This window comes from Phyllobates terribilis, unplaced genomic scaffold, assembly GCF_046119375.1.
Source record: "Phyllobates terribilis strain yellow unplaced genomic scaffold, ASM4611937v1 Scaffold_3__8_contigs__length_932513732, whole genome shotgun sequence".
NCBI lineage: Eukaryota > Metazoa > Chordata > Amphibia > Anura > Dendrobatidae > Phyllobates > Phyllobates terribilis.
Window position 1 is genome coordinate 9,994,380 of NW_027362763.1, and position 72,089 is coordinate 10,066,468.

Consider the following 72,089-nt stretch of genomic DNA (forward strand, 5'->3'; position numbering starts at 1 on the left):
AATTGATTTTATATATTATCATACAGATTTATTGATTTTATTTGCATTGCTTTCCTTTTCTTGGATATATTGTATATGGAGGCGGCCTGAGCCCAGCGCTGATTCTCTGGAGGATCCTATATTGTCCGCGGCTCGCGGCGATCCTGGGCAGAGCGACCCGGACTGGACAGACTCCTGCACGGGGGACGTGACTATATACAAGATAACGGGACTGGTGTACGGGCAGCGCCGGGCCTCATCCTGCAGCCGGGGTCTAACCGCACAGGTCTGTATGTTCTCCTCGTGTTTGCTGATAGGGAATGTAGATTGTGAGCCCCGATGGGGACAGTGAGGTCTGTACAGCGCTGCAGAATAGGATTGCGCTATAGACAATGAACTATGTCCTATGTCACATCTGACCTCCTTTCCCGTATGTGAGCAGTGTGTTATACTGACTGCAGGATGGGACACAGCGTAGTGCGCACAGACCCCAGGGGGGGGTCACATTATTTAATGGCCTTCATTTCGATCATGGCGACTTGACGGATCGATCTTTTAGAAGGCTAGATAGCAGCGGAGAAGACCCCGGTGGACCTATCTTGACAGGCGGTATAACAGGACCTCGCACAGCGTGACTAGTTCTCTGATTAGTCGCAGAGGACGGTGGCTGCGCAGGACAGATGAAGCCAGTATGCGCGCGCCCCCCTCGCTGCATGTGCTGGCCGTGAGTGGCCACAGCATCTAAGGGACAACTCCTTATGTAAAAAAAAATAAAATAAATACAATTTTAATATTTTTTATCAACAATCTGGCCGCAAAAAACATTCAGAGCCCGACCAGCACAGCGCCACACACAGAGCAGTGGCCGTTCTCAGTACTGCAGCTCAGAAGACATTCACTGCACTAGGAGCAGAGCGGTGCAAGGAGCTGTGCTGACCCCAGCATGTACATCTGGCAGCTCAACAGTCACGGTGCTGGGGGTCAGAGCCTTACCAATGGGTGGAGGGTCACCAATGTAGAAGTCCTTTACGACCAGAAGCCCCGGGGATATGGAGACAGCCTCACATAAGATTCGGTTTATCAATTAGCCTAAAGTACCGTCATCAGCTGGTGCTAACAGGTTCATAGGGAAGAAGAGGAGGACAGCTCTCGCCCTGGACTCCTATATGGCGGAGGCTCAGCTGTCTCTGTGGTGTGTTCGCTCATGGACCCGGTGGTTGGACCTCTGGTGGAAGCTCTTGTCGCAGTGCTGGCACTTGTATGGCCTCTCCCCTGTGTGCGTCCTCTGATGATCCTTCATGTTGGACTTTTTCCGGAAAGCCTTCCCGCAAATGGAGCACTGATGAGGTTTCACCCCCGAGTGGATTTTCTGGTGCCGGGCGAAGCTGGAGTTGTCCCGGAAGCTCTTGTCGCACTGGGGGCACTTGTACGGCCTCTCTCCCGTGTGCGTCCGCAGGTGGATCTTGAGGTGGAAGCCGCGGATGAAGCTCTTGTCGCAGTGGGGGCACTTGTAGGGTCTCTCCCCTGTGTGCGTCCTCATGTGCATCTGGAAGTTAGAGCTAGTGCAGCTCTTGCCACAAACGCCGCAGATAAAAATCGTCTGACCACACCGCTGCAAACTGATGGGACAGACCTCCTCCTCCGGGAGGGGATGCTTGGGCTCACACCCTGGGAAGAGTCGGGCATGGGATGGCACCTCGTTCTCTTTGGGTTCAGGCTGTTGGTTTTGGTCAGATTCGTGTAACGTGGCCACAGACTTAATCTGCCGGGAGATCGCCTTCCTCCTGCGAGTCCAATCCCCGCAGGTCTGCTCGGGTGTGGGGTCTCTGGTGCTCGTAGATGGCGGTCTGGAGTTAGTCACAGTCCACTCACTGCCGGCTTCTGAAATAGAGAGTCTGAGTCCTCAGTGGAAGGTCGGAAAGTGGCCGAATGCTCCAGTCACATCCAAAGCTGCATTCTACTGTGTGCCAGAGCTCCGATCACTCACTGCGGGCTGCACGGCTGGAGGTGTCATCACTTTGACACTGAACCAGCAGGGGGTGCAGTAAGTAAGAGGAGCTCAGGTTGTCATCCCTGGTTATTATAGGATTAGGATGAGACTGTCAGCATCCACACTCATCCGTACAGGCTGCGCTGACGCCGGCTTACCAGACATCTGGAAACCACAACCATCGTCCTCCGCCTCCTCCTTCACAGTCCCAGTGTGCAGAGAGTCAAGTACCAGACCTGGGGGCAGAGACACAGTGCAAATATGTGGACGGGGCAAAAAGAGAGCGTATATATGGGTGAGGACGGGAGGCAGCTACCTGGGGTGGAGTCCTGCTGGGACGTGGCGGGGTCTCCTGCGTCACCTACGTCCTCATCTTTCCATGTTCTAAGCTGTAAATCTGGACAACACAAAATGCATGAGATACCCGGCCTGAGGGCCAACAGGAAGCAGCAGCCGCACTCAACTCACCGGGCTCAGCCTTCATGTCCCTCTGGTCAAGTTCCTCCGCCTCAACCCCATGACCCCGGTAATTTATCCGCAGCACAATATCCGGCCCAAACCCTGCAAAGTCCAAGAGAAGAGAACTGATGGCCTATGAGAGAAATGGCGTGTGCGCCACAAAAATTACAGAAATCGGTACGGAGACCCCTATCACATGGAGTGCATTACACTCAGTGACCACATGGTGACACTACAGAGACCCCCTATTACATGGGGTGCAGACACTTATTACGAGTGCAGTACACACAGTGTATAGAGATCCCCTATTACACAAGGTGTAGTGCACACAGTGACCACATGGTGACAGTACAGAGATCCATTATACAGGGCCCAGTACACACAGTGACCACATGGTGACAGTACAGAGACCCCCTATGATACAAGGCGCAGTACACACAGTGACCACATGGTGACAGTACAGAGACCCCCTATGATACAAGGCACAGTACACACAGTGACCACATGGTGACAGTACAGAGACCCCCTATGATACAAGGCGCAGTACACACAGTGACCACATGGTGACAGTACAGAGACCCCCTATAATACAAGGCGCAGTACACACAGTGACCACATGGTGACAGTACAGATACCCCCTATAATACAAGGAGCAGTACACACAGTGACCACATGGTGACAGTACAGAGACCCCCTATGATACAAGGCGCAGTACACACAGTGACCACATGGTGACAGTACAGAGACCCCCTATTACACGGGGTGCAGACACTTATTACGAGTGCAGTACACACAGTGTATAGAGATCCCCTATTACACGAGGTGTAATGCACACAGTGACCACATGGTGATAGTACAGAGACCCCCTATTATACAGGGCCCAGTACACACAGAGACCACATGGTGACAGTACAGATACCCCCTATAATACAAGACGCAGTACACACAGTGATCACATGGTGACAGTACAAATACCCCCTATAATACAAGGCGCAGTACACACAGTGACCACATGGTGACAGTACAGATACCCCCTATAATACAAGACGCAGTACACACAGTGATCACATGGTGACAGTACAAATACCCCCTATAATACAAGGCGCAGTACACACAGTGACCACATGGTGACAGTACAGATACCCCCTATAATACAAGACGCAGTACACACAGTGATCACATGGTGACAGTACAAATACCCCCTATAATACAAGGCGCAGTACACACAGTGACCACATGGTGACAGTACAGATACCCCCTATAATACAAGGCGCAGTACACACAGTGACCACATGGTGACAGTACAGAGACCCCCTATTACACGGGGTGCAGACACTTATTATGAGTGCAGTACATACAGTGTATAGAGATCCCCTATTACACGAGGTGTAGTGCACACAGTGACCACATGGTGACAGTACAGAGACCCCCTATAATACAAGACGCAGTACACACAGTGATCACATGGTGACAGTACAAATACCCCCTATAATACAAGGCGCAGTACACACAGTGACCACATGGTGACAGTACAGAGACCCCCTATTACACGGGGTGCAGACACTTATTATAAGTGCAGTACACACAGTGTATAGAGTTCCCCTATTACACAAGGTGTAGTGCACACAGTGACCACATGGTGACAGTACAGATACCCCCTATAATACAAGGCGCAGTACACACAGAGACCACATGGTGTCAGTACAGAGACCCCCTATTACACGGGGTGCAGACACTTATTACGAGTGCAGTACACACATTGTATAGAGATCCCCTATTACACGAGGTGTAGTGCACACAGTGACCACATGGTGTCAGTACAGAGACCCCCTATTACACGGGGTGCAGACACTTATTATGAGTGCAGTACATACAGTGTATAGAGATCCCCTATTACACAAGGTGTAGTGCACACAGTGACCACATGGTGTCAGTACAGAGACCCCCTATTATACAGGACGCAGTACACACAGAGACCACATGGAGTCAGTGTAGGGTCTGGGTGTCGCTCCCCTCTCACAGACAATGATAGAAGCTGCACTTTCACATTTAGGATTTTTCAGCCTCTACCTTCCTGGGAGTGACTGCGCTTCTTGGATTCCTCTTTGCTGGTGATTCGGATCAGGACCCCTGAATTTTCAATATGATACCCTGAGAAAGGAAATGGTGCAATGAGAGGAAGAAATTGCAAGGTGCAGCAACCCTCCACCATGTGCAGACCCGCTCCTCAACCTCACACCCCTACATAGAACTAACCTCCAGTCCGCAGCCTCTAAACTCCTGTCACGTGCCTCATTCTTTGGTCTTACTCAGTGGTCGCCGCAGCCACCCACACACTAGACCTGATCTTCACCCGCCTCTGCTCCCTGCCTAAACTCACTTCTCCCCTTATCTGACCACCATCTACTCACTTTCTCATCCCCGTACTCCTCGCCCGCCCCCCATGTTCAGCAACTAGCGCACCCCCCGCAGAAACCTCGCACATCTAGACACAGACTCTATTCTACCGCTGTCCTCCATATCTTTACTCCATGATGCAAACAGTGCCACCGTTTTCTACAACACCACGCTGGCATCAGCTATTGACGCGGCCGCCCCTCTCGTGCATGGCAGAGTGTGACAAACCCAATAGACGACCCTGGCACAACAACCTCATTAAAAAGCATAGGAGAGCGTCCAGGGTTGCGGAGCGGCGCTGGAAGAACACTCACTTGTAGGAAGACTTCACCACATTCATACAAGCAACTTTCACATTTAGCTCGGCCCTCACCTCTGCTAAAGTGGACAATTTCAGAACCTCGTGTCCTTCTTATCCCACAAACCCAAGCAGCTATTCAACACTTTAATTCTCTCCTCCGCCCATCACCATCCCCTCCGACCTCCCTCATCTCTGTAGAAGACTTTGCCGAGAGCGACAGTATCAGTCAATTCTTTACTGCTCAACCACCAAAACACCCATGTATACCAGACCACTGCCCTCCCCCACTAACCTTCCTCCCCACCATCACTGAAGGAGAGCTCACTAATTTCTTCAAATCACACATCACCACCCGTGTACTTGACCCCATCCCACCTCCTCGCTTATCCTGGCCCTAACCCATCTCTCCAACTTATTAACTTCCGGTACTTTCCCTTCAGCTTTCAAACATGCCACGATCACATCTAGCCTGAAGAAACCATCCCTCGTCTCGACCTCTACATCCAGCTATCGTCCCAATATCGCTGCTCCCGTTCCCCTTCAAACTCATCGAACAGCATGTCCATGCTAAACTTTCCTCACACCTTCTGTCTAACTCACTCCTTGACGACCTACAATCCGGCTTCTGCCCCATTGTCAAGGATAGCAGCCAGTGTGGTTAAGGGGTCGTATCTCAACCCACCCAATTATCTTTGGAGCGAACTGCTCTTATCCTCCGGACTATTACCGATTGACCGATGATTAACGGAGGAAGCCACAGGCTGCTTCCACTAATAGGCCAGTTATCGGGAAACGAACAGTGAGCATATGGTATATACATATCAGATTCAAACACATGGAATATATGTATATACCCCGTACGGTCACCTCTAGCTCCGCGATAACCCTAGACTACTTGCTGCCAGTCGTGTTTTATACCGGCCGACTCGAGACCTGGTTCTGGTAGCATATGGCTTCGGGGTGTAAGTTACAGAACAAAAGGAACAGAACTATTACATTTTATAATTAATCCAAAACAAGGCAGTGTCTATAAAAAATATACAAAAGATTTTGCAAAGGGGACAATCCGATTGAAAACGTCGGGTTAACGGGATCACGCCTGCACTGACATGTATCTTCATCAGCATTGAACAATCATAATTTGTCGTGACCTTTTATGAGCATCTGAGTTACATCTACACTTCCCCCGTGATGACCTCATGGTTGTGGGATATCCTCACACTTCAGGATTTTATGAAAATCCCAAGTTATAAGATAACTCACCCAATTGACGATAGCATAAGTTCGAGATCTCCACCATATTTTTTTTATCGGGATTTTACCTTTCCCCAGAGACCAAACATGACATGGCTGTTGTCAGTAATCTTTTTACTATTGATTTGTGGCTTATAGGCAGGGGTTACAGTTATGAGAAAACATTTCCAATTTGCCCTGAAGCTGAAAATGTATGTCTCATCACTATCGGATCTATACAAACTCCTATATTCATAACTTTCTTTCCGAGACATATGTCTGGGGTCAATGTATATTATTTCCCTGAAGGGAACAATCCACTTCTTGTTAACAAAAGAGGCTATTCCACCTCTCTATGTGTAAACCCATGTCTCTTTTGTTGTCTAACCCTCGGAAAAGATTTTTCCTGTCTCAAGTACCTGTCCAATCTATAACTCTTTGTCTATGCCCAAAAGACCTCGTTGGCACTGCTGGGGTCTTTCACTTAAAAAAGGAGCCGCCTGCATGTAATTAAGATTGTCACTTCCCAACTATACCCAATGTCCATTGTACCAGTCTATTTTAAAGCAGCTCAGATTGCAAGCTCTTTTCCTACTGCACACAAGAGAAGAGGAGGGTGAACCTCACCAGTGGCTTCAGGGATTGTAATATATTCTATGACACCCACCATTCCACCGAAACTGCCCTGAGCAAAATTACCAACGTTTTCCTGCCAAAGCTAACAGACAATTCTCTATACTCCTTCTAGATCTGATCTCTGCCTGCAACTACAGGTCCTCTCCTTCCTCGGTATCGCAGACCTTGCCCTGTCCTGGATCTCCTCATAACTTTCCAACCGCACGTTTAGCGTCTCCCACTCCCACACTACCTCCTCATCCCACCCTCTCTCTGTCAGTGTCCCTCAAGGCTCTGTCCTAGGCCATCTACTCTTCTCTACTTATACCCTTGCCCTGGAACAACTCAAAGTCCTATGGCTCCCAATAGCATCAATACGCTGATGATACTCAGATCTCTCTCTCTGGCCCCAGAGCGTCTATCATCCATATCCTCCTTCTCTTCTCGCTTCCTAAAGCTAATTGTGGACAAAATGGAACTCATCATTTTTTCTCCATCTCACCTACCTGATCAACCTATCATAATAAATGACATCCCGATCTCCCCTGTACCTGAAGTCCGCTGCCTCGGAGTAACCCTTGACTCTGCCCTGTACTTCACACTGCACAACCAACCTCTCGCCACCTCCTGCCGCCTCCAACTAAATAATATTTCCAGAATCCGTCCTTTCCTCAACCCTCAATCTACTAAAATGTTGGTGCCCTCAACATCTCCCGCTTCGACTACTGCAACATCGTCCATTGGCCTTCGTGCTAACGCTCTTGCCCCCTCATCACCACCGGAGCTACCGCAAGCCCCCAACCCTATAGACTGTAGGCCCACAGGGGCAGGGTCCTTTCCCCGTCATTGTTAGCTTGTATGTAATCCAATGTCATGTACAGAACCAGGAATCAATGATGCTGTAAAAACAAATAATAATAATAATGGGTAACTACAACTCCCAGCATGCTCTGGAGCAAGAACTCTGCTGAGATGCTGTGCTGTTTATATGGACTCTGAGGCTGGAGCTCCCCTTTAAGTGTGCAATGGAGCAGTCAGCCGTCACTCACCGAGGTGGAGGAGCACATTGTGGATCTCGTGCATGGCGCTGCCGTACAGACGGCGCTGCCAGTCTGCCAGGATGTCCCACTGCTCCTCCGAGAACGAGGCGGTCACTTCTGTGAATGAGATGGCGGCCTGAGGAGGAAGAGTCAGCAATCAGCGATACATAGCGGTCATCCCCGTTACCGGGGTCCTCCATCTCCACGGGAGGAGGGCAATTTCTTGGGGTGACTCACCCGCTGAGCTGCCTCCATTGTCTGCAGCTCTCTGTTGGGCGGGACGAGGTGTGCAGCACACGGCCCAGACAGCTCCGCCCCGTGGACACGGCCCGTGATGATGGCAGTCTGTGGTGCGCACAGGTCCAGGCTCCAGTACAGCGACTACGAGCTCAGAAGCTTCTAAACATAAAGGAGGAGACAGATCAGATTTCCATTACCGGCAGTTTTTGCTCTAAATCAGATTTATTGCGTTTTTCCTTAAAGGGTTACTCCCATCTCCAAGATCTTATCCCAATATGTAGTAGGGGTAATAATAATAATATTAGCAAATACCTCAAAATGTAGTATAGTTCTTCTGATTCACTATGTCTCTGGTAGGGGGGGGGGTGGAGCGCAGTGATGGGAGCAGGTCGGCGGGGGGAGAGCGGGGAGGGGAGCAGGGCGGCGGGGGAGCGCGGGGAGGGGAGCAGGTCGGCGGGGGGAGAGCGGGGAGGGGAGCAGGGCGGCGGGGGAGCGCGGGGAGGGGAGCAGGTCGGCGGGGGGAGAGCGGGGAGGGGAGCAGGGCGGCGGGGGAGCGCGGGTAGGTGAGGGAAGCAGGGCGGCGGGGGAGCGCGGGTAGGGGAGGGAAGCAGGGCGGCGGGGGAGCGCGGGGAGGGGAGCAGGGCGGGGGAGCGCGGGTAGGTGAGGGAAGCAGGGCGGCGGGGGAGCGCGGGTAGGGGAGGGAAGCAGGGCGGCGGGGGGAGCGCGGGGAGGGGAGCAGGGCGGCGGGGCAGCGCGGGGGAGCGCGGGTAGGGGAGGGAAGCAGGGCGGCGGGGGGAGAGCGGGGAGGGGAGCAGGGCGGCGGGGGAGCGCGGGGAGGGGAGCAGGGTGGCGGGGGAGCGAGCAGTACGGAGGGGGAGTGCAGGTCAGAGGTCACAGGCTTTTCTAATTCACGGACTTCTGACAAAAGAGCACCAAAAACGTACATAACCAAAGAGCTCGACATCATATGATCAGCTCCTGGAGCCACGTGACCCCGGAGCCTCCGCACACAACACGGTGCGGCTCTTTTCTTACCGTTTCTCACCAGTCGCCTCCGATTCGTTTCTAAACTCCAGATCTGGGACAGCGGCAGTGCGCAGGCGCTGTACGTTCGGTCGTCATGTGGTACAGGGTGTCCTCGGATCAGGCGGCGGCCATGTTTCCGTAGTCCGTTGTCAGTAACCTGAGCGGCGGCCGCGGCCATGTTATTGCAGCCTCAATCCCAATATCCCATGTTTGGCCTCATCCATATCGTGACGTCACTTCCGTCCGGAGCTCCGCGCTGTAGACAGCAGATATCTCATCCTCCTCCTCCAAACTCTGCAATGACGTCACCCTACGTCATTACTGAGCCATGACGTCATGAGTCACCTGATAAGAAGGTGAGCGATGGTGACATAATACAGCAGCCGAGAACCCTCAATGCTGCACATCACTACAACACTCATCATCCTGTGTATATGTGACAACTCTCCCATCATCCTGTGTATATGTGACTCCTCCCCATCATCCTGTGTATATGTGACTCCTCCCCCATCATCCTGTGTATATGTGACTCCTCCCCCATCATCCTGTGTATATGTGACTCCTCCCCCATCATCCTGTGTATATGTGACTCCTCCCCCATCATCCTGTGTATATGTGACTCCTCCCCCATCATCCTGTGTATATGTGACTCCTCCCCATGATCCTGTGTATATGTGACTCCTCCCCATCATCCTGTGTATATGTGACTCCTCCCCCATCATCCTGTGTATATGACGCGCCCCCTGGGCCATATTCTTTAGGGGAATACCCGGAGCCGGATCAGATGGGGGTTGTAGTCTCCGAGTGGCGGTGACCCGGTCCGTGCCCAGGGTGTCAAGCTCAGTGTGTGGCAGTCTTTACAGATGTTATTAGTTGTTCTTTGTGTCGACTACGCCACCCGTTGATTTGCGGTCACTACGGCCGCCGCTGCAGCAGGGTCCGCTGAGGCTGGTGGTATGTGTGCAGCTTCGGGTAGTATAACCCCCAACGGGAGGGGTATAGCCTCAGGGGGTCAGGTGTAGAGGATGGTGGTAGTGGTGGTGCAGTGTGGATGGTAAGAAGACTCAGAGTCGGGCTGTGCAGTTCAGGGTTTTTACTTACTGCTGTTCTGTTGGTCACTCTGGCCTTGAGTGACCGCCCGAGCCGTGCTGCGTCCACCAGGTCCTGGACTCGGCCAACCCCCAAGCAATTCTGGAGCGTGGTCCTGAGCTCCCTTTCTGACTGTCCTTTCTACTGGCCTTTCTCACCAGGGGTCCACTTATATCCGGCTCCCTCGGGCCTCTTGGTGGGTGCACCTCTCCGGGGTTCCCTGACCCTATGCCTGGTGTGCCTTCTTAGTGGACTTAGTGAGGGGCTGCTCCACATGAAGTGTCGCAGCCTCCGGTTCTTAGCTGAGGGTTGTTTCTCTCCTCCACTAATTTGGGATCCGGTTCCCTTGCGTGCCAACCCTTCACCCTTCTGGTTGTATACTAGGTTCTTGGGGTTCCTTCTTCTCCCCCTCTGGGTCCTTCTCTTCTCCTCTCTCTTCTCTCTGCAGGCGCTCCTGGACCTCTCTCAGGACTCACTAACCCTCTACAGAAGACTGACCCTGATCTAAGATGGTTCCCACCTTATATACTCCCTCTATGTGTGAGCTCAGGTGACCAGCACCCAATGAGCTCCTAGCCTTACCCAGACTGCTCCCCCTATCTGCCCCTACACTACTGGGATGTTCCACCCCCCTCCCACTCCAGCCAGGGACAGACACTGTCGTACCTGCACATATTCCTAGTGGGAGTACCATCGGTCTGTCCCTCGGAAATGGGATGTATGTAGTGTATGCAGCTAACTGAGCTCAGTTCCACACTCCATCCTTACCCGGGAGTGGAATACCACACCTCTGGGTTGAGGTGCAATACCCCTGTAGCAGCCGAATCCTCAGGGTGCTACATTCCCCCCTGGTAAATCACAGCACGTCCTCGGGCTGTAAGAAAACAAAACATCCATAAACATACAAATTTTCATAACAACATAAACATATAAAACATTATATATATATCATCAGCATAAACTTTTTATATAAAACTTTCTTGTTCCTTCGGCCACGGTGCGACTTGTGACCGGGTAAAGTGCGACAGTCTCTGGTAGAAAAACACGGCTTTCCTATAAAACCAGTTGGGGGCGCCTTAAAAAGCGCAACTATGTACAAGGGGAGATATGGCCGCTCTCAGTCCTCGGCCAGGTATTAGGAAAGGAATGACCGCTCTCAGTCCTCGGTCAGTGGGAATAGGGACACACGGGTTTCAGTTCAATTTGCTGGTCCCAACGGGGACTATATTTTAACTAGCAGCAGTAACAGTTCACTGTACCCCGACGGGTAACTATGTACAGTCTCTTTACCGTACTTTAATGACGGCGTCCTCCTGCTCCTTCTTTGTCTTCAGACCCGTCCGGGTCCTCTTGCTCCTCCTCACACCGCAGCTCCTCCTCCGTCAGGCGATGTACATGGAGGGCGTAGGGTCCTTTGGCACACTTGTGCCGGGTGAACGTGACCTCGTCCCCTACATATAGGTCACGACCTCTGTGTCCCTCCGGCAGATGGCTTTCTACGTCTCTGCGGGTGACAAAGACGTCGCCGGGGGTATGATGATCCCTGATGAAACCCCAACCGTGCTGCAGTTGGAATTTAATTACAGTCCCGGTGGCACGGGGACCATGAGCTGCACGGGGGTTCCTCCTGGTCCGGCTCTTCTGCTCTCCGCTCTGTTCCTGCAGCCGCTGCTCTCGGACCCGCCTCTCTCTCCTCTCCCGGTCGAAGACCTCTAACTGCTGCCGGCAGCACTCCGCACGTTCAGCTGCGGCTGCCCGCGTTTCTTGAGTGAACCCCATGAGGTCTCCTCCGGTGGGGTCCCACTCGAATTGTGCTTCTTCTAGCGGGAGCGGGGTTCTCCTGACGGGCTTCGGAGCCGGAATCAGGGGCTCGCACAGGGGCCTTGCTCTTTGGAGTTCCAGTTGGTAGTACTCCTGGGGCCATACAAAGGGCTGCCCATCCGGGCACGTGTGCTGGGCAAATAGATCTTCGCCCAGGTGCGGCACTCGAGATGTTGAGGGCGCGTTGATGGTAGCGGCGCCCGGGTCGACCAGGCCTTGCGACCAGGCTTGGGGCACCCTAAAGGTAAAGGGCACCGTGAAGACGGCGGCGCCCGGGTGTTCCTGGCCTTGCGACCAGGCCGGTGGCTCGGCAGAGGTAGAGGGCGCTGTTGGTACTGCGGCGCCCGGGGGCACTCGGCCTTGCGACCAGGCCGATGGTATTTCCTGCTTCGCCGCGCTCAGGGTTGGGGCGCGTGACGTCACAGGGGTCGCGGCCGCGGCTTCTGCTTGAGGCCTAGTCTGGCACGGTGACGATGCAGCGACGGGCACGGCAGGGGGAATTTCGGGCTCTGCGACGGGGAGCTGGGACAGGTACACGGTTTCTCGGCTCGGGGTAGAGACGTCCCCTTTACCTGCCTCCGTCCGTTCAGCTCCCTTCTCGGCGCCGTCTCCTGCCTTCATTCCTCCTGCGCCATCCTCAGAGGCGGTCTGTCTCCTCGTCTCGGGCGGCGTGCTCCGCTGACGGGTTCCGGTCTGCTGGGCCATCTCACGGCTCCACTCCGTCAGCGTGTCTTGCTGCACCTGGGCCATCCTCCGTGCGAGGCCCTCCAGCGCGATCTGTGCACACTCCCGGTCTCGGGGGAGCTGTGCTAGGATCTCCACTAAGCCTAGTGGGGTTGTTGCTTGCAGCAGGCTCCTGACCACTGGGTCGGTGCTGCCTGTCTCTCCCTCCATCTCCGGGTACGCTTTCTCTGGACTCCTCTCCAGACTTCTTGTCTCCGGGTGCGCTCTCTCCAGACTCCCCCAGGCTGCACCCATCTTCGTTCTTTTGTTCTGTCTCCGCCCACATTGAGGGTGGTCCCGGGGCAACTTAGTGATTGTCAGTTCCAGGGGCAGTTCTCTCACGCTGATGGACACTTCCAGCATCACAGTCTCTGTTGGTGGGCGCGGTTTCCGCTTTTGGCGCCATTCTTCGACCTGGCCCACGATGGGAGGTGGCCTTTTGCCACCCTCTGGCACGCCCATAATGGCGTCCGCTCTTCCAAGGCGGGAAATCTTTGGAAATGGCGGGAATCGTCTCCCAGTGGCGGGAAACTCCATGGATGGCGGGAAAAAGCTTCAAATGGCGGACAACCGGCGGGAAACGACCTGTGATGGGGTCCGTTGGCGGGGACACTCCAGAACCGGCGGGAGACTTCTTTTTGAGGTAACGGTGAACTTTTCTTCAGGCACGCAGTACCCAGTTGTTGCGGGCACGTTATCCTTCCGACTACGCCAAAGTTGACGCGCCCCCTGGGCCAGTGTTGTTTGGGGGATACCCGGAGCCGGATCAGATGGGGGTTGTAGTCTCCGAGTGGCGGTGACCCGGTCCGTGCCCAGGGTGTCAAGCTCAGTGTGTGGCAGTCTTTACAGATGTTATTAGTTGTTCTTTGTGTCGACTACGCCACCCGTTGATTTGCGGTCAATACGGCCGCCGCTGCAGCAGGCTCCGCTGAGGCTGGTGGTATGTGTGCAGCTTCGGGTAGTATAACCCCCAACGGGAGGGGTATAGCCTCAGGGGGTCAGGTGTAGAGGATGGTGGTAGTGGTGGTGCAGTGTGGATGGTAAGAAGACTCAGAGTCGGGCTGTGCAGTTCAGGGTTTTTACTTACTGCTGTTCTGTTGGTCACTCTGGCCTTGAGTGACCGCCCGAGCCGTGCTGCGTCCACCAGGTCCTGGACTCGGCCAACCCCCAAGCAATCTGGAGCGTGGTCCTGAGCTCCCTTTCTGACTGTCCTTTCTACTGGCCTTTCTCACCAGGGGTCCACTTATATCCGGCTCCCTCGGGCCTCTTGGTGGGTGCACCTCTCCGGGGTTCCCTGACCCTATGCCTGGTGTGCCTTCTTAGTGGACTTAGTGAGGGGCTGCTCCACATGAAGTGTCGCAGCCTCCGGTTCTTAGCTGAGGGTTGTTTCTCTCCTCCACTAATTTGGGATCCGGTTCCCTTGCGTGCCAACCCTTCACCCTTCTGGTTGTATACTAGGTTCTTGGGGTTCCTTCTTCTCCCCCTCTGGGTCCTTCTCTTCTCCTCTCTCTTCTCTCTGCAGGCGCTCCTGGACCTCTCTCAGGACTCACTAACCCTCTACAGAAGACTGACCCTGATCTAAGATGGTTCCCACCTTATATACTCCCTCTATGTGTGAGCTCAGGTGACCAGCACCCAATGAGCTCCTAGCCTTACCCAGACTGCTCCCCCTATCTGCCCCTACACTACTGGGATGTTCCACCCCCCTCCCACTCCAGCCAGGGACAGACACTGTCGTACCTGCACATATTCCTAGTGGGAGTACCATCGGTCTGTCCCTCGGAAATGGGATGTATGTAGTGTATGCAGCTAACTGAGCTCAGTTCCACACTCCATCTTTACCCGGGAGTGGAATACCACACCTCTGGGTTGAGGTGCAATACCCCTGTAGCAGCCGAATCCTCAGGGTGCTACATATATATGACTCCTCCCCCATCATCCTGTGTATATGTGACTCCTCCCCATCATCCTGTGTATATGTGACTCCTCCCCATCATCCTGTGTATATGTGACTCCTCCCCCATCATCCTGTGTATATGTGACTCCTCCCCATCATCCTGTGTATATGTGACTCCTCCCCCATCATCCTGTGTATATGTGACTCCTCCCCCATCATCCTGTGTATATGTGACTCCTCCCCCATCATCCTGTGTATATGTGACTCCTCCCCATCATCCTGTGTATATGTGACTCCTCCCCATCATCCTGTGTATATGTGACTCCTCCCCCATCATCCTGTGTACATGTGACTCCTCCCCCATCATCCTGTGTATATGTGACTCCTCCCCCATCATCCTGTGTATATGTGACTCCTCCCCCATCATCCTGTGTATATGTGACTCCTCCCCATCATCCTGTGTATATGTGACTCCTCCCCATCATCCTGTGTATATGTGACTCCTCCCCATCATCCTGTGTGTGACTCCTCCCCATCATCCTGTGTATATGTGACTCCTCCCCATCTTCCTGTGTATATGTGACTCCTCCCCATCATCCTGTGTATACGTGACTCCTCCCCATCATCCTGTGTATATGTGACTCCTCCCCATCATCCTGTGTATATGTGACTCCGCCCCATCATCCTGTGTATATGTGACTCCTCCCCCATCATCCTGTGTATATGTGACTCCTCCCCATCATCCTGTGTATATGTGACTCCTCCCCATCATCCTGTGTATATGTGACTCCTCCCCATCATCCTGTGTATATGTGACTCCTCCCCCATCATCCTGTGTATATGTGACTCCTCCCCCATCATCCTGTGTATATGTGACTCCTACCCCATCATCCTGTGTATATGGGACTCCTCCCCCATCATCCTGTGTATATGGGACTCCTCCCCCATCATCCTGTATATATGTGACTCCTCCCCCATCATCCTGTATATATGTGACTCCTCCCCATCATCCTGTATATATGTGACTCCTCCCCATCATCCTGTGTATATGTGACTCCTCCCCCATCATCCTGTATATATGTGACTCCTCCCCCATCATCCTGTGTATATGTGACTCCTCCCCCATCATCCTGTGTATATGTGACTCCTCCCCCATCATCCTGTGTATATGTGACTCCTCCCCCATCATCCTGTGTATATATGACTCCTCCCCCATCATCCTGTGTATATGTGACTCCTCCCCATCATCCTGTGTATATGTGACTCCTCCCCCATCATCCTGTGTATATGTGACTCCTCCCCCATCATCCTGTGTATATGTGACTCCTCCCCCATCATCCTGTGTATATGTGACTCCTCCCCCATCATCCTGTGTATATATGACTCCTCCCCCATCATCCTGTGTATATATGACTCCTCCCCCATCATCCTGTGTATATGTGACTCCTCCCCATCATCCTGTGTATATGTGACTCCTCCCCATCATCCTGTGTATATATGAGTCCTCCCCCATCATCTTGTGTATATGTGACTCCTCCCCATCATCCTGTGTATATGTGACTCCTTCCCCATCATCCTGTGTATATGTGATTCCTCCCCCCATCATCCTGTGTATATGTGACTCCTCCCCCATCATCCTGTGTATATGTGACTCCTCCCCCATCATCCTGTGTATATGTGACTCCTCCCCCATCATCCTGTGTATATGTGACTCCTCCCCCATCATCCTGTGTATATGTGACTCTTCCCCCATCATCCTGTGTATATGTGACTCCTCCCCATCATCCTGTGTATATGTGACTCCTCCCCCATCATCCTGTGTATATGTGACTCCTCCCCCATCATCCTGTGTATATGTGACTCCTCCCCCATCATCCTGTGTATATGTGACTCCTCCCCCATCATCCTGTGTATATGTGACTCCTACCCATCATCCTGTGTATATGTGACTCCTCCCCCATCATCCTGTGTATATGTGACTCCTCCCCCATCATCCTGTGTATATATGACTCCTCCCCCATCATCCTGTGTATATATGACTCCTCCCCCATCATCCTTTGTATATGTGACTCCTCCCCATCATCCTATGTATGTGTGACTCCTCCCCCATCATCCTGTGTATGTGTGACTCCTCCCCATCATCCTGTGTATATGTGACTCCTCCCCATCATCCTGTGTATATGTGACTCCTCCCCCATCATCCTGTGTATATGTGACTCCTCCCCCATCATCCTGTGTATATGTGACTCCTCCCCATCATCCTGTGTATATATGACTCCTCCCCCATCATCCTGTGTATATGTGACTCCTCCCCATCATCCTGTGTATATGTGACTCCTCCCCATCATCCTGTGTATATGTGACTCCTCCCCCATCATCCTGTGTATATGTGACTCCTCCCCATCATCCTGTGTATATGTGACTCCTCCCCCATCATCCTGTGTATATGTGACTCCTCCCCATCATCCTGTGTATATGTGACTCCTCCCCATCATCCTGTGTATATGTGACTCCTCCCCATCATCCTGTGTATATGTGACTCCTCCCCATCATCCTGTGTATATGTGACTCCTCCCCATCATCCTGTGTATATGTGACTCCTCCCCCATCATCCTGTGTATATGTGACTCCTCCCCATCATCCTGTGTATATCTGACTCCGCCCCATCATCCTGTGTATATGTGACTCCTCCCCCATCATCCTGTGTATATGTGACTCCTCCCCCATCATCCTGTGTATATGTGACTCCTCCCCCATCATCCTGTGTATATGTGACTCCTCCCCATCATCCTGTGTATATGTGACTCCTCCCCCATCATCCTGTGTATATGTGACTCCTCCCCCATCATCCTGTGTATATGTGACTCCTCCCCCATCATCCTGTGTATATGTGACTCCTCCCCCATCATCCTGTGTATATGTGACTCCTCCCCCATCCTGTGTATATGTGACTCCTCCCCATCATCCTGTGTATATGTGACTCCTCCCCATCATCCTGTGTATATGTGACTCCTCCCCATCATCCTGTGTATATGTGACGCCTCCCCATCATCCTGTGTATATGTGACTCCTCCCCATCATCCTGTGTATATGTGACTCCTCCCCATCATCCTGTGTATATGTGACTCCTCCCCATCATCCTGTGTATATGTGACTCCTCCCCATCATCCTGTGTATATGTGACTCCTCCCCCATCATCCTGTGTATATGTGACTCCTCCCCCATCATCCTGTGTATATGGGACTCCTCCCCCATCATCCTGTGTATATGGGACTCCTCCCCCATCATCCTGTGTATATGGGACTCCTCCCCCATCATCCTGTATATATGTGACTCCTCCCCATCATCCTGTGTATATGTGACTCCTCCCCCATCATCCTGTATATATGTGACTCCTCCCCATCATCCTGTGTATATGTGACTCCTCCCCATCATCCTGTGTATATGTGACTCCTCCCCATCATCCTGTGTATATGTGACTCCTCCCCCATCATCCTGTGTATATGTGACTCCTCCCCCATCATCCTGTGTATATGTGACTCCTCCCCCATCATCCTGTGTATATGTGACTCCTCCCCCATCATCCTGTGTATATGTGACTCCTCCCCCATCATCCTGTGTATATGTGACTCCTCCCCCATCATCCTGTGTATATGTGACTCCTCCCCATCATCCTGTGTATATGTGACTCCTCCCCCATCATCCTGTGTATATGTGACTCCTCCCCCATCATCCTGTGTATATGTGACTCCTCCCCCATCATCCTGTGTATATTTGACTCCTCCCCCATCATCCTGTGTATATGTGACTCCTCCCCCATCATCCTGTGTATATATGACTCCTCCCCCATCATCCTGTGTATATGTGACTCCTCCCCATCATCCTGTGTATATGTGACTCCTCCCCATCATCCTGTGTATATGTGAGTCCTCCCCCATCATCCTGTGTATATGTGACTCCTCCCCATCATCCTGTGTATATGTGACTCCTTCCCCATCATCCTGTGTATATGTGATTCCTCCCCCATCATCCTGTGTATATGTGACTCCTCCCCCATCATCCTGTGTATATGTGACTCCTCCCCCATCATCCTGTGTATATGTGACTCCTCCCCCATCATCCTGTGTATATGTGACTCCTCCCCCATCATCCTGTATATATGTGGCTCCTCCCCATCATCCTGTGTATATGTGACTCCTCCCCATCATCCTGTGTATATGTGACTCCTCCCCCATCATCCTGTGTATATGTGACTCCTCCCCCATCATCCTGTGTATATGTGACTCCTCCCCCATCATCCTGTGTATATATGACTCCTCCCCCATCATCCTGTGTATATATGACTCCTCCCCATCATCCTGTGTATATGTGACTCCTCCCCATCATCCTGTGTATATGTGACTCCTCCCCCATCATCCTGTGTATATGTGACTCCTCCCCCATCATCCTGTGTATATGTGACTCCTCCCCCATCATCCTGTGTATATGTGACTCCTCCCCCATCATCCTGTGTATATATGACTCCTCCCCATCATCCTGTGTATATGTGACTCCTCCCCATCATCCTGTGTATATGTGACTCCTCCCCATCATCCTGTGTATATGTGACTCCTCCCCCATCATCCTGTGTATATGTGACTCCTCCCCCATCATCCTGTGTATATGTGACTCCTCCCCCATCATCCTGTGTATATGTGACTCCTCCCCCATCATCCTGTGTATATGTGACTCCTCCCCATCATCCTTTGTATATGTGACTCCTCCCCATCATCCTGTGTATATGTGACTCCTCCCCCATCATCCTGTGTATGTGTGACTCCTCCCCCATCATCCTGTGTATATGTAACTCCTCCCCCATCATCCTGTGTGTGACTCCTCCCCATCATCCTGTGTATATGTGACTCCTCCCCATCATCCTGTGTATATGTGACTCCTCCCCATCATCCTGTGTATATGTGACTCCTCCCCCATCATCCTGTGTATATGTGACTCCTCCCCCATCATCCTGTGTATATGTGACTCCTCCCCCATCATCCTGTGTATATATGACTCCTCCCCCATCATCCTGTGTATATGTGACTCCTCCCCATCATCCTGTGTATATGTGACTCCTCCCCATCATCCTGTGTATATGTGACTCCTCCCCCATCATCCTGTGTATATGTGACTCCTCCCCATCATCCTGTGTATATGTGACTCCTCCCCCATCCTGTGTATATGTGACTCCTCCCCATCATCCTGTGTATATGTGACTCCTCCCCATCATCCTGTGTATATGTGACTCCTCCCCCATCATCCTGTGTATATGTGACTCCTCCCCATCATCCTGTGTATATGTGACTCCTCCCCCATCATCCTGTGTATATGTGACTCCTCCCCCATCATCCTGTGTATATGTGACTCCTCCCCCATCATCCTGTGTATATGTGACTCCTCCCCATCATCCTGTGTATATCTGACTCCGCCCCATCATCCTGTGTATGTGTGACTCCTCCCCCATCATCCTGTGTATATGTGACTCCTCCCCCATCATCCTGTGTATATATGACTCCTCCCCCATCATCCTGTGTATATGTGACTCCTCCCCATCATCCTGTGTATATGTGACTCCTCCCCCATCATCCTGTGTATATGTGACTCCTCCCCCATCATCCTGTATATATGTGACTCCTCCCCCATCATCCTGTGTATATGTGACTCCTCCCCCATCCTGTGTATATGTGACTCCTCCCCATCATCCTGTGTATATGTGACTCCTCCCCATCATCCTGTGTATATGTGACTCCTCCCCATCATCCTGTGTATATGTGACTCCTCCCCATCATCCTGTGTATATGTGACTCCTCCCCCATCATCCTGTGTATATGTGACTCCTCCCCCATCATCCTGTGTATATGTGACTCCTCCCCCATCATCCTGTGTATATGTGACTCCTCCCCCATCATCCTGTGTATATGTGACTCCTCCCCCATCATCCTGTGTATATGTGACTCCTCCCCCATCATACTGTGTATATGTGACTCCTCCCCCATCATCCTGTGTATATGTGACTCCTCCCCCATCATCCTGTGTATATGTGACTCCTCCCCCATCATCCTGTGTATATGTGACTCCTCCCCCATCATCCTGTGTATATGTGACTCCTCCCCATCATCCTGTGTATATATGACTCCTCCCCCATCATCCTGTGTATATGTGACTCCTCCCCATCATCCTGTGTATATGTGACTCCTCCCCATCATCCTGTGTATATGTGACTCCTCCCCCATCATCCTGTGTATATGTGACTCCTCCCCATCATCCTGTGTATATGTGACTCCTCCCCCATCATCCTGTGTATATGTGACTCCTCCCCATCATCCTGTGTATATGTGACTCCTCCCCATCATCCTGTGTATATGTGACTCCTCCCCCATCATCCTGTGTGTGACTCCTCCCCATCATCCTGTATGTGACTCCTCCTCATCATCCTGTGTATATGTGACTCCTCCCCATCATCCTGTGTATATGTGACTCCTCCCCCATCATCCTGTGTATATGTGACTCCTCCCCCATCATCCTGTGTATATGTGACTCCTCCCCCATCATCCTGTGTATATGTGACTCCTCCCCATCATCCTGTGTATATGTGACTCCTCCCCATCATCCTGTGTATATGTGACTCCTCCCCATCATCCTGTGTATATGTGACTCCTCCCCCATCATCCTGTGTATATGTGACTCCTCCCCATCATCCTGTGTATATGTGACTCCTCCCCCATCATCCTGTGTATATGTGACTCCTCCCCATCATCCTGTGTATATATGACTCCTCCCCCATCATCCTGTGTATATGTGACTCCTCCCCATCATCCTGTGTATATGTGACTCCTCCCCCATCATCCTGTGTATATGTGACTCCTCCCCCATCATCCTGTGTATATGTGACTCCTCCCCATCATCCTGTGTATATGTGACTCCTCCCCCATCATCCTGTGTATATGTGACTCCTCCCCCATCATCCTGTGTATATGTGACTCCTCCCCCATCATCCTGTGTATATGTGACTCCTCCCCATCATCCTGTGTATATGTGACTCCTCCCCATCATCCTGTGTATATGTGACTCCTCCCCATCATCCTGTGTATAGGTGACTCCTCCCCATCATCCTGTGTATAGGTGACTCCTCCCCATCATCCTGTGTATAGGTGACTCCTCCCCATCATCCTGTGTATAGGTGACTCCTCCCCCATCATCCTGTGTATAGGTGACTCCTCCCCCATCATCCTGTGTATAGGTGACTCCTCCCCCATCATCCTGTGTACATGTGACTCCTCCCCCATCATCCTGTGTATATGTGACTCCTCCCCCATCATCCTGTGTACATGTGACTCCTCCCCCATCATCCTGTGTATATGTGACTCCTCCCCCATCATCCTGTGTATATGTGACTCCTCCCCCATCATCCTGTGTATATGTGACTCCTCCCCATCATCCTGTGTATATGTGACTCCTCCCCATCATCCTGTGTATATGTGACTCCTCCCCATCATCCTGTGTGTGACTCCTCCCCATCATCCTGTGTATATGTGACTCCTCCCCATCATCCTGTGTATACGTGACTCCTCCCCATCATCCTGTGTATACGTGACTCCTCCCCATCATCCTGTGTATATGTGACTCCGCCCCATCATCCTGTGTATATGTGACTCCTCCCCCATCATCCTGTGTATATGTGACTCCTCCCCATCATCCTGTGTATATGTGACTCCTCCCCATCATCCTGTGTATATGTGACTCCTCCCCATCATCCTGTGTATATGTGACTCCTCCCCCATCATCCTGTGTATATGTGACTCCTCCCCCATCATCCTGTGTATATGTGACTCCTACCCCATCATCCTGTGTATATGGGACTCCTCCCCCATCATCCTGTGTATATGGGACTCCTCCCCCATCATCCTGTATATATGTGACTCCTCCCCCATCATCCTGTATATATGTGACTCCTCCCCATCATCCTGTATATATGTGACTCCTCCCCATCATCCTATGTATATGTGACTCCTCCCCCATCATCCTGTATATATGTGACTCCTCCCCCATCATCCTGTGTATATGTGACTCCTCCCCCATCATCCTGTGTATATGTGACTCCTCCCCCATCATCCTGTGTATATGTGACTCCTCCCCCATCATCCTGTGTATATATGACTCCTCCCCCATCATCCTGTGTATATGTGACTCCTCCCCATCATCCTGTGTATATGTGACTCCTCCCCCATCATCCTGTGTATATGTGACTCCTCCCCCATCATCCTGTGTATATGTGACTCCTCCCCCATCATCCTGTGTATATGTGACTCCTCCCCCATCATCCTGTGTATATATGACTCCTCCCCCATCATCCTGTGTATATATGACTCCTCCCCCATCATCCTGTGTATATGTGACTCCTCCCCATCATCCTGTGTATATGTGACTCCTCCCCATCATCCTGTGTATATATGAGTCCTCCCCCATCATCTTGTGTATATGTGACTCCTCCCCATCATCCTGTGTATATGTGACTCCTTCCCCATCATCCTGTGTATATGTGATTCCTCCCCCCATCATCCTGTGTATATGTGACTCCTCCCCCATCATCCTGTGTATATGTGACTCCTCCCCCATCATCCTGTGTATATGTGACTCCTCCCCCATCATCCTGTGTATATGTGACTCCTCCCCCATCATCCTGTGTATATGTGACTCCTCCCCCATCATCCTGTGTATATGTGACTCCTCCCCATCATCCTGTGTATATGTGACTCCTCCCCCATCATCCTGTGTATATGTGACTCCTCCCCCATCATCCTGTGTATATGTGACTCCTCCCCCATCATCCTGTGTATATATGACTCCTCCCCCATCATCCTGTGTATATGTGACTCCTACCCATCATCCTGTGTATATGTGACTCCTCCCCCATCATCCTGTGTATATGTGACTCCTCCCCCATCATCCTGTGTATATATGACTCCTCCCCCATCATCCTGTGTATATATGACTCCTCCCCCATCATCCTTTGTATATGTGACTCCTCCCCATCATCCTATGTATGTGTGACTCCTCCCCCATCATCCTGTGTATGTGTGACTCCTCCCCATCATCCTGTGTATATGTGACTCCTCCCCATCATCCTGTGTATATGTGACTCCTCCCCCATCATCCTGTGTATATGTGACTCCTCCCCCATCATCCTGTGTATATGTGACTCCTCCCCATCATCCTGTGTATATATGACTCCTCCCCCATCATCCTGTGTATATGTGACTCCTCCCCATCATCCTGTGTATATGTGACTCCTCCCCATCATCCTGTGTATATGTGACTCCTCCCCCATCATCCTGTGTATATGTGACTCCTCCCCATCATCCTGTGTATATGTGACTCCTCCCCCATCATCCTGTGTATATGTGACTCCTCCCCATCATCCTGTGTATATGTGACTCCTCCCCATCATCCTGTGTATATGTGACTCCTCCCCATCATCCTGTGTATATGTGACTCCTCCCCATCATCCTGTGTATATGTGACTCCTCCCCCATCATCCTGTGTATATGTGACTCCTCCCCCATCATCCTGTGTATATGTGACTCCTCCCCATCATCCTGTGTATATCTGACTCCGCCCCATCATCCTGTGTATATGTGACTCCTCCCCCATCATCCTGTGTATATGTGACTCCTCCCCCATCATCCTGTGTATATGTGACTCCTCCCCCATCATCCTGTGTATATGTGACTCCTCCCCATCATCCTGTGTATATGTGACTCCTCCCCCATCATCCTGTGTATATGTGACTCCTCCCCCATCATCCTGTGTATATGTGACTCCTCCCCCATCATCCTGTGTATATGTGACTCCTCCCCCATCCTGTGTATATGTGACTCCTCCCCATCATCCTGTGTATATGTGACTCCTCCCCATCATCCTGTGTATATGTGACGCCTCCCCATCATCCTGTGTATATGTGACGCCTCCCCATCATCCTGTGTATATGTGACTCCTCCCCATCATCCTGTGTATATGTGACTCCTCCCCATCATCCTGTGTATATGTGACTCCTCCCCATCATCCTGTGTATATGTGACTCCTCCCCATCATCCTGTGTATATGTGACTCCTCCCCATCATCCTGTGTATATGTGACTCCTCCCCCATCATCCTGTGTATATGTGACTCCTCCCCCATCATCCTGTGTATATGTGACTCCTCCCCCATCATCCTGTGTATATGGGACTCCTCCCCATCATCCTGTGTATATGGGACTCCTCCCCCATCATCCTGTATATATGTGACTCCTCCCCATCATCCTGTGTATATGTGACTCCTCCCCCATCATCCTGTATATATGTGACTCCTCCCCATCATCCTGTGTATATGTGACTCCTCCCCATCATCCTGTGTATATGTGACTCCTCCCCATCATCCTGTGTATATGTGACTCCTCCCCCATCATCCTGTGTATATGTGACTCCTCCCCCATCATCCTGTGTATATGTGACTCCTCCCCCATCATCCTGTGTATATGTGACTCCTCCCCCATCATCCTGTGTATATGTGACTCCTCCCCCATCATCCTGTGTATATGTGACTCCTCCCCCATCATCCTGTGTATATGTGACTCCTCCCCATCATCCTGTGTATATGTGACTCCTCCCCCATCATCCTGTGTATATGTGACTCCTCCCCCATCATCCTGTGTATATGTGACTCCTCCCCCATCATCCTGTGTATATTTGACTCCTCCCCCATCATCCTGTGTATATGTGACTCCTCCCCCATCATCCTGTGTATATATGACTCCTCCCCCATCATCCTGTGTATATGTGACTCCTCCCCATCATCCTGTGTATATGTGACTCCTCCCCATCATCCTGTGTATATGTGAGTCCTCCCCCATCATCCTGTGTATATGTGACTCCTCCCCATCATCCTGTGTATATGTGACTCCTTCCCCATCATCCTGTGTATATGTGATTCCTCCCCCATCATCCTGTGTATATGTGACTCCTCCCCCATCATCCTGTGTATATGTGACTCCTCCCCCATCATCCTGTGTATATGTGACTCCTCCCCCATCATCCTGTGTATATGTGACTCCTCCCCCATCATCCTGTATATATGTGGCTCCTCCCCATCATCCTGTGTATATGTGACTCCTCCCCATCATCCTGTGTATATGTGACTCCTCCCCCATCATCCTGTGTATATGTGACTCCTCCCCCATCATCCTGTGTATATGTGACTCCTCCCCCATCATCCTGTGTATATATGACTCCTCCCCATCATCCTGTGTATATATGACTCCTCCCCATCATCCTGTGTATATGTGACTCCTCCCCATCATCCTGTGTATATGTGACTCCTCCCCCATCATCCTGTGTATATGTGACTCCTCCCCCATCATCCTGTGTATATGTGACTCCTCCCCCATCATCCTGTGTATATGTGACTCCTCCCCCATCATCCTGTGTATATATGACTCCTCCCCATCATCCTGTGTATATGTGACTCCTCCCCATCATCCTGTGTATATGTGACTCCTCCCCATCATCCTGTGTATATGTGACTCCTCCCCCATCATCCTGTGTATATGTGACTCCTCCCCCATCATCCTGTGTATATGTGACTCCTCCCCCATCATCCTGTGTATATGTGACTCCTCCCCCATCATCCTGTGTATATGTGACTCCTCCCCATCATCCTTTGTATATGTGACTCCTCCCCATCATCCTGTGTATATGTGACTCCTCCCCCATCATCCTGTGTATGTGTGACTCCTCCCCCATCATCCTGTGTATATGTAACTCCTCCCCCATCATCCTATGTGTGACTCCTCCCCATCATCCTGTGTATATGTGACTCCTCCCCATCATCCTGTGTATATGTGACTCCTCCCCATCATCCTGTGTATATGTGACTCCTCCCCCATCATCCTGTGTATATGTGACTCCTCCCCCATCATCCTGTGTATATGTGACTCCTCCCCCATCATCCTGTGTATATATGACTCCTCCCCCATCATCCTGTGTATATGTGACTCCTCCCCATCATCCTGTGTATATATGACTCCTCCCCATCATCCTGTGTATATGTGACTCCTCCCCCATCATCCTGTGTATATGTGACTCCTCCCCATCATCCTGTGTATATGTGACTCCTCCCCCATCCTGTGTATATGTGACTCCTCCCCATCATCCTGTGTATATGTGACTCCTCCCCATCATCCTGTGTATATGTGACTCCTCCCCCATCATCCTGTGTATATGTGACTCCTCCCCATCATCCTGTGTATATGTGACTCCTCCCCCATCATCCTGTGTATATGTGACTCCTCCCCCATCATCCTGTGTATATGTGACTCCTCCCCCATCATCCTGTGTATATGTGACTCCTCCCCATCATCCTGTGTATATCTGACTCCGCCCCATCATCCTGTGTATGTGTGACTCCTCCCCCATCATCCTGTGTATATGTGACTCCTCCCCCATCATCCTGTGTATATGTGACTCCTCCCCCATCATCCTGTGTATATATGACTCCTCCCCCATCATCCTGTGTATATGTGACTCCTCCCCATCATCCTGTGTATATGTGACTCCTCCCCCATCATCCTGTGTATATGTGACTCCTCCCCCATCATCCTGTGTATATGTGACTCCTCCCCCATCATCCTGTGTATATGTGACTCCTCCCCCATCCTGTGTATATGTGACTCCTCCCCATCATCCTGTGTATATGTGACTCCTCCCCATCATCCTGTGTATATGTGACTCCTCCCCATCATCCTGTGTATATGTGACTCCTCCCCATCATCCTGTGTATATGTGACTCCTCCCCCATCATCCTGTGTATATGTGACTCCTCCCCCATCATCCTGTGTATCTGTGACTCCTCCCCCATCATCCTGTGTATATGTGACTCCTCCCCCATCATCCTGTGTATATGTGACTCCTCCCCCATCATCCTGTGTATATGTGACTCCTCCCCCATCATCCTGTGTATATGTGACTCCTCCCCCATCATCCTGTGTATATGTGACTCCTCCCCCATCATCCTGTGTATATGTGACTCCTCCCCCATCATCCTGTGTATATGTGACTCCTCCCCCATCATCCTGTGTATATGTGACTCCTCCCCATCATCCTGTGTATATATGACTCCTCCCCCATCATCCTGTGTATATGTGACTCCTCCCCATCATCCTGTGTATATGTGACTCCTCCCCATCATCCTGTGTATATGTGACTCCTCCCCCATCATCCTGTGTATATGTGACTCCTCCCCATCATCCTGTGTATATGTGACTCCTCCCCCATCATCCTGTGTATATGTGACTCCTCCCCATCATCCTGTGTATATGTGACTCCTCCCCATCATCCTGTGTATATGTGACTCCTCCCCCATCATCCTGTGTGTGACTCCTCCCCATCATCCTGTGTGTGACTCCTCCTCATCATCCTGTGTATATGTGACTCCTCCCCATCATCCTGTGTATATGTGACTCCTCCCCCATCATCCTGTGTATATGTGACTCCTCCCCCATCATCCTGTGTATATGTGACTCCTCCCCCATCATCCTGTGTATATGTGACTCCTCCCCATCATCCTGTGTATATGTGACTCCTCCCCATCATCCTGTGTATATGTGACTCCTCCCCATCATCCTGTGTATATGTGACTCCTCCCCCATCATCCTGTGTATATGTGACTCCTCCCCATCATCCTGTGTATATGTGACTCCTCCCCATCATCCTGTGTATATGTGACTCCTCCCCATCATCCTGTGTATATATGACTCCTCCCCCATCATCCTGTGTATATGTGACTCCTCCCCATCATCCTGTGTATATGTGACTCCTCCCCCATCATCCTGTGTATATGTGACTCCTCCCCCATCATCCTGTGTATATGTGACTCCTCCCCATCATCCTGTGTATATGTGACTCCTCCCCCATCATCCTGTGTATATGTGACTCCTCCCCCATCATCCTGTGTATATGTGACTCCTCCCCCATCATCCTGTGTATATGTGACTCCTCCCCATCATCCTGTGTATATGTGACTCCTCCCCATCATCCTGTGTATATGTGACTCCTCCCCATCATCCTGTGTATAGGTGACTCCTCCCCATCATCCTGTGTATAGGTGACTCCTCCCCATCATCCTGTGTATAGGTGACTCCTCCCCCATCATCCTGTGTATAGGTGACTCCTCCCCCATCATCCTGTGTATAGGTGACTCCTCCCCCATCATCCTGTGTATATGTGACTCCTCCCCCATCATCCTGTGTATATGTGACTCCTCCCCCATCATCCTGTGTATAGGTGACTCCTCCCCCATCATCCTGTGTATATGTGACTCCTCCCCCATCATCCTGTGTATATGTGACTCCTCCCCCATCATCCTGTGTATATGTGACTCCTCCCCCATCATCCTGTGTATATGTGACTCCTCCCCCATCATCCTGTGTATGTGACTCCTCCCCATCATCCTGTGTATATGTGACTCCTCCCCCATCATCCTGTGTATATGTGACTCCTCCCCATCATCCTGTGTATATGTGACTCCTCCCCCATTATCCTGTGTATATGTGACTCCTCCCCATCATCCTGTGTATATGTGACTCCTCCCCATCATCCTGTGTATATGTGACTCCTCCCCCATCATCCTGTGTATATGTGACTCCTCCCCATCATCCTGTGTATATGTGACTCCTCCCCATCATCCTGTGTATATGTGACTCCTCCCCATCATCCTGTGTATATGTGACTCCTCCCCCATCATCCTGTGTATATGTGACTCCTCCCCCATCATCCTGTGTATATATGACTCCTCCCCCATCATCCTGTGTATATGTGACTCCTCCCCATCATCCTGTGTATATATGACTCCTCCCCATCATCCTGTGTATATGTGACTCCTCCCCCATCATCCTGTGTATATGTGACTCCTCCCCATCATCCTGTGTATATGTGACTCCTCCCCATCATCCTGTGTATATGTGACTCCTCCCCCATCCTGTGTATATGTGACTCCTCCCCCATCATCCTGTGTATGTGACTCCTCCCCATCATCCTGTGTATATGTGACTCCTCCCCCATCATCCTGTGTATATGTGACTCCTCCCCATCATCCTGTGTATATGTGACTCCTCCCCCATTATCCTGTGTATATGTGACTCCTCCCCATCATCCTGTGTATATGTGACTCCTCCCCATCATCCTGTGTATATGTGACTCCTCCCCCATCATCCTGTGTATATGTGACTCCTCCCCATCATCCTGTGTATATGTGACTCCTCCCCATCATCCTGTGTATATGTGACTCCTCCCCATCATCCTGTGTATATGTGACTCCTCCCCCATCATCCTGTGTATATGTGACTCCTCCCCCATCATCCTGTGTATATATGACTCCTCCCCCATCATCCTGTGTATATGTGACTCCTCCCCATCATCCTGTGTATATATGACTCCTCCCCATCATCCTGTGTATATGTGACTCCTCCCCCATCATCCTGTGTATATGTGACTCCTCCCCATCATCCTGTGTATATGTGACTCCTCCCCATCATCCTGTGTATATGTGACTCCTCCCCCATCCTGTGTATATGTGACTCCTCCCCATCATCCTGTGTATATGTGACTCCTCCCCATCATCCTGTGTATATGTGACTCCTCCCCCATCATCCTGTGTATATGTGACTCCTCCCCATCATCCTGTGTATATGTGACTCCTCCCCCATCATCCTGTGTATATGTGACTCCTCCCCCATCATCCTGTGTATATGTGACTCCTCCCCCATCATCCTGTGTATATGTGACTCCTCCCCATCATCCTGTGTATATCTGACTCCGCCCCATCATCCTGTGTATGTGTGACTCCTCCCCCATCATCCTGTGTATATGTGACTCCTCCCCCATCATCCTGTGTATATATGACTCCTCCCCCATCATCCTGTGTATATGTGACTCCTCCCCATCATCCTGTGTATATGTGACTCCTCCCCCATCATCCTGTGTATATGTGACTCCTCCCCCATCATCCTGTGTATATGTGACTCCTCCCCCATCATCCTGTGTATATGTGACTCCTCCCCCATCCTGTGTATATGTGACTCCTCCCCATCATCCTGTGTATATGTGACTCCTCCCCATCATCCTGTGTATATGTGACTCCTCCCCATCATCCTGTGTATATGTGACTCCTCCCCATCATCCTGTGTATATGTGACTCCTCCCCCATCATCCTGTGTATATGTGACTCCTCCCCCATCATCCTGTGTATATGTGACTCCTCCCCCATCATCCTGTGTATATGTGACTCCTCCCCCATCATCCTGTGTATATGTGACTCCTCCCCCATCATCCTGTGTATATGTGACTCCTCCCCCATCATCCTGTGTATATGTGACTCCTCCCCCATCATCCTGTGTATATGTGACTCCTCCCCCATCATCCTGTGTATATGTGACTCCTCCCCCATCATCCTGTGTATATGTGACTCCTCCCCCATCATCCTGTGTATATGTGACTCCTCCCCATCATCCTTTGTATATGTGACTCCTCCCCCATCATCCTGTGTATATGTGACTCCTCCCCATCATCCTGTGTATATGTGACTCCTCCCCATCATCCTGTGTATATGTGACTCCTCCCCCATCATCCTGTGTATATGTGACTCCTCCCCATCATCCTGTGTATATGTGACTCCTCCCCCATCATCCTGTGTATATGTGACTCCTCCCCATCATCCTGTGTATATGTGACTCCTCCCCATCATCCTGTGTATATGTGACTCCTCCCCCATCATCCTGTGTGTGACTCCTCCCCATCATCCTGTATGTGACTCCTCCTCATCATCCTGTGTATATGTGACTCCTCCCCATCATCCTGTGTATATGTGACTCCTCCCCCATCATCCTGTGTATATGTGACTCCTCCCCCATCATCCTGTGTATATGTGACTCCTCCCCCATCATCCTGTGTATATGTGACTCCTCCCCATCATCCTGTGTATATGTGACTCCTCCCCATCATCCTGTGTATATGTGACTCCTCCCCATCATCCTGTGTATATGTGACTCCTCCCCCATCATCCTGTGTATATGTGACTCCTCCCCATCATCCTGTGTATATGTGACTCCTCCCCATCATCCTGTGTATATGTGACTCCTCCCCATCATCCTGTGTATATATGACTCCTCCCCCATCATCCTGTGTATATGTGACTCCTCCCCATCATCCTGTGTATATGTGACTCCTCCCCCATCATCCTGTGTATATGTGACTCCTCCCCCATCATCCTGTGTATATGTGACTCCTCCCCATCATCCTGTGTATATGTGACTCCTCCCCCATCATCCTGTGTATATGTGACTCCTCCCCCATCATCCTGTGTATATGTGACTCCTCCCCCATCATCCTGTGTATATGTGACTCCTCCCCATCATCCTGTGTATATGTGACTCCTCCCCATCATCCTGTGTATATGTGACTCCTCCCCATCATCCTGTGTATAGGTGACTCCTCCCCATCATCCTGTGTATAGGTGACTCCTCCCCATCATCCTGTGTATAGGTGACTCCTCCCCCATCATCCTGTGTATAGGTGACTCCTCCCCCATCATCCTGTGTATAGGTGACTCCTCCCCCATCATCCTGTGTATAGGTGACTCCTCCCCCATCATCCTGTGTATATGTGACTCCTCCCCCATCATCCTGTGTATATGTGACTCCTCCCCCATCATCCTGTGTATATGTGACTCCTCCCCCATCATCCTGTGTATGTGACTCCTCCCCATCATCCTGTGTATATGTGACTCCTCCCCCATCATCCTGTGTATATGTGACTCCTCCCCATCATCCTGTGTATATGTGACTCCTCCCCCATTATCCTGTGTATATGTGACTCCTCCCCATCATCCTGTGTATATGTGACTCCTCCCCATCATCCTGTGTATATGTGACTCCTCCCCCATCATCCTGTGTATATGTGACTCCTCCCCATCATCCTGTGTATATGTGACTCCTCCCCATCATCCTGTGTATATGTGACTCCTCCCCATCATCCTGTGTATATGTGACTCCTCCTCATCATCCTGTGTATATGTGACTCCTCCCCATCATCCTGTGTATATGTGACTCCTCCCCATCATCCTGTGTATATGTGACTCCTCCCCCATCATCCTGTGTATATGTGACTCCTCCCCCATCATCCTGTGTATATGTGACTCCTCCCCCATCATCCTGTGTATATGTGACTCCTCCCCATCATCCTGTGTATATGTGACTCCTCCCCATCATCCTGTGTATATGTGACTCCTCCCCATCATCCTGTGTATATATGACTCCTCCCCCATCATCCTGTGTATATGTGACTCCTCCCCCATCATCCTGTGTATATGTGACTCCTCCCCATCATCCTGTGTATATGTGACTCCTCCCCCATCATCCTGTGTATATGTGACTCCTCCCCATCATCCTGTGTATATGTGACTCCTCCCCATCATCCTGTGTATATGTGACTCCTCCCCATCATCCTGTGTATATGTGACTCCTCCTCATCATCCTGTGTATATGTGACTCCTCCCCATCATCCTGTGTATATGTGACTCCTCCCCCATCATCCTGTGTATATGTGACTCCTCCCCCATCATCCTGTGTATATGTGACTCCTCCCCCATCATCCTGTGTATATGTGACTCCTCCCCCATCATCCTGTGTATATGTGACTCCTCCCCATCATCCTGTGTATATGTGACTCCTCCCCCATCATCCTGTTTATATGTGACTCCTCCCCATCATCCTGTGTATATGTGACTCCTCCCCATCATCCTGTGTATATGTGACTCCTCCCCCATCATCCTGTGTATATGTGACTCCTCCCCCATCATCCTGTGTATATGTGACTCCTCCCCATCATCCTGTGTATATGTGACTCCTCCCCATCATCCTGTGTATATGTGACTCCTCCCCCATCCTGTGTATATGTGACTCCCCCCCATCATCCTGTGTATATGTGACTCCCCCCCCCCCCCCCCCCTCGTGCTCCCTGCTGTCCTCCGGTGGGGGTCACTGTGTCTTGCTCTCCCGCAGGGTCCCCGCTTTCTGGGGGTGATGGAGCCGGTGCAGCTCTGTGATCCGGTAAGTGTCTCCTCCCACGATGCCGCGCTGCACAGTGACCGGCGGGGGCAGTGATGACCTCCCGCAGCTCAGGATGGGATCAGATAAGTAGGAGGACACGCTGTATTGGCCGCCCGCCTGCTGTCCCCGTCACTCACTGCCCCTCCCCCTCCGCAGGGGCCGGTCACATTCGAGGACGTGGCGGTGCACTTCTCGGAAGCGGAGTGGCGGTGGCTGCAGGACTGGCAGAAGGAGCTGTACCGGAGCGTGATGAAGGAGAACTACGAGACCGTGTCCTCGCTGGGGGGCGTCTGGCAGACGGAGAGCAGCGTACCAGGTACGGGGGGCTGATGGCTCATTGGTCGGATTAGCAGGGGGTGGAGCTCCATATTAAGGGTGGATGACACCACTGCTCATTTCAGGGCCCCCGGCACAAGTGTGTGACGTCCTGCTGGTCCGAGGAGCAAGGAGACCCCAGACATCCGTGAAGGAGGAGAGCGGTAAGTGGGAAGGTACTGTGATGGGGGTGCTTCGTATCATCCCCTCCCCCACTGTAGCTGCGGGACCCTCACCTGTGAACGTCTCCCCTCCATGAGATGACATTCTTATCAAAGCCTTGTCATTTCCAAGATCTTTGCTTGGGAACCATGTTGGATTCTGGGACATAAGGGAGATCTGCACCGACACACTGTAACAACCCTCCTGCTGTGTATCACGTGGTGCTCACTGGTGTCTCTTCTTTCAGATCCTACAGACTTGGACATGTCATCCATCCGGACGGTGATCATAAAGGAGGAATCTGCGTCTGCTCCGTCCGTCAGCCATGAATCGCTCAGGAGAAGGAGGAGGAGACGAGGCGCCTCCGGCCCGGAGCTGGTGAAGACGGAGGAGCAGAATGCGGACTGGCTGCCTGTCCCCTCGTCCCTGAGCCGCGGCCTCGACGCCTCCTCCCAGAACAAGATCTTCCTGAAGCGGAAGTCAGCGTCCGTGCTGCTGGACTGTTACCGGAAGCAGCGCCGGCCGGACTCCGCCTTCCCTTGTAGCGTCTGCAAGAAAACCTTCCCCAGCCGCTACCGTCTCCGGATTCACTCCCGAGTTCACACCGGGGAGAAGCCGTACATCTGCCGGGACTGCGGTAAGGGCTTCTCCCGCTCAGACTATCTGAAGTTGCACCGCCGGCTGCACACCGAGGAGAATCCGTACAAGTGCCCCGATTGTGGCAAGGGCTTCTCCGACAAAGTGACCCGGAGGAAGCACCTGAGGGTCCAGCACAACCGTCTGGACCGAAGATTGAAGGAAGTGAGACGTCTCCTCCAGCAGGACACCACCGGCCGCCCCACTGACCCTCCCCCCAAGAAGCTGCACGTGTGTGACGTGTGCGAGAAAGGCTTCAGCAAATCCTACAACCTGAAGGTCCACCAGAGAATCCACACCGGGGAGAAACCCTATCAGTGTCCCAAATGCGAGAAGAGCTTCTCCCAGAACATCCGGCTGAAGATCCACAAGACCACGCATGAGGAGTGGGCGCACGAAGCCGGACGCTTCCGGAGAGCCAAACCCACCGCTCCTCCGGAGAGGATCCACAAGTGTCATGTCTGCGAGAAGAGCTTCGGTAAGTCCTACACCCTGAAAGTTCATCTGAGAATCCACACTGGGGAGAAGCCATATCAGTGCGAGGAGTGCCACAAGTGCTTCTCCAAGAACAACCTCCTCACCGTCCACAAGAGAATCCACAGCGGAGAGAGGCCCTACCAGTGCATGGAGTGTCCCAAGAGCTTCAGCGTCATCTCCCACCTCCGCGTCCACAGGAGGACCCACACCGGAGAGCGGCCGTACCAGTGCACCGAGTGCACCAAAAGCTTCAGCGACTATTCCTCCATGGTGCGGCACCTCAGGGTGCACTCTGGCGCCAAGCCGTACCCGTGCACCATCTGCAGCAAGAGTTTCCGGGAGAAGTCCCACCTGACCGTGCACAAGCGCACGCACACAGGCGAGCGGCCTTACAAGTGCGACGAGTGCGACCGAGCTTTCAGCGACTGCTCCTCTTTCGTAGAGCACCGGCGAAACCACAGTGGCGCCCGGCCCTACAAGTGCGAAGTGTGCGACAAGAGCTTCACCAAGGCCTACACCCTGAAGATCCACAACCGCGTCCACACCGGCGAGCGGCCCTACAAGTGTAACCGATGTCCCCGGAGCTACAGCATCAAGTATCACCTGAAGGTGCACGAGAAGACCCATGACATGGGCCCCCGTGTGCACGCTGCCCCCGTGAGGCCAAGAACTATATTAGTAGAGTAGTCAAGATGGCGGCCGCCTCCCTACCCTCCGCGTGTTTCACGGTTTCTATTTTGCATGTTCATAATATTTGTCAGAAACTTCTTATTTATTTTTAATAAATAGCTTCAGCTCCGACATGGAGCCTCGTGTGAGCCGCCGACATGGGACCGGGCACCGCGGGGGGCACCCACTGAGAAAGCTGATCACAGACCGGGCTTACTCGCAGAACCAGACGCAGGTCACACCGCACCCCGTCTGGGGGAGGACAAGGTTGTCAGCCTGGTCCTAAAATGTCAGGTGGCAGGGTCTGACAACCCCGGTCCCCTGCTTCTGGCCGGGGGAGGGGCGATATCCCTCTTGCGGCCATCCCTTTAATATCTCTGCTGTAGAACTCCTTACAATCATGTCACCTGCACCCCCATCCCCATTGGTACACTCCTCTCCTGAAGTACTCTGTGCTGCTGGATAACCTACTTCTTCCACTATGTAGATGCAGATGTGTCCTTCTAAGTACACTCCTCTCCTGAAATACTCTGTACTGCTGAGGGACCCTGCTCCCTCCACTATGTAATTCTGGGTGGCGTCATGAGATCCATCCTCTGCTGAAATAACATAATGCTCAGTCTGTGACTCCTGACAGCATCAGCAGGGTCCATCTCCTGAAATACTCAGTGCTGCAGGGAGGGACCTTTTCACACTGCCTGGTCCACCTTTAATGACGTGGGTCATCTAGTTGAGATATTTTTTCTCGGTCCCCTGAGTTATTGGGGCCCAGGCTTAGGGAATTGACTTCTCCCCGGAGTCTCCCCTCCAGTATGAGGAGACCACACAACTGCTGAGGACGACAATCGTCTATTACTTCCTGTGGTCGACCGTCCTCACACCGCGCCGTCCCCACACCGCGCCGTCCCCACACCGCGCCGTCCCCACACCGCGCCGTCCCCACACAGAGCCGTCCTCACACCGCGCCGTCCTCACACCGCGCCGTCCCCACACCGCGGCGTCCCCACACCGCGCCGTGCCCACACAGAGCCGTCCTCACACCGCACCGTCCCCACACCGCGCCGTCCCCACACAGAGCCGTCCTCACACCGCGCCGTCCCCACACCGCGCCGTCCTCACACCGCGCCGTCCTCACACCGTGCCGTCCCCACACCGCGCCGTCCCCACACCGAGCCGTCCCCACACCGCGCCGTCCTCACTCCGAGCCGTCCCCACACAGAGCCGTCCTCACACCGCGCCGTCCCCACACCACGCCGTCCTCACACCGCGCCGTCCTCACACCGCGCCGTCCCCACACCGCGCCGTCCCCACACCGTGCCGTCCTCACACAGCGCCGTCCTCACACCGCGCCGTCCTCACACAGCACCGTCCACACGCAGCACCATCCCCATACAGCACCGTCTCCACACCGCGCCGTCCCCACACCGCGCCGTCCCCACACCGCGCCGTCCTCACACCGCGCCGTCCTCACACCGCGCCGTCCTCACACCGTGCCATCCCCACACAGCACCGTCCACATGCAGCACCGTCCCCATACAGCACCGTCCCCATACAGCACCGTCTCCACACTGCACCGTCCTCACACCGCGCCGTCCCCACACCGCACCGTCCTCACACCACGCCGTCCTCACACAGCACTGTCCCCATACAGCTCCGTCCTTACACTGCACTGTCCCCATACAGCTCCGTCCTTACACTGCGCCATCCCCATACAGCACCGTCCCCATACAGCACCGTCCCCACACTGCACCGTCCCCACACTGCACCGTCCTCACACTGCGCCGTCCCCACACCGCACCGTCCTCACACCGCGCCGTCCTCACACAGCACTGTCCCCATACAGCTCCGTCCTTACACTGCGCTGTCCCCATACAGCTCCGTCCTTACACTGCGCCGTCCCCATACAGCACCGTCCCCATACAGCACCGTCCCCACACTGCACCGTCCCCACACTGCACCGTCCTCACACTGCGCCGTCCCCACACTGCACCGTCCTCACACCGCGCCGTCCTCACACAGCACTGTCCCCATACAGCTCCGTTCTTACACTGCGCCTTCCACATACAGCACCGTCCACATACAGCACCGTCCACATACAGCACTGTCCCCATACAGCTCTGTCCACATACAGCACCGTCCACATACAGCACTGTCCCCATACAGCTCCGTGCTCACACCGCGCCGTCCTCACACTGAAACGTCCTCACACAGCACTGTCCCCATACAGCTCCGTCCTTACACCGCGCCGTCCACATACAGCTCCGTCCTCACACCGCGCCGTCCTCACACTGAATCGTTCTCACACATCACCGTCCACATACAGCACCGTCCTCACACCGCGCCGTCCTCACACAGCACTGTCCCCATACAGCACCGTCCACATACAGCACCGTCCACATACAGCTCCGTCCTCACACCGCGCCGTCCTCACACTGAAACGTCCTCACACAGCACCGTCCCCATACAGCTCCGTCCTCACACCGCGCCGTCCACATACAGCACCGTCCACATACAGCTCCGTCCTCACACCGCGCCGTCCTCACACTGAAACGTCCTCACACAGCACTGTCCCCATACAGCTCCGTCCTCACACCGCGCCGTCCACATACAGCACCGTCCACATACAGCTCCGTCCTCACACCGCGCCGTCCTCACACTGAAACGTCCTCACACAGCACCGTCCACATACCACGCCGTACTCCTACAGCACCATCATACCAAACAGTCCTCATACACAGGGCTGTGGAGTCAGTAAACCTAACCTCCGACTCTTCAATCTCCCTTACACCGACTCCACGACTCCGACTCCCATATATATTGCTTATATTTAAGTGAAAAATTTATTGTAGTACAATGTGAACATCAGACATTTAATCATTTTTATGATACAATAATCAAGATATTTAGATAGAACATAATATATATTTATTGGAATACAACTGTAGAACACAAGAAAACTGTAATAAATCATAAATATATAATACACTATGTAATATCGATTACACATACAACAGACCAAAAGTTTGGACACACCTTCACATTTAAAGATTTTTCTGTATTTTCATGACTATGAAAATTGTACATTCACACTGAAGGCATCAAAACTATGAATTACCACATGTTGAATTATATACTTAACAAAAAAGTGTGAAACAACTGAAAATATGTCTTATATTCTAGGGTCTTCACAGTAGCCCCCTTTTGCTTTGATGACTGCTTTGCACACTCTTGGCATTCTCTTGATGAGCTTCAAGAGGTAGCTATGACACCCCGTACTATGTGCAGGGAGCGGTCCCCATAGAAGTCGATCGCAGCATTGCGGTGGCAGGGGGAGGTGATCGCAATACTCACCTCCTCTTCCGGCCTCCAGCGCTGCCTGCCGCGGCTTCCTGGATGTTGCCATGACGACTCGATGCCGTCATGACAACATCCGGGTCACCAGACAGCAGGAAGATTCCCATGCGCAGTGCACAGGGATGGTGCTCCATTACTGTGCTATGCAGGCGATCAGAATAAAAAAAAGTGAAAGTCCCAGAGTGCGACACAAAATAAAAGTCCAAAAAGTGTTAAAAAATGAAAAAAAAAAAAAAAATTGTAAAAATATTAAAAAAGAAATAAAAAAAATAATCCACCAAAAATAAAAATAGAATGTACCCATCAATAAATATTATTATGAAAAAAAAAACAATAAAAGAGAACATATTTGGTATCGCCGCGTCCGGAACGACCTGACCTATAAAACTGTCCCACTAGTTAACCCCTTTAGTGAATACAGTAAAAAAATAAAATAAAAAACAAAGCAAAAAAACAATGCTTTATCATCATACCGCCAAACAAAAAATGAAATAACACGCAGTCAAAAAGACGAATATAAATAAAAATGGTACCGCTGAAAACGTTATCTCGTCCCGCAAAAAACAAGCTGCCATACAGCTCCATCAGCCGAAAAAAAAAAAAGTTTCAGCTCTCAGAATAAAGCAATGCAAAAAAAATATAAAAAACGATATAAATGTGGTACCGCTGTAAACGTACTGACCCGAAGAATAAACCTACCTTATCAATTTTACCACACGCGGAACAGCATAAAAAAAAAAACATAAAAAAAATTCTGGAATTGCTGTTTTTTGTTTATTCTGCCTCCCAAAAATCGGAATAGAAAGCGATCAAAAAATGTCACGTGCCCGAAAATGGCACCAATAAAAACGTCAACTCATCCCGCAAAAAACAAGCCGTCACATGACTCTGTCGGCCAAAATATGGAAAAATTATAGCTCTCAAAATATGGCGATGCAAAAACTAGATTTTACAAAAAATGCGTCTTTTAGTGTGTGACAGCTGTCAATCATAAAAACCCCATATGATTCTGGTATCGCTGTAATCGCACCGACCCGAAGAATAAGGTCGTCTAATCACTTATACCGCACGAGGAACGGCGTAAAAAATAAACGCTAGGGTTGTGCTAGGATTAGGGTTGGGATGGGGTTGGGATTTTTTTCAAAAGTAAAAAAAAAGATGACGATATGGCGACTAGTGTTGAGCGCAAGTGCTCGCTACTTGAGTTTGCATCGGGTGCTCGGGTATGCATTGAGTATCGTGGGTATTTGAGTGACATGCTTGAGTCTCTGCCCCATATGCTTCGTGGGCAAAAAAACCTTGCGGGGATTGCCTGCCATGCATGAGCGATCCCCGCATGTTTTTTTTGGGGTGTCTAATAACCGTGAAACATGCGGGCGGGGACTCGAGCACCCGCGATACTTGGTGCATACCCGAGCACCCGATGCAAACTCAAGTAGCGAGCACTTGCGCTCAAGACTAATGACAACTTATTCAATATGATGACCTAATGTTATCAAATTCTGTGTTGTACCTCTGGGGTCAAAATGTTCACTATACCCCTTGATAAAATCCTTGAGGGGTGTAGTTTCAAAAATGGTGTCACTTGTGGGGGGTTTCCACTGTTTAGGCACATCAGGGGCTCTACAAATACGACATGGTGTCCGCTAATCATTCAAGCAAATTTTACATTCAAAAAGTCAAATGGCGCTCCTTTCCTTCCGAACCCTGTTGTGCGCCCAAACAGTGTTTTTTCCCCACATATGGGGTATCTGCGTGCTCAGGGGAAATTACACAACAAATTTTGGGGTCCATTTTTTCCTGTTACCCCTGCGAAAATAAAAAAAATTGGGTCTAAAGCAACGTTTTTGTGAAAAAAGTTAAATGTTAGTTTTTTTCTTCCACATTCCAAAAATTCCTGTGAAGCGCCTGAAGGGTTAATAAAGTTCTTGAATGTGGTTTTGAGCACCTTGAGGGGTACAGTTTTTAGAATGGTGTCACTTTTGGGTATTTTCTGTCATATAGACCCCTCAAAGTGACTTCAAATGTGATGTGGTCCCTAAAAAAATGGTTTTGTAAATTTTGTTGGAAAAATGAGAAATCGCTGGTCAACTTTTAACCCTTATAGCTCCCTAACAAAAAAAAAATTGGTTCCAAAATTGTGCTGACGTAAAATAGACATGTGGTAAATGTTATTTATTAACTATTTTGTGTGACATATCTCTCTGATTTAAGGGCATAAAAATTAAAATTTTGAAAATTGCAAAATTTTCAAAATTTTTGCCAAATTTCCATTTTTTTTCCACAAATAAACGCAAGTGATATCGAAGAAATTTTACCACAATCATGAAGTACAATATGTCACGAAAAAATATTCTCAGAATCAGGGGAATACGTTGAAGCGTTCCAGAGTAATTACCTCATAAAGTGACAGTGGTCAGAACTGAAAAAATTGGCCTGGTCATTAACGTGCAAACCACTATCGGGGGTAAAGGGGTTAAACAACAGAATATAACTCCAAGTAAATGAAACTTCTGTGAAATCAAACTGTCCACTTAGGAAGCAACACTGATTGACAATCAATTTCACTCCGTCTCCTATAGCAGATTGACCAGATTTCAGCAAAATGTTTCACTTGCTCTCAAAGAAATAGAAAAATTTCAACCGTTCATCAAAACTGACTGTGCGCGAGGCAAATCCTTTATACCCGGAAATTGTCAGAGATGTTCCCATGTGGTTACGGCTTTGCCTCCAACCCAAGTTAGTGTAGAGAGGTTGTCCTCTAGTCTTAAAATTATTTGAGGTCATCTATGAAGGAGGATCTGATGGAGGCGATACTATTTCTCAGAACAAATTCATAGACCGCACAAATGTTATTCACTATGTTTGTGTTGAAAACTGTTTTTGCCACTTACATAGTTTATTACATAGGTATATACACTGCTCAAAAAACTAAGGGACCCCTGAAATCCCCCCTCCTAGATCTGAATGATGAAATCTTCTCATTGAATACTTTGTTCTGTAGAAGCTGAATGTGCTGAGAACAAAATCACCCAAAAATCATCAATGGAAATCACATTTATTAACCAATGGAGGCCTGGATTTGGAGTCACCCCCAAAATTAAAGTGGAAAAACACACTACAGGCTGATCCAACTGTGATGTAATGTCCTTAAAACAAGTCACAATGAGGCTGAGTATTGTGTGTGGCCTCCACGTGCCTGTATGACCTCCCTACAACGCCTGGGCATGCTCCTGATGAGCCTCAGTATTGTGTGTGGCCTCCACGTGCCTGTATGACCTCCCTACAACGCCTGGGCATGCTCCTGATGAGGCTGAGTATTGTGTGTGGCCTCCACGTGCCTGTATGACCTCCCTACAACGCCTGGGCATGCTCCTGATGAGGCTGAGTATTGTGTGTGGCCTCCACGTGCCTGTATGACCTCCCTACAACGCCTGGGCATGCTCCTGATGAGGCTGAGTATTGTGTGTGGCCTCCACGTGCCTGTATGACCTCCCTACAACGCCTGGGCATGCTCCTGATGAGGCTGAGTATGGTGTGTGGCCTCCACGTGCCTGTATGACCTCCCTACAACGCCTGGGCATGCTCCTGATGAGGCTGAGTATTGTGTGTGGCCTCCACGTGCCTGTATGACCTCCCTACAACACCTGGGCATGCTCCTGATGAGCCTCAGTATTGTGTGTGGCCTCCACGTGCCTGTATGACCTCCCTACAACGCCTGGGCATGCTCCTGATGAGGCTGAGTATTGTGTGTGGCCTCCACGTGCCTGTATGACCTCCCTACAACGCCTGGGCATGCTCCTGATGAGGCTGAGTATTGTGTGTGGCCTCCACGTGCCTGTATGACCTCCCTACAATGCCTGGGCATGCTCCTGATGAGGCTGAGTATGGTGTGTGGCCTCCACGTGCCTGTATGACCTCCCTACAACGCCTGGGCATGCTCCTGATGAGGCTGAGTATTGTGTGTGGCCTCCACGTGCCTGTATGACCTCCCTACAACACCTGGGCATGCTCCTGATGAGGCTGAGTATTGTGTGTGGCCTCCACGTGCCTGTATGACCTCCCTACAACACCTGGGCATGCTCCTGATGAGGCTGAGTATTGTGTGTGGCCTCCACGTGCCTGTATGACCTCCCTACAACGCCTGGGCATGCTCCTCATGACGCTGAGTATTGTGTGTGGCCTCCACGTGCCTGTATGACCTCCCTACAACGCCTGGGCATGCTCCTGATGAGGCTGAGTATTGTGTGTGGCCTCCATGTGCCTGTATGACCTCCCTACAACGCCTGGGCATGCTCCTGATGAGGCTGAGTATTGTGTGTGGCCTCCACGTGCCTGTATGACCTCCCTACATCGCCTGGGCATGCTCCTGATGAGGCCGAGTATTGTGTGTGGCCTCCACGTGCCTGTATGACCTTCCTACAACGCCTGGGCATGCTCCTGATGAGGCTGAGTATTGTGTGTGGCCTCCATGTGCCTGTATGACCTCTCTACAACGCCTGGGCATGCTCCTGATGAGGCTGAGTATTGTGTGTGGCCTCCACATGCCTGTATGACCTCCCTACAACGCCAGGGCATGCTCCTGATGAGGCTGAGTATTGTGTGTGGCCTCCATGTGCCTGTATGACCTCTCTACAACGCCTGGGCATGCTCCTGATGAGGCTGAGTATTGTGTGTGGCCTCCACGTGCCTGTATGACCTCCCTACAACACCTGGGCATGCTCCTGATGAGGCTGAGTATTGTGTGTGGCCTCCATGTGCCTGTATGACCTCCCTACAACGCCTGGGCATGCTCCTGATGAGGCTGAGTATTGTGTGTGGCCTCCACGTGCCTGTATGACCTCCCTACATCGCCTGGGCATGCTCCTGATGAGGCCGAGTATTGTGTGTGGCCTCCACGTGCCTGTATGACCTTCCTACAACGCCTGGGCATGCTCCTGATGAGGCTGAGTATTGTGTGTGGCCTCCATGTGCCTGTATGACCTCTCTACAACGCCTGGGCATGCTCCTGATGAGGCTGAGTATTGTGTGTGGCCTCCACATGCCTGTATGACCTCCCTACAACGCCAGGGCATGCTCCTGATGAGGCTGAGTATTGTGTGTGGCCTCCATGTGCCTGTATGACCTCTCTACAACGCCTGGGCATGCTCCTGATGAGGCTGAGTATTGTGTGTGGCCTCCACGTGCCTGTATGACCTCCCTACAACACCTGGGCATGCTCCTGATGAGGCTGAGTATTGTGTGTGGCCTCCATGTGCCTGTATGACCTCCCTACAACGCCTGGGCATGCTCCTGATGAGGCTGAGTATTGTGTGTGGCCTCCACGTGCCGGTATGACCTCCCTACAACGCCTGGGCATGCTCCTGATGAGGCTGAGTATTGTGTGTGGCCTCCATGTGCCTGTATGACCTCCCTACAACGCCTGGGCATGCTCCTGATGAGGCTGAGTATTGTGTGTGGCCTCCACGTGCCTGTATGACCTCCCTACATCGCCTGGGCATGCTCCTGATGAGGCCGAGTATTGTGTGTGGCCTCCACGTGCCTGTATGACCTTCCTACAACGCCTGGGCATGCTCCTGATGAGGCTGAGTATTGTGTGTGGCCTCCATGTGCCTGTATGACCTCTCTACAACGCCTGGGCATGCTCCTGATGAGGCTGAGTATTGTGTGTGGCCTCCACATGCCTGTAAGACCTCCCTACAACGCCAGGGCATGCTCCTGATGAGGCTGAGTATTGTGTGTGGCCTCCATGTGCCTGTATGACCTCTCTACAACGCCTGGGCATGCTCCTCATGAGGCCGAGTATTGTGTGTGGCCTCCACGTGCCTGTATGACCTCCCTACAACGCCTGGGCATGCTCCTGATGAGGCTGAGTATTGTGTGTGGCCTCCAAGTGCCTGTATGACCTCTCTACAACGCCTGGGCATGCTCCTGATGAGGCTAAGTATTGTGTGTGGCCTCCATGTGCCTGTATGACCTCTCTACAACGCCTGGGCATGCTCCTGATGAGGCCGAGTATTGTGTGTGGCCTCCACGTGCCTGTATGACCTCCCTACAACGCCTGGGCATGCTCCTGATGAGGCTGAGTATTGTGTGTGGCCTCCATGTGCCTGTATGACCTCTCTACAACGCCTGGGCATGCTCCTGATGAGGCTGAGTATTGTGTGTGGCCTCCACATGCCTGTATGACCTCCCTACAACGCCTGAGCATGCTCCTGATGAGGCTGAGTATTGTGTGTGGCCTCCATGTGCCTGTATGACCTCCCTACAACGCCTGGGAATGCTCCTGATGAGGCTGAGTATTGTGTGTGGCCCCCACGTGCCTGTATGACCTCCCTACAACACCTGGGCATGCTCCTGATGAGGCTGAGTATTGTGTGTGGCCTCCAAGTGCCTGTATGACCTCCCTACAACACCTGGGCATGCTCCTGATGAGGCTGAGTATTGTGTGTGGCCTCCACGTGCCTGTATAACCTCCCTACAACGCCTGGGCATGCTCCTGATGAGGCTGAGTATTGTGTGTGGCCTCCACGTGCCTGTATGACCTCCCTACAATGCCTGGGCATGCTCCTGATGAGACTGAGTATTGTGTGTGGCCTCCACGTGCCTGTATGACCTCCCTACAACGCCTGGGCATGCTCCTGATGACGCTGAGTATTGTGTGTGGCCTCCACGTGCCTGTATGACCTCCCTACAACGCCTGGGCTTGCTCCTGATGAGGCTGAGTATTGTGTGTGGCCTCCACGTGCCTGTATAACCTCCCTACAACACCTGGGCATGCTCCTGATGAGGCTGAGTATTGTGTGTGGCCTCCACGTGCCTGTATGACCTCCCTACAACACCTGGGCATGCTCCTGATGAGGCTGAGTATTGTGTGTGACCTCCATGTGCCTGTATGACCTCCCTACAACGCCTGGGCATGCTCCTGATGAGGCTGAGTATTGTGTGTGGCCTCCACGTGCCTGTATGACCTCCCTACAATGCCTGGGCATGCTCCTGATGAGGCTGAGTATTGTGTGTGGCCTCCACGTGCCTGTATGACCTCCCTACAACGCCTGGGCATGCTCCTGATGAGGCTGAGTATTGTGTGTGGCCTCCATGTGCCTGTATGACCTCCCTACAATGCCTGGGCATGCTCCTGATGAGGCTGAGTATTGTGTGTGGCCTCCACGTGCCTGTATGACCTCCCTACAACGCCTGGGTATGCTCCTGATGAGGCCGAGTATTGTGTGTGGCCTCCACGTGCCTGTATGACCTCCCTACAACGCCTGGGCATGCTGCTCATGAGGCTGAGTATTGTGTGTTGCCTCCACGTGCCTGTATGACCTCCCTACAATGCCTGAGCATGCTCCTGATGAGGCTGAGTATTGTGTGTGGCCTCCACGTGCCGGTATGACCTCCCTACAACGCCTGGGTATGCTCCTGATGAGGCTGAGTATTGTGTGTGGCCTCCATGTGCCTGTATGACCTCCCTACAACGCCTGGGCATGCTCCTGATGAGGCTGAGTATTGTGTGTGGCCTCCACGTGCCTGTATGACCTTCCTACAACGCCTGGGCATGCTCCTGATGAGGCTGAGTATTGTGCGTGGTCTCCACGTGCCTGTATGACCTCCCTACACCGCCTGGGCATGCTCCTGATGAGGCTGAGTATTGTGTGTGGCCTCCACGTGCCTGTATGACCTCCCTACAATGCCTGAGCATGCTCCTGATGAGGCTGAGTATTGTGTGTGGCCTCCACGTGCCGGTATGACCTCCTTACAACGCCTGGGTATGCTCCTGATGAGGCTGAGTATTGTGTGTGGCCTCCACGTGCCTGTATGACCTCCCTACAACACCTGGGCATGCTCCTGATGAGGCTGAGTATTGTGTGTGGCCTCCACGTACCTGTTTAACCTCCCTACAACGCCTGGGCATGCTCCTGATGAGGCTGAGTATTGTGTGTGGCCTCCACGTGCCTGTATGACCTCCCTACAACGCCTGGGCATGCTCCTGATGAGGCTGAGTATTGTGTGTGGCCTCCACGTGCCTGTATGACCTCCCTACAACGCCTGGGCATGCTCCTGATGAGGCTGAGTATTGTGTGTGGCCTCCACGTGCCTGTATGACCTCCCTACAACGCCTGGGCATGCTCCTGATGAGGCTGAGTATTGTGTGTGGCCTCCACGTGCCTGTATGACCTCCCTACAACGCCTGGCCATGCTCCTGATGAGGATGAGTATTGTGTGTGGCCTCCACGTGCCTGTATGACCTCCCTACAACGCCTGGGCATGCTCCTGATGAGGCTGAGTATTGTGTGTGGCCTCCACGTGCCTGTATGACCTCCCTACAACGCCTGGGCATGCTCCTGATGAGGCTGAGTATTGTGTGTGGCCTCCACTTGCCTGTATGACCTCCCTACAACGCCTGGGCATGCTCCAGATGAGGATGAGTATTGTGTGTGGCCTCCACGTGCCTGTATGACCTCCCTACAACCCCTGGGCATGCTCCCGATGAGGCTGAGTATTGTGTGTGGCCTCCACGTGCCTGTATGACCTCCCTACAACGCCTGGGCATGCTCCCGATGAGGCTGAGTATTGTGTGTGGCCTCCACGTGCCTGTATGACCTCCCTACAACGCCTGGGCATGCTCCTGATGAGGCTGAGTATTGTGTGTGGCCTCCACGTGCCTGTATGACCTCCCTACAACGCCTGGGCATGCTCCTGATGAGGCTGAGTATTGTGTGTGGCCTCCACGTGCCTGAATGACCTCCCTACAACGCCTGGGCATGCTCCTGATGAGGCTGAGTATTGTGTGTGGCCTCCACGTGCCTGTATGACCACCCTACAACGCCTGGGCATGCTCCTGATGAGGCTGAGTATGGTGTGTGGCCTCCACGTGCCTGTATGACCTCCCTACAATGCCTGGGCATGCTCCTGATGAGGCTGAGTATTGTGTGTGGCCTCCACGTGCCTGTATGACCTCCCTACAACGCCTGGGCATGCTCCTGATGAGGCTGAGTATTGTGTGTGGCCTCCACGTGCCTGTATGACATCCCTACAACACCTGGGCATGCTCCTGATGAGGCTGAGTATTGTGTGTGGCCTCCATGTGCCTGTATGACCTCCCTACAACGCCTGGGCATGCTCCTGATGAGGCTGAGTATTGTGTGTGGCCTCCACGTGCCTGTATGACCTCCCTACAACGCCTGGGCATGCTCCTGATGAGGCTGAGTATTGTGTGTGGCCTCCACGTGCCTGTATGACCTCCCTACAACGCCTGGGCATGCTCCTGATGAGGCTGAGTATTGTGTGTGGCCTCCATGTGCCTGTATGACCTCCCTACAATGCCTGGGCATGCTCCTGATGTGGCTGAGTATTGTGTGAGGCCTCCACGTGCCTGTATGACCTCCCTACAACGCCTGGGCATGCTCCTGATGAGGCTGAGTATTGTGTGTGGCCTCCACGTGCCTGTATGACCTCCCTACATCGCCTGGGCATGCTCCTGATGAGGCTGAGTATTGTGTGTGGCCTCCATGTGCCTGTATGACCTCTCTACAACGCCTGGGCATGCTCCTGATGAGGCTGAGTATTGTGTGTGGCCTCCACATGCCTGTATGACCTCCCTACAACGCCAGGGCATGCTCCTGATGAGGCTGAGTATTGTGTGTGGCCCCCACGTGCCTGTATGACCTCCCTACAACACCTGGGCATGCTCCTGATGAGGCTGAGTATTGTGTGTGGCCTCCACGTGCCTGTATGACCTCCCTACAACACCTGGGCATGCTCCTGATGAGGCTGAGTATTGTGTGTGGCCTCCACGTGCCTGTATGACCTCCCTACAATGCCTAGGCATGCTCCTGATGAGGCTAAGTATTGTGTGTGGCCTCCACGTGCCTGTATGACCTCCCTACAATGCCTGGGCATGCTCCTGATGAGGCTGAGTATGGTGTGTGGCCTCCACGTGCCTGTATGACCTCCCTACAACGCCTGGGCTTGCTCCTGATGAGGCTGAGTATTGTGTGTGGCCTGCACGTGCCTGTGTGACCTCCCTACAACACCTGGGCATGCTCCTGATGAGGCTGAGTATTGTGTGTGGCCTCCACGTGCCTGTATGACCTCCCTACAACACCTGGGCATGCTCCTGATGAGGCTGAGTATTGTGTGTGGCCTCCATGTGCCTGTATGACCTCCCTACAACGCCTGGGCATGCTCCTGATGAGGCTGAGTATTGTGTGTGGCCTCCACGTGCCTGTATGACCTCCCTATAATGCCTGGGCATGCTCCTGATGAGGCTGAGTATTGTGTGTGGCCTCCATGTGCCTGTATGACCTCTCTACAACGCCTGGGCATGCTCCTGATGAGGCTGAGTATTGTGTGTGGCCTCCACATGCCTGTATGACCTCCCTACAACGCCTGAGCATGCTCCTGATGAGGCTGAGTATTGTGTGTGGCCTCCATGTGCCTGTATGACCTCCTTACAACGCCTGGGAATGCTCCTGATGAGGCTGAGTATTGTGTGTGGCCCCCACGTGCCTGTATGACCTCCCTACAACACCTGGGCATGCTCCTGATGAGGCTGAGTATTGTGTGTGGCCTCCACGTGCCTGTATGACCTCCCTACAACACCTGGGCATGCTCCTGATGAGGCTGAGTATTGTGTGTGGCCTCCACGTGCCTGTATAACCTCCCTACAACGCCTGGGCATGCTCCTGATGAGGCTGAGTATTGTGTGTGGCCTCCACGTGCCTGTATGACCTCCCTACAATGCCTGGGCATGCTCCTGATGAAACTGAGTATTGTGTGTGGCCTCCACGTGCCTGTATGACCTCCCTACAACGCCTGGGCATGCTCCTGATGACGCTGAGTATTGTGTGTGGCCTCCACGTGCCTGTATGACCTCCCTACAACGCCTGGGCTTGCTCCTGATGAGGCTGAGTATTGTGTGTGGCCTCCACGTGCCTGTATAACCTCCCTACAACACCTGGGCATGCTCCTGATGAGGCTGAGTATTGTGTGTGGCCTCCACGTGCCTGTATGACCTCCCTACAACACCTGGGCATGCTCCTGATGAGGCTGAGTATTGTGTGTGGCCTCCATGTGCCTGTATGACCTCCCTACAACGCCTGGGCATGCTCCTGATGAGGCTGAGTATTGTGTGTGGCCTCCACGTGCCTGTATGACCTCCCTACAATGCCTGGGCATGCTCCTGATGAGGCTGAGTATTGTGTGTGGCCTCCACGTGCCTGTATGACCTCCCTACAATGCCTGGGCATGCTCCTGATGAGGCTGAGTATTGTGTGTGGCCTCCACGTACCTGTTTAACCTCCCTACAACGCCTGGGCATGCTCCTGATGAGGCTCAGTATTGTGTGTGGCCTCCACGTGCCTGTATGACCTCCCTACAACGCCTGGGCATGCTCCTGATGAGGCTGAGTATTGTGTGTGGCCTCCACGTGCCTGTATGACCTCCCTACAACGCCTGGGCATGCTCCTGATGAGGCTGAGTATTGTGTGTGGCCTCCACGTGCCTGTATGACCTCCCTACAACGCCTGGGCATGCTCCTGATGAGGCTGAGTATTGTGTGTGGCCTCCACGTGCCTGTATGACCTCCCTACAACGCCTGGCCATGCTCCTGATGAGGATGAGTATTGTGTGTGGCCTCCACGTGCCTGTATGACCTCCCTACAACGCCTGGGCATGCTCCTGATGAGGCTGAGTATTGTGTGTGGCCTCCACGTGCCTGTATGACCTCCCTACAACGCCTGGGCATGCTCCTGATGAGGCTGAGTATTGTGTGTGGCCTCCACTTGCCTGTATGACCTCCCTACAACGCCTGGGCATGCTCCAGATGAGGATGAGTATTGTGTGTGGCCTCCACGTGCCTGTATGACCTCCCTACAACGCCTGGGCATGCTCCTGATGAGGCTGAGTATTGTGTGTGGCCTCCACGTGCCTGTATGACCTCCCTACAACGCCTGGGCATGCTCCCGATGAGGCTGAGTATTGTGTGTGGCCTCCACGTGCCTGTATGACCTCCCTACAACGCCTGGGCATGCTCCTGATGAGGCTGAGTATTGTGTGTGGCCTCCACGTGCCTGTATGACCTCCCTACAACGCCTGGGCATGCTCCTGATGAGGCTGAGTATTGTGTGTGGCCTCCACGTGCCTGAATGACCTCCCTACAACGCCTGGGCATGCTCCTGATGAGGCTGAGTATTGTGTGTGGCCTCCACGTGCCTGTATGACCACCCTACAACGCCTGGGCATGCTCCTGATGAGGCTGAGTATGGTGTGTGGCCTCCACGTGCCTGTATGACCTCCCTACAATGCCTGGGCATGCTCCTGATGAGGCTGAGTATTGTGTGTGGCCTCCACGTGCCTGTATGACCTCCCTACAACGCCTGGGCATGCTCCTGATGAGGCTGAGTATTGTGTTTGGCCTCCACGTGCCTGTATGACCTCCCTACAACACCTGGGCATGCTCCTGATGTGGCTGAGTATTGTGTGTGGCCTCCATGTGCCTGTATGACCTCCCTACAACGCCTGGGCATGCTCCTGATGAGGCTGAGTATTGTGTGTGGCCTCCACGTGCCTGTATGACCTCCCTACAACGCCTGGGCATGCTCCTGATGAGGCTGAGTATTGTGTGTGGCCTCCACGTGCCTGTATGACCTCCCTACAACGCCTGGGCATGCTCCTGATGAGGCTGAGTATTGTGTGTGGCCTCCATGTGCCTGTATGACCTCCCTACAATGCCTGGGCATGCTCCTGATGTGGCTGAGTATTGTGTGAGGCCTCCACGTGCCTGTATGACCTCCCTACAACGCCTGGGCATGCTCCTGATGAGGCTGAGTATTGTGTGTGGCCTCCACGTGCCTGTATGACCTCCCTACATCGCCTGGGCATGCTCCTGATGAGGCAGAGTATTGTGTGTGGCCTCCACGTGCCTGTATGACCTTCCTACAACGCCTGGGCATGCTCCTGATGAGGCTGAGTATTGTGTGTGGCCTCCATGTGCCTGTATGACCTCTCTACAACGCCTGGGCATGCTCCTGATGAGGCTGAGTATTGTGTGTGGCCTCCACATGCCTGTATGACCTCCCTACAACGCCAGGGCATGCTCCTGATGAGGCTGAGTATTGTGTGTGGCCCCCACGTGCCTGTATGACCTCCCTACAACACCTGGGCATGCTCCTGATGAGGCTGAGTATTGTGTGTGGCCTCCACGTGCCTGTATGACCTCCCTACAACACCTGGGCATGCTCCTGATGAGGCTGAGTATTGTGTGTGGCCTCCACGTGCCTGTATGACCTCCCTACAATGCCTAGGCATGCTCCTGATGAGGCTAAGTATTGTGTGTGGCCTCCACGTGCCTGTATGACCTCCCTACAATGCCTGGGCATGCTCCTGATGAGGCTGAGTATGGTGTGTGGCCTCCACGTGCCTGTATGACCTCCCTACAACGCCTGGGCTTGCTCCTGATGAGGCTGAGTATTGTGTGTGGCCTCCACGTGCCTGTATGACCTCCCTACAACACCTGGGCATGCTCCTGATGAGGCTGAGTATTGTGTGTGGCCTCCACGTGCCTGTATGACCTCCCTACAACACCTGGGCATGCTCCTGATGAGGCTGAGTATTGTGTGTGGCCTCCATGTGCCTGTATGACCTCCCTACAACGCCTGGGCATGCTCCTGATGAGGCTGAGTATTGTGTGTGGCCTCCACGTGCCTGTATGACCTCCCTATAATGCCTGGGCATGCTCCTGATGAGGCTGAGTATTGTGTGTGGCCTCCACGTGCCTGTATGACCTCCCTACAATGCCTGGGCATGCTCCTGATGAGGCTGAGTATTGTGTGTGGCCTCCACGTGCCTGTATGACCTCCCTCCAACACCTGGGCATGCTCCTGATGAGGCTGAGTATTGTGTGTGGCCTCCATGTGCCTGTATGACCTCCCTACAACGCCTGGGCATGCTCCTGATGAGGCTGAGTATTGTGTGTGGCCTCCACGTGCCTGTATGACCTCCATATAATGCCTGGGCATGCTCCTGATGAGGCTGAGTATTGTGTGTGGACTCCATGTGCCTGTATGAACTCCCTACAACGCCTGGGCATGCTCCTGATGAGGCTGAGTATTGTGTGTGGCCTCCACGTGCCTGTATGACCTCCCTACAACGCCTGGGTATGCTCCTGATGAGGCCGAGTATTGTGTGTGGCCTCCACGTGCCTGTATGACCTCCCTACAACGCCTGGGCACGCTCTTGATGAGGCTGAGTATTGTGTGTGGCCTCCACGTGCCTGTATGACCTCCCTACAACACCTGGGCATGCTCCTGATGAGGCTGAGTATTGTGTGTGGCCTCCACGTGCCTGTATGACCTCCCTACAACGCCTGGGCATGCTCCTGATGAGGCTGAGTATTGTGTGTGGCCTCCACGTGCCTGTATGACCTCCCTACAATGCCTGGGCATGCTCCTGATGAGGCTGAGTATTGTGTGTGGCCTCCATGTGCCTGTATGACCTCTCTACAACGCCTGGGCATGCTCCTTATGAGGCTGAGTATTGTGTGTGGCCTCCACATGCCTGTATGACCTCCCTACAACGCCTGGGCATGCTCCTGATGAGGCTGAGTATTGTGTGTGGCCTCCATGTGCCTGTATGACCTCTCTACAATGCCTGGGCATGCTCCTGATGAGGCTGAGCATTGTGTGTGGCCCCCACGTGCCTGTATGACCACCCTTCATCGCCTGGGCATGCTCCTGATGAGGCCGAGTATTGTGTGTGGCCTCCACGTGCCTGTATGACCTTCCTACAACGCCTGGGCATGCTCCTGATGAGGCTGAGTATTGTGTGTGGCCTCCATGTGCCTGTATGACCTCTCTACAACGCCTGGGCATGCTCCTGATGAGGCTGAGTATTGTGTGTGGCCTCCACATGCCTGTATGACCTCCCTACAACGCCAGGGCATGCTCCTGATGAGGCTGAGTATTGTGTGTGGCCTCCATGTGCCTGTATGACCTCTCTACAACGCCTGGGCATGCTCCTGATGAGGCCGAGTATTGTGTGTGGCCTCCACGTGCCTGTATGACCTCCCTACAACGCCTGGGCATGCTCCTGATGAGGCTGAGTATTGTGTGTGGCCTCCATGTGCCTGTATGACCTCTCTACAACGCCTGGGCATGCTCCTGATGAGGCTGAGTATTGTGTGTGGACTCCACATGCCTGTATGACCTCCCTACAACGCCAGGGTATGCTCCTGATGAGGCCGAGTATTGTGTGTGGCCTCCACGTGCCTGTATGACCTCCCTACAACGCCTGGGCATGCTCCTGATGAGGCTGAGTATTGTGTGTGGCCTCCATGTGCCTGTATGACCTCCCTACAACGCCTGGGAATGCTCCTGATGAGGCTGAGTATTGTGTGTGGCCTCCACGTGCTTGTATGACCTCCCTACAACACCTGGGCATGCTCCTGATGAGGCTGAGTATTGTGTGTGGCCTCCACGTGCCTGTATGACCTCCCTACAACACCTGGGCATGATCCTGATGAGGCTGAGTATTGTGTGTGGCCTCCACGTGCCTGTATAACCTCCCTACAATGCCTGGGCATGCTCCTGATGTGGCTCAGTATTGTGTGTGGCCTCCACGTGCCTGTATGACCTCCCTACAACGCCTCGGCATGCTCCTGATGAGGCTGAGTATTGTGTGCGGCCTCCACGTGCCTGTATGACCTCCCTACAATGCCTGGGCATGCTCCTGATGAGACTGAGTATTGTGTGTGGCCTCCACGTGCCTGTATGAACTCCCTACAACGCCTGGGCATGCTCCTGATGAGGCTGAGTATTGTGTGTGGCCTCCACGTGCCTGTATGACCTCCCTACAACGCCTGGGCATGCTCCAGATGAGGATGAGTATTGTGTGTGGCCTCCACGTGCCTGTATGACCTCCCTACAACGCCTGGGCATGCTCCCGATGAGGCTGAGTATTGTGTGTGGCCTCCACGTGCCTGTATGACCTCCCTACAATGCCTGGGCATGCTCCCGATGAGGCTGAATATTGCGTGTGGCCTCCACGTGCCTGTATGACCTCCCTACAACGCCTGGGCATGCTCCTGATGAGGCTGAGTATTGTGTGTGGCCTCCACGTGCCTGTATGACCTCCCTACAACGCCTGGGCATGCTCCTGATGAGGCTGAGTATTGTGTGTGGCCTCCACGTGCCTGTATGACCTCCCTACAACGCCTGGGCATGCTCCTGATGAGGCTGAGTATTGTGTGTGGCCTCCACGTGCCTGAATGACCTCCCTACAACGCCTGGACATGCTCCTGATGAGGCTGAGTATTGTGTGTGGCCTCCACGTGCCTGTATGACCACCCTACAACGCCTGGGCATGCTCCTGATGAGGCCGAGTATGGTGTGTGGCCTCCACGTGCCTGTATGACCTCCCTACAATGCCTGGGCATGCTCCTGATGAGGCTGAGTATTATGTGTGGCCTCCACGTGCCTGTATGACCTCCCTACAACGCCTGGGCATGCTCCTGATGAGGCTGAGTATTGTGTGTGGCCTCCACGTGCCTGTATGACCTCCCTACAACACCTGGGCATGCTCCTGATGAGGCTGAGTATTGTGTGTGGCCTCCATGTGCCTGTATGACCTCCCTACAACGCCTGGGCATGCTCCTGATGAGGCTGAGTATTGTGTGTGGCCTCCGCGTGCCTGTATGACCTCCCTACAACGCCTGGGCATGCTCCTGATGAGGCTGAGTATTGTGTGTGGCCTCCACGTGCCTGTATGACCTCCCTACAACGCCTGGGCATGCTCCTGATGAGGCTGAGTATTGTGTGTGGCCTCCATGTGCCTGTATGACCTCCCTACAACGCCTGGGCATGCTCCTGATGAGGCTGAGTATTGTGTGTGGCCTCCACGTGCCTGTATGACCTCCCTACATCGCCTGGGCATGCTCCTGATGAGGCAGAGTATTGTGTGTGGCCTCCACGTGCCTGTATGACCTTCCTACAACGCCTGGGCATGCTCCTGATGAGGCTGAGTATTGTGTGTGGCCTCCATGTGCCTGTATGACCTCTCTACAACGCCTGGGCATGCTCCTGATGAGGCTGAGTATTGTTTGTGGCCTCCACATGCCTGTATGACCTCCCTACAACGCCAGGGCATTCTCCTGATGAGGCTGAGTATTGTGTGTGGCCTCCATGTGCCTGTATGACCTCTCTACAACGCCTGGGCATGCTCCTGATGAGGCTGAGTATTGTGTGTGGCCCCCACGTGCCTGTATGACCTCCCTACAACACCTGGGCATGCTCCTGATGAGGCTGAGTATTGTGTGTGGCCTCCACGTGCCTGTATGACCTCCCTACAACACCTGGGCATGCTCCTGATGAGGCTGAGTATTGTGTGTGGCCTCCACGTGCCTGTATGACCTCCCTACAATGCCTAGGCATGCTCCTGATGAGGCTGAGTATTGTGTGTGGCCTCCACGTGCCTGTATGACCTCCCTACAACACCTGGGCATGCTCCTGATGAGGCTGAGTATTGTGTGTGGCCTCCACGTGCCTGTATAACCTCCCTACAATGCCTGGGCATGCTCCTGATGTGGCTGAGTATTGTGTGTGGCCTCCACGTGCCTGTATGACCTCCCTACAACGCCTCGGCATGCTCCTGATGAGGCTGAGTATTGTGTGCGGCCTCCACGTGCCTGTATGACCTCCCTACAATGCCTGGGCATGCTCCTGATGAGACTGAGTATTGTGTGTGGCCTCCACGTGCCTGTATGAACTCCCTACAACGCCTGGGCATGCTCCTGATGAGGCTGAGTATTGTGTGTGGCCTCCACGTGCCTGTATGACCTCCCTACAACGCCTGGGCATGCTCCAGATGAGGATGAGTATTGTGTGTGGCCTCCATGTGCCTGTATGACCGCCCTACAACGCCTGGGCATGCTCCCGATGAGGCTGAGTATTGTGTGTGGCCTCCACGTGCCTGTATGACCTCCCTACAACGCCTGGGCATGCTCCCGATGAGGCTGAGTATTGTGTGTGGCCTCCACGTGCCTGTATGACCTCCCTACAACGCCTGGGCATGCTCCTGATGAGGCTGAGTATTGTGTGTGGCCTCCACGTGCCTGTATGACCTCCCTACAACGCCTGGGCATGCTCCTGATGAGGCTGAGTATTGTGTGTGGCCTCCACGTGCCTGAATGACCTCCCTACAACGCCTGGGCATGCTCCTGATGAGGCTGAGTATTGTGTGTGGCCTCCACGTGCCTGTATGACCACCCTACAACGCCTGGGCATGCTCCTGATGAGGCTGAGTATGGTTTGTGGCCTCCACGTGCCTGTATGACCTCCCTACAACGCCTGGGCATGCTCCTGATGAGGCTGAGTATTGTGTGTGGCCTCCATGTGCCTGTATGACCTCCCTACAACGCCTGGGCATGCTCCTGATGAGGCTGAGTATTGTGTGTGGCCTCCACGTGCCTGTATGACCTCCCTACATCGCCTGGGCATGCTCCTGATGAGGCAGAGTATTGTGTGTGGCCTCCACGTGCCTGTATGACCTTCCTACAACGCCTGGGCATGCTCCTGATGAGGCTGAGTATTGTGTGTGGCCTCCATGTGCCTGTATGACCTCTCTACAACGCCTGGGCATGCTCCTGATGAGGCTGAGTATTGTGTGTGGCCTCCACATGCCTGTATGACCTCCCTACAATGCCAGGGCATGCTCCTGATGAGGCTGAGTATTGTGTGTGGCCTCCATGTGCCTGTATGACCTCTCTACAACGCCTGGTCATGCTCCTGATGAGGCTGAGTATTGTGTGTGGCCCCCACGTGCCTGTATGACCTCCCTACAACACCTGGGCATGCTCCTGATAAGGCTGAGTATTGTGTGTGGCCTCCACGTGCCTGTATGACCTCCCTACAACACCTGGGCATGCTCCTGATGAGGCTGAGTATTGTGTGTGTGACGCGCCCCCTGGGACATATTCCTTTTTGAGGGGAATACCCGGCACCGGATCAGATGGGGTGTTGTAGTCTCCGAGCGGCTGTGACCCGGTCCCGTGCCCAGGGCGTCAAGCTATGTGTTATGTGGCAGTCCTTACTGATGTTATTAGAGTTCTTTTTGTGTCGACTACGCCACCCGTTGTAATGCGGTCACTGTGGCCGCCGCTGCAGCAGGGTCCGCTGAGGCTGATGGTGGATGTGCAGCTTGGTGGGATAACCCCCAACGGGAGGGGTATAGCCTCAGAGGGGACAGGCGCAGAGGATGGGGGTTGTGGTGGTGCAGCATAGATGATAAAGGAAGACAGAGTCGGGTTGTGCAGTTAAGGGTTTTACTCACTGCTGATGTTCCTGGTCACTCTAGCTCCAAGTGACCACCCGAGCCGTGCTGCGTCCACCAGGTCCTGGATCCGGCCAACCCCCAAACAAGTCCGGAGCGTGGCCCTGAGCTCCCCCTCTGTCCTTTCTTCAGCCGTCCCCACCAGTGATTCACCTAAGTCCAGCTCCCTCGGGCCTTCTGTTGGGCAACCTTTGGCCTTAGGTTCCCTGACCCTTCCTGTGGTGTGCCTTCAGGGTGAATGTAGTGGGTGACCGTGACAGACACTGCCCACGGTCTCCGGTCTCTGGCTGGGGAATGTCTTTACCCCCACCAGCTTGGGTTCCGGTACCCTCTTGCTGACTCCTCACCCGGTGCTCTAATTTGGGTTCTTGGGTCCCTTCTTTGTCTCCCTCTGGGTCTTTCTTCACTCCACTCTCTCTCTTCAGGGCCTCTCTTTCTTTCAGCTGCTCCTCTGCCAGCTTCCGCTCCTCCTCTCCTGCTGACTTGTCCTCTGCACTGACTGACTCTCTGCGTCTGACAGGCTCCTCTGCGTCTGACCCTGATCTTTGATGGTGCCCACCTTATATAGCCCTCTATGTGTGAGCTCAGGTGACCAGCACCCAATGAGCTCCTACCACTACCCAGACTGCTCCCCCTATCTGCCCCTACACTACATGGGATGTTCCTCCCCCCTCCCACTCCAGCCAGGAACAGGCTCGGTCGCACCTGCACATTTCTAAGTGGGAGTGCCGTCGGCCTGCTCCTCTGGAATGGGATGTATGTAGTGCATGCAGTCTATCTGAGCTCAGTTCCACACTCCTTCCTTACCCGGGAGTGGAATATCACACCTCTGGGTTGAGGTGCAATACCCCTGTAGCAGCCGAATCCTCAGGGTGCTACATTCCCCCCTGGTAAACCACAGCACGTCCTCGGGCTGCAAAGACAAAAACACCAAAACATACAAATTTTTATAAACATATAAAACATATAAAATATTATATATATATAACTTTTTCATATAGACATCATTATAACATTCTCGTCGTCTCTTTCTTTCTTCCTCCTCTGGTCACCGTGCAACTCGTGACCAGGTAAAGTGCGACCGAAAAGCAGTTTCTCATAAAACCAGTAGGGGGCGCCTTAGAAAGCGCAACTATGTACAGGGGAGTTTTGGCCGTTCTCAGTCCCCGGCCAGGTAAGGGAAAGGGATGGCTGCTCACAGTCCTCAGCCTGGTTTGGGTAAGGGACACACGGGTTAAACTGTTCACTGGTCCCAACGGGGACTAAACGTTAAAGCAGCCACGGTTTCTTGTGTACCCCGACGGGTAACTATATACAGTTTTTCTTTACTACTGTTCTTAATCGTAGTACCTCCTAGCCTTGAACCCGTCCGGGTCTTCTGGCTCTTCCTCCCTACACCGCAACTCCTCCTCTGTCAGGCGATGCACGTGGAGGGCGTAAGGTCCCTTGGCACACTTGTGCCGGGTGAACGTTACCTCGTCACCGACGTAGAGGTCACGGCCTTTGTGACCCTCTGGCAGGTGAGACTCGACATCCCGTCGGGTAACGAAGACGTCACCCATGGTGTTCTGGTCCTTTATGAAGCCCCACCCATGCTGCGCATTAAACTTTATTACCGTCCCGATGGTACGGGGACGATCTGCTGCACGGGGGTCCCTTCTGGTCCGGCTCTTTTGCTCCGCGCTGCGGGTCTGGGCCCATTGCTCTCTGGCCCGCCTCTCCTCCCGCTCTCTCTTGAACTCTGCCAGCTGTTGACGGCAACACTCGGTACGCTCTGCTGCAGCTGCCCGAGTCTCTCCGGTGAACCCCATCAAATCTTCTCCCGTGGGGTCCCACACGAACTGGGCTTCCTCGAGTGGAGGCGAGACCCGAGTCACGGGCTTTGGAGCCGGGATCAGGGGCTCACACAAGGGCCCTAGTCTTTGCTGCCGCTCTAGCTCAGGGTACCCTTCGGGCCAGATGAAGGGCCGCCCGTCCGGCCATGTGAGCTGGCCGAAGAGGTCCTCCCCCAGGTGTGGCACCCTTGGTATTACGGGCGCGGGCGCGGTGGTGATGGCGCCCGGGTTGCCCAGGCCTTGCGGCCAGGCCTGGGGCACCTGGAAGGTGAAGGGCACCGTTAGGACGGCGGCGCCCTGGGTTACCTGGCCTTGCGACCAGGCCGGAGGCTCCGCGGAGGTAGATGGCTCTGCTTTGGATGCGGCGCCCGGAAACGCTAGGCCCTGTGACCAGGCCGGAGGCTCTTCTTCCTGCGCCACGCTCCGGGTCACGACGCGTGACGTCACTGGGGTCGCGACGGCGGCTTCCGGTCGGGGCCTAGTCGGTGGCGGTGTCATGGCGGTCTCGGGTACGGCAGGGGGACTTTCGGGCTCTGCGACGGGGAGCTGGGGCAGGTAAGCGGTCTTCCGGTATGGGGTATAGGCATCCCCCTTACCTGCTGCCATGCGTCTCGCTCCCTCTTCTGCGCCGTCTCCGGCCTTGGGTCCTCCCGCGTCATCCGCAGAGGTAGTCGGTGTCTTCTTCCAAGGGAGCGGGTTCCGTGGACGGATTCCAGCTTGCTGGGCCATCTCCCGGCCCCACTCCGCCAGGATCTCCCTCTGCACTCGGGCCATCCTTCCCGCGAGGCCCTCCAGGGCACTCCGCGCGCACTCCCGATCTCGGGGAAGCTGCGCCAGGATCTCCGCTAAGCCTAGCGGGGTTGTTGACTCCAGCAGGCTCCTGACCATCGGGTCGGTGCTGCTCTGCTCTGCTTCCGGCAGGCTCCTGGCCAGCGGGCCGGTGCTGCTCTGCTCTCCTCCTTCTTCCTTTTGCAGGCTCCTGGCCAGCGGGCCGGTGCTGCACTGCTGCCGCTCCATTCCCGGGTCTACTCTTTCTCTCCTCGACTCCGGGTGCTCTCGCTCTGGACACCTTGCCTCCGGGTGCGCTCGTTCTAGACTGCTCCAAGCGACACCCATCTTTTCTCTTCTCTTTCGTCTCCTCCCACTTCGAGGGCGGTCCCGGGGCAACTCGGTGACTGTCAGCTCCAGGGGGAGTTCTTTCACGCTGACAGACACCTCCAGCATCACAGTCTCTGTTGGTGGGGGCGGTTTCCACTTTTGGCGCCATTTTCTGTCCCGGCCCACGATGGGAGGTGGCCTCTTGCCCTCCTTTGGCACGCCCATAATGGCGTCCGCTGCTCTTCCAAGGCGGGAAATCTGCGGTTTTGGCGGGAATCGTCGCCCAGTGGCGGGAAACTCTGCAGATGGCGGGAACAAGCTGGAAATGGCGGACAATCGGCGGGAAACGACTGGTGATGGAGTCCGATGGCGTGGACCCTCCGGAACCGGCAGGAGTCTTCTTTCTGAGGTAAACTTGCACTTTTCTTCAGGCACGCAGTACCCGGGTGTTGCGGGCACGTAATCCTGCCGACTACGCCAAAGTTGACGCGCCCCCTGGGACATATTCCTTTTTGAGGGGAATACCCGGCACCGGATCAGATGGGGTGTTGTAGTCTCCGAGCGGCTGTGACCCGGTCCCGTGCCCAGGGCGTCAAGCTATGTGTTATGTGGCAGTCCTTACTGATGTTATTAGAGTTCTTTTTGTGTCGACTACGCCACCCGTTGTAATGCGGTCACTGTGGCCGCCGCTGCAGCAGGGTCCGCTGAGGCTGATGGTGGATGTGCAGCTTGGTGGGATAACCCCCAACGGGAGGGGTATAGCCTCAGAGGGGACAGGCGCAGAGGATGGGGGTTGTGGTGGTGCAGCATAGATGATAAAGGAAGACAGAGTCGGGTTGTGCAGTTAAGGGTTTTACTCACTGCTGATGTTCCTGGTCACTCTAGCTCCAAGTGACCACCCGAGCCGTGCTGCGTCCACCAGGTCCTGGATCCGGCCAACCCCCAAACAAGTCCGGAGCGTGGCCCTGAGCTCCCCCTCTGTCCTTTCTTCAGCCGTCCCCACCAGTGATTCACCTAAGTCCAGCTCCCTCGGGCCTTCTGTTGGGCAACCTTTGGCCTTAGGTTCCCTGACCCTTCCTGTGGTGTGCCTTCAGGGTGAATGTAGTGGGTGACCGTGACAGACACTGCCCACGGTCTCCGGTCTCTGGCTGGGGAATGTCTTTACCCCCACCAGCTTGGGTTCCGGTACCCTCTTGCTGACTCCTCACCCGGTGCTCTAATTTGGGTTCTTGGGTCCCTTCTTTGTCTCCCTCTGGGTCTTTCTTCACTCCACTCTCTCTCTTCAGGGCCTCTCTTTCTTTCAGCTGCTCCTCTGCCAGCTTCCGCTCCTCCTCTCCTGCTGACTTGTCCTCTGCACTGACTGACTCTCTGCGTCTGACAGGCTCCTCTGCGTCTGACCCTGATCTTTGATGGTGCCCACCTTATATAGCCCTCTATGTGTGAGCTCAGGTGACCAGCACCCAATGAGCTCCTACCACTACCCAGACTGCTCCCCCTATCTGCCCCTACACTACATGGGATGTTCCTCCCCCCTCCCACTCCAGCCAGGAACAGGCTCGGTCGCACCTGCACATTTCTAAGTGGGAGTGCCGTCGGCCTGCTCCTCTGGAATGGGATGTATGTAGTGCATGCAGTCTATCTGAGCTCAGTTCCACACTCCTTCCTTACCCGGGAGTGGAATATCACACCTCTGGGTTGAGGTGCAATACCCCTGTAGCAGCCGAATCCTCAGGGTGCTACATGTGGCCTCCACGTGCCTGTATGACCTCCCTACAATGCCTAGGCATGCTCCTGATGAGGCTGAGTATTGTGTGTGGCCTCCACGTGCCTGTATGACCTCCCTACAACACCTGGGCATGCTCCTGATGAGGCTGAGTATTGTGTGTGGCCTCCACGTGCCTGTATAACCTCCCTACAATGCCTGGGCATGCTCCTGATGTGGCTGAGTATTGTGTGTGGCCTCCACGTGCCTGTATGACCTCCCTACAACGCCTCGGCATGCTCCTGATGAGGCTGAGTATTGTGTGCGGCCTCCACGTGCCTGTATGACCTCCCTACAATGCCTGGGCATGCTCCTGATGAGACTGAGTATTGTGTGTGGCCTCCACGTGCCTGTATGAACTCCCTACAACGCCTGGGCATGCTCCTGATGAGGCTGAGTATTGTGTGTGGCCTCCACGTGCCTGTATGACCTCCCTACAACGCCTGGGCATGCTCCAGATGAGGATGAGTATTGTGTGTGGCCTCCACGTGCCTGTATGACCTCCCTACAACGCCTGGGCATGCTCCCGATGAGGCTGAGTATTGTGTGTGGCCTCCACGTGCCTGTATGACCTCCCTACAACGCCTGGGCATGCTCCCGATGAGGCTGAGTATTGTGTGTGGCCTCCACGTGCCTGTATGACCTCCCTACAACGCCTGGGCATGCTCCTGATGAGGCTGAGTATTGTGTGTGGCCTCCACGTGCCTGTATGACCTCCCTACAACGCCTGGGCATGCTCCTGATGAGGCTGAGTATTGTGTGTGGCCTCCACGTGCCTGAATGACCTCCCTACAACGCCTGGGCATGCTCCTGATGAGGCTGAGTATTGTGTGTGGCCTCCACGTGCCTGTATGACCACCCTACAACGCCTGGGCATGCTCCTGATGAGGCTGAGTATGGTTTGTGGCCTCCACGTGCCTGTATGACCTCCCTACAATGCCTGGGCATGCTCCTGATGAGGCTGAGTATTATGTGTGGCCTCCACGTGCCTGTATGACCTCCCTACAACGCCTGGGCATGCTCCTGATGAGGCTGAGTATTGTGTGTGGCCTCCACGTGCCTGTATGACCTCCCTACAACACCTGGGCATGCTCCTGATGAGGCTGAGTATTGTGTGTGGCCTCCATGTGCCTGTATGACCTCCCTACAACGCCTGGGCATGCTCCTGATGAGGCTGAGTATTGTGTGTGGCCTCCACGTGCCTGTATGACCTCCCTACATCGCCTGGGCATGCTCCTGATGAGGCAGAGTATTGTGTGTGGCCTCCACGTGCCTGTATGACCTCCCTACATCGCCTGGGCATGCTCCTGATGAGGCAGAGTATTGTGTGTGGCCTCCACGTGCCTGTATGACCTTCCTACAACGCCTGGGCATGCTCCTGATGAGGCTGAGTATTGTGTGTGGCCTCCACGTGCCTGTATGACCTTCCTACAACGCCTGGGCATGCTCCTGATGAGGCTGAGTATTGTGTGTGGCCTCCATGTGCCTGTATGACCTCTCTACAACGCCTGGGCATGCTCCTGATGAGGCTGAGTATTGTGTGTGGCCTCCACATGCCTGTATGACCTCCCTACAACGCCAGGGCATGCTCCTGATGAGGCTGAGTATTGTGTGTGGCCTCCATGTGCCTGTATGACCTCTCTACAACGCCTGGGCATGCTCCTGATGAGGCTGAGTATTGTGTGTGGCCCCCACGTGCCTGTATGATCTCCCTACAACACCTGGGCATGCTCCTGATGAGGCTGTGTATTGTGTGTGGCCTCCACGTGCCTGTATGACCTCCCTACAACACCTGGGCATGCTCCTGATGAGGCTGAGTATTGTGTGTGGCCTCCACGTGCCTGTATGACCTCCCTACAACACCTGGGCATGCTCCTGATGAGGCTGAGTATTGTGTGTGGCCTCCACGTGCCTGTATGACCTCCCTACAACACCTGGGCATGCTCCTGATGAGGCTGAGTATTGTGTGTGGCCTCCATGTGCCTGTATGACCTCCCTACAACGCCTGAGCACGCTCCTGATGAGGCTGAGTATTGTGTGTGGCCTCCACGTGCCTGTATGACCTCCCTACAACACCTGGGCATGCTCCTGATGAGGCTGAATATTGTGTGTGGCCTCCACGTGCCTGTATGACCTCCCTACAACGCCTGGGCATGCTCCTGATGAGGCTGAGTATTGTGTGTGGCCTCCACGTGCCTGTATGACCTCCCTACAACGCCTGGGCATGCTCCTGATGAGGCTGAGTATTGTGTGTGGCCTCCATGTGCCTGCATGACCTCTCTACAACGCCTGGGCATGCTCCTTATGAGGCTGAGTATTGTGTGTGGCCTCCACATGCCTGTATGACCTCCCTACAACGCCTGGGCATGCTCCTGATGAGGCTGAGTATTGTGTGTGGCCTCCATGTGCCTGTATGACCTCTCTACAATGCCTGGGCATGCTCCTGATGAGGCTGAGTATTGTGTGTGGCCTCCACGTGCCTGTATGACCTCCCTATAACGCCTGGGCATGCTCCTGATGAGGCTGAGTATTGTGTGTGGCCTCCATGTGCCTGTATGACCTCCCTATAACGCCTGGGTGTAACGGGTCTGGGAGGCGGAACCTCTGAGCTACTATACAAGGGGGCGGTCCTTGTAAGGGAGCGGGTGGCGACCAGGCAGGCAGTCACAGCAAGTGAAAGGGACAGTCTCTGTGTGTACGGGCAGGAGGTCACGGCAAGTGACCGGGACAGTCTCTGGATGAACGGGCTGGAGGTCACGGCAAGTGACCAGGGCAGTCTCTGGGTGAACGGGCTGGAGTTCACGGCAAGTGACCGCGGCAGTCTCTGGGTGAACGGGCTGGAGGTCACGGCAAGTGACCGGGGCAGTCTCTAGGTAAAGGGTAGGTACGACCTGTGATGGCTGAACCTCCAGGTAGGCTAGCAAGGCAGATGGAGGATGTGCGCTCCCAGGTGAGAAAGCGAGAGTCTCTGGAATAGCAGGTGGTCACAGCACGTGACGGCGAAGCCTCCAGGTAGGTGTAGCACCCTGAGGATTCGGCTGCTACAGGAGTATTGCACCTCAACCCAGAGGTGTGATATTCCACTCCCGGGTAAGGATGGAGTGTGGAACTGAGCTCGGTAGGCTGCATGCACTACATACATCCCATTTCCGAGGAACAGGCCGACGGTACTCCCACTTAGAAATGTGCAGGTACGACCGAGTCTGTTCCTGGCTGGAGTGGGAGGGGGGTGGAACATCCCAAGTAGTGTAGGGGCAGATAGGGGGAGCAGCCTGGGTAAAGATAGGAGCTCATTGGGTGCTGGTCACCTGAGCTCACACATAGAGGGTGTATATAAGGTGGGCACCATCAGAGATCAGGGTCAGATGCAGAGAACAAGTCAGTTGGAGACAGCAAGACAGCTGCAGAGGAGCAGACAGCAAGCAGAGAGGAAGTCAGCCTGCAGCAAGAGAGAGACCCTGAGTGAGAGAGGAGCAAAGAAGGAGTACCCAGAGGGGAAAACAGAGAGGACCCAAGAACCCAAATTAAAGCACTGGGTGAGGAGTCGGCACAGGGTACCGGAACCCAAGCTGGTGGGGGCAGAAAACACACCCTAGCCAGAGACCGGAGACCGTGGGCAGCGTCTGCCACGGTCACCCATCACATCCACCCAGAAGGCACACCACATGAAGGGTCAGGGAACCCAAGGCCAAGGGTGTCCCAACAGAAGGCCCGAGGGAGCTGGACCTAGGTGGATCACTGGTGGGGACGGCCAGAGAACGGGACAGAAAGAGAGCTCAGGGCCACGCTCCGGACTTGTTTGGGGGTTGGCCGGATCCAGGACCTGGTGGACGCAGCACGGCTCGGGTGGTCACTCGGAGCTGGAGTGACCAGTACAACATCAGCAGTAAGTAAACACCCTTAACTGCACAACCCGACTCTGTCTTCATTGCCGTCTGCACTGCACCACCACAACCCCCATCCTCTGCACCTGTCCTCCCTGAGGCTATACCCCTCCCGTTGGGGGGTTATCCCACCAAGCTGCGCACCCACCATCAGCCTCAGCGGACCCTGCTGCAGCGGCGGCCACAGTGACCGCATCACAACGGGTGGCGTAGTCGACACAAAAGAACTCTTAATAACATCTGTAGGACTGCCACATAACACTGAGCTTGACGCCCTGGGCACGGGGCCGGGTCACAGCCGCTCGGAGACTACAACCCCCCATCTGATCCGGTGCCGGGTATTCCCCTCAAAAAGGAATATGTCCCAGGGGGCGCGTCATAGGCAAGCAGGCAGGTAGCGGAGAAGCGCTCCCAGGTGAGCGGGCAAGAGTCTCTGGAATAGCTGGTGGTCACAGCACGTGACGGCGGAGCCTCCGGGCAGGCAAGCAGGCAGGTAGCGGAGAAGCGCTCCCAGGTGAGCGGGCAAGAGTCTCTGGAATAGCTGGTGGTCACAGCACGTGACGGCGGAGCCTCCGGGCAGGCAAGCAGGCAGGTAGCGGAGGAGCGCTCCCAGGTGAGCGGGCAAGCTGGTCCATAGACAGACTGACAGGAGTAGAAAGGCAGACCGTCGGACCTCAGGCTAGCAAGCAGGCAGGTAGCTGGAATAACAGGCAGGAAACAGACAGCAAACTGGCAGGACTCTGGCAGGAATCAGGCAGGTAACTGGCAGGTAACTGGCAACGGGACCTGAGGGCTGAAGCAGAGTAGAACAGTGCAACAACATTGCTCGGGCACCTCCATTTTGGAGGAGGTGCCTTATATATGGTGAAGTCCTCCGGCCATTGGCCGGGGACTCCTTAGGACGGCGCACGCGGCCCCTATAAGAGGAAGGGAGAGCGCGCGCGCGCGCCCTAAGCACAGTGGCCGGGAAGGAGCGCGCGCTGCCAGCAGAGCGGGAGGAAGACGCCGGGCACGGAGCAGGGAGGTGAGGGGAACAGCGTCCCTGCCTAGCAGAGGGCAGGGACGCCGGCGCTACAGTACCCCCCCCTTTAGGCCCCCCCTTTTTTAGGCCAGACAGAAATTTAGCAAGGATAAGAGGGGCATGGATGTTCTCCCGGGGCTCCCACGTTCTCTCCTCAGGACCAAACCCCTTCCAATCTACTAGAAAAAAGGTCTTTCCTCTTACCCTTTTGGTGGCAAGAATGTTCTCTACCTCAAACTCGTCCTCAGCAGAAACCGGAGCAGGAGGCGTACCTGTAGACTTGGAAAAAGAGTTAAGTACCACAGGTTTGAGGAGAGATACATGGAAGGAGTTAGGGATCCGTAAGTTGGCCGGGAGTTTCAATTTATAGGCCACCGGGTTGATCTGACTGATGACCTCCAGGGGGCCGATGAACCGAGGCCCTAACTTGTAAGAAGGTATCTTGAGTCGGACATATTTAGATGAGAGCCAGACTTTATCTCCGGGACGAAATTGTGGAGGATCCAGGCGTTTTTTGTCAGCGTGTCTTTTCATCCGTTCGGACGACTGAAGGAGTGCGGATCGGGTACTCTCCCAAATGGAGGAAAATTTGCCAACGAGAGATTCCGCAGCCGGGTTGTCCACCGAGGTGGAGACAGGAAAAGGAATCCGAGGATGCTGACCGAAGACTACAAAAAACGGGGATTTGGAGGAGGATTCGCTCTCGTGATTGTTATAAGAGAACTCGGCCCATGGTAGGAGATCCACCCAGTCTGAATGATGGGCATTAACGAAGTGCCGGAGGTAACTGGTCAGGTTCTGATTGATCCGCTCCACTTGACCATTGGACTGTGGGTGGTAAGCGGAAGAGAAGTCCAGGGTGACGTCTAGCAGTTTACAAGTGGCTCTCCAGAAGCGTGAGGTGAACTGTACCCCACGATCCGACACGATGTGGAGGGGCAGGCCATGAAGACGGAAGATGTGACGAATAAAGTCTTTAGCTAGCTCGGGTGCAGACGGGAGGCCTGGCAGGGGAACGAAATGAGCCATCTTGGAGAAGCGGTCAGCGACCACCCAAATGACCGTACAACCGGCAGAGACTGGGAGGTCTGTTATAAAGTCCATTGCTATATGCTGCCAGGGGGCAGCAGGTACTGGGAGCGGAAGGAGGCGACCGGCTGGCAGATGTCTCGGAACCTTGTTGCGGGCGCAGGACACACAGGCAGAAACAAAGTCTATTACGTCCTTGTGCAGGGTAGGCCACCAGTAGTGCCGGGTAATAAGCTGGAGGGTCTTTTTCTGACCGGCATGGCCAGCCAGTTTAGACGAGTGACCCCAGTGAAGGATCTTCTCCCGATCAGGTACTGATATGAACGTCTTTCCGGGAGGGAGACGATTTAGATTCACGGGAGCCACCTGCATTACTCTGGCGGGATCGATGATGTGTTTCGGATCTTCCTCGAGATCAGACACCAGAAAGGATCGAGACAAGGCGTCCGCCTTGACGTTTTTGTCAGCCGGGCGAAAATGAAGAACAAAATCAAAGCGAGCAAAAAACAAGGACCACCGGGCTTGGCGCGGGTTAAGTCTCTGGGCATGCTGGAGATAAGCCAAGTTCTTGTGGTCAGTGTAAATTATTACCGGGTGAAGAGCCCCCTCGAGCAGGTAACGCCACTCCTCCAATGCCAGTTTGATGGCCAATAACTCTCGGTCTCCTATGGAATAATTGCGCTCTGAGGAGGAGAAGAGTTTAGAGAAGAAGCCGCAAGTTACCATCCTCCCGGAAGATGATTTTTGAGTAAGTACCGCTCCGGCTCCAGAGGAGGAGGCGTCAACTTCCAGGAAGAACTGCTTGTTGCCGTCCGGGCGATGCAGCACTGGGGCGGAAGAGAAGGCCTGTTTTAAGGAAAGAAAGGCCTCCTCTGCTTCGGGCGGCCACTCTTTGGGATTAGTACCCTTACGGGTGAGTGCGGAAATTGGGGCAGTCCGGGAAGAGAAGTGCGGTATGAAGAGGCGGTAGTAGTTGGCGAAGCCCAGGAACCGCTGAATGGCCTTCAACCCCTCCGGTCGAGGCCATTTCTCGATGGCAGACAGTTTCTCTGGATCCATTCGTAGGCCGGTCTGAGAAATAATGTAGCCCAAAAACGGAAGCGAGGTCTGCTCAAAGAGGCACTTCTCGTATTTAGCGAAGAGGTGATTCTGCCTGAGCCTGAGCAGGACCTGACGAACGTCCCTCCGGTGACTCTGGAGATCCGGAGAGAAGACCAAGATGTCGTCCAGGTACACCACTACGCAGGAGTAGAGAAGGTCCCGGAAGATGTCATTGACCAACTCTTGAAAGACGGCAGGAGCGTTACAGAGACCAAAGGGCATTACCAGATATTCATAGTGGCCGTCCCGGGTGTTGAATGCCGTCTTCCATTCATCCCCCTGACGGATACGAACTAGGTTGTACGCCCCACGGAGGTCCAGTTTGGTGAAGATTCTAGCCCCTCTCAGACGATCAAATAACTCCGGAATGAGCGGAAGTGGGTACTTATTCTTCACCGTGATTTGGTTAAGGCCTCTATAGTCTATACAGGGACGGAGAGAGCCGTCCTTCTTTTTTACGAAGAAGAAGCCTGCTCCCGCCGGGGAGGTAGATTTCCGGATGAATCCCCTGGCCAGATTCTCCTCAATATATTCGGACATCGACCGTGTCTCAGCAGCGGATAATGGATAAATACGCCCACGGGGAGGAGTAGTACCGGGTAACAGGTCGATAGGGCAGTCGTATGGTCTATGAGGGGGTAGTGTCTCTGCTTCCTTTTTATTAAAGACATCAGCATAAGACCAATAAGGAATCGGAAGTCCAGGTAGATTAGCTGGGGTAGGAGAAGGACGGACGGGATGGACGGGAACCAGACAGGTCTTATGGCAGTCCTGTCCCCAGCGAAGGACTTCTCCGGTCTGCCAGTCAAGCACGGGTGCATGTCTCTGGAGCCAAGGTAGACCTAGCAAGAGGGCGTGAGAGAGTCCAGGCAGAACATGAAAGGAGATACTCTCAGAATGCAGCATTCCCACCTGTAGAGTAATGGATTCGGTGATGAGTTGGATGGGGCGTGGTAAGAGACCCCCATCCACGGCAGCAACAGACAAGGGTACAGCCAGAGGTTTGGTGGGGATGCGGTATTCCTCTACCAGGGACTGTGAACTAAGATTCCCGGCTGCTCCAGAGTCCAGTTGGGCTAGTTCGAAATAACGGTTCTCCCCGCAGACGATTGAAACTGACAGCAGCAGAGATGGAGAGGATTTATTCTTGTCTAGGTCGACCTCTCTGAGCGAACCTAGACACAGGCGTTTCCCGACCTCTCTGGGCAGGCACGGATCCGGTGCTCCTTACTGCCACAGTAGAAGCAGCTCCCCTCGGCACGGCGTAAGTCCTGACGGGTTTTGACCATCTTGGTCTGGTCGACCTGCATAGACTCAGGAGAGTGTACCTGGGGAGAGACGGAGGGAGTGACGGGTTTCTGAAAGGTAGGAGCTAGACGTGGAAACCTCCTCTCACGGGTGACCTCTTTGGCACGCTCCTGGAACCGTAGGTCAATC

At 53.5% G+C, this 72,089-nt stretch overlaps 2 protein-coding genes across 3 annotated transcripts; one reads left to right on the forward strand and one right to left on the reverse strand.

The window, feature by feature from the left end:
* Nucleotides 1–768: 768 nt before the first annotated feature.
* Nucleotides 769–9,462, reverse strand: LOC141258670 (uncharacterized). Its single transcript, XM_073673647.1, has 8 exons — nucleotides 9,290–9,462; nucleotides 8,252–8,413; nucleotides 8,024–8,150; nucleotides 4,499–4,579; nucleotides 2,438–2,530; nucleotides 2,286–2,366; nucleotides 2,128–2,205; nucleotides 769–1,860 (listed from the first exon to the last, which is right to left on the reverse strand). Exons 2-8 carry the CDS (start codon nucleotides 8,267–8,269, stop codon nucleotides 1,157–1,159), a joined length of 1,182 nt encoding a protein of 393 aa, XP_073529748.1. The 5' UTR covers nucleotides 8,270–8,413; nucleotides 9,290–9,462; the 3' UTR covers nucleotides 769–1,156.
* A 20-nt stretch (nucleotides 9,463–9,482) lies between these two features.
* Nucleotides 9,483–36,374, forward strand: LOC141258667 (zinc finger protein 212-like). 2 transcript variants are annotated; one of them, XM_073673641.1, is made up of 5 exons: nucleotides 9,484–9,636; nucleotides 33,936–33,983; nucleotides 34,140–34,299; nucleotides 34,385–34,462; nucleotides 34,708–36,374. In XM_073673641.1, the coding sequence occupies exons 2-5, from the start codon at nucleotides 33,957–33,959 to the stop codon at nucleotides 36,258–36,260; spliced, it is 1,818 nt and encodes a 605-aa protein (XP_073529742.1). In that variant the 5' UTR covers nucleotides 9,484–9,636; nucleotides 33,936–33,956; the 3' UTR covers nucleotides 36,261–36,374. The 2 variants fall into 2 exon arrangements, with proteins under 2 accessions (XP_073529743.1, XP_073529742.1); XM_073673642.1 differs by lacking the exon at nucleotides 33,936–33,983 and having other exon boundaries at nucleotides 9,483–9,636.
* Nucleotides 36,375–72,089: the final 35,715 nt, after the last annotated feature.

Coding starts and splice junctions, on each gene's coding strand:
- LOC141258670 (XM_073673647.1), bottom strand. Junction 2,531..4,498: donor GCGCAGTCACTCCCAGGAAG/GTAGAGGCTGAA, acceptor TGGACTTTGCAG/GGTTTGGGCCGGATATTGTG. Junction 1,861..2,127: donor TTGTGGTTTCCAGATGTCTG/GTAAGCCGGCGT, acceptor TCTCTATTTCAG/AAGCCGGCAGTGAGTGGACT.
- LOC141258667 (XM_073673641.1), top strand. CDS start 33,957: ATGGAGCCGGTGCAGCTCTGTGATCCG. Junction 33,984..34,139: donor CGGTGCAGCTCTGTGATCCG/GTAAGTGTCTCC, acceptor CCCCCTCCGCAG/GGGCCGGTCACATTCGAGGA. Junction 34,463..34,707: donor ATCCGTGAAGGAGGAGAGCG/GTAAGTGGGAAG, acceptor CTCTTCTTTCAG/ATCCTACAGACTTGGACATG.